General features: G+C 34.3%; 10 protein-coding genes across 12 annotated transcripts; 8 read left to right on the top strand and 2 right to left on the bottom strand.

Moving 5' to 3' along the window:
- The first annotated feature begins 2261 nt into the window (after positions 1 to 2261).
- On the top strand, positions 2262 to 4325 carry LOC114932598 (uncharacterized). The gene is made up of 3 exons (XM_029304885.2): positions 2262 to 2405; positions 2907 to 3404; positions 3686 to 4325. The coding sequence occupies exons 2-3, from the start codon at positions 2924 to 2926 to the stop codon at positions 3970 to 3972; spliced, it is 768 nt and encodes a 255-aa protein (XP_029160718.2). The 5' UTR covers positions 2262 to 2405; positions 2907 to 2923; the 3' UTR covers positions 3973 to 4325.
- Positions 4326 to 9379: 5054 nt separating this feature from the next.
- On the top strand, positions 9380 to 11697 carry Osi9 (DUF1676 domain-containing protein Osi9). The gene is made up of 3 exons (XM_029304850.2): positions 9380 to 9795; positions 10313 to 10485; positions 10743 to 11697. Exons 1-3 carry the CDS (start codon positions 9536 to 9538, stop codon positions 11063 to 11065), a joined length of 756 nt encoding a protein of 251 aa, XP_029160683.1. The 5' UTR covers positions 9380 to 9535; the 3' UTR covers positions 11066 to 11697.
- Positions 11698 to 12716: 1019 nt separating this feature from the next.
- Positions 12717 to 14266, top strand: LOC146724474 (uncharacterized). The gene is made up of 2 exons (XM_085479725.1): positions 12717 to 13256; positions 13842 to 14266. The coding sequence occupies exons 1-2, from the start codon at positions 12773 to 12775 to the stop codon at positions 14264 to 14266; spliced, it is 909 nt and encodes a 302-aa protein (XP_085335851.1). The 5' UTR covers positions 12717 to 12772.
- Positions 14267 to 17144: 2878 nt separating this feature from the next.
- Positions 17145 to 18425, top strand: LOC114932556 (DUF1676 domain-containing protein Osi10b). Its single transcript, XM_029304829.2, has 3 exons — positions 17145 to 17523; positions 17776 to 17832; positions 18196 to 18425. The coding sequence occupies exons 1-3, from the start codon at positions 17157 to 17159 to the stop codon at positions 18423 to 18425; spliced, it is 654 nt and encodes a 217-aa protein (XP_029160662.2). The 5' UTR covers positions 17145 to 17156.
- A 920-nt stretch (positions 18426 to 19345) lies between these two features.
- Positions 19346 to 21802, bottom strand: LOC114932589 (uncharacterized). Its single transcript, XM_085479724.1, has 3 exons — positions 21520 to 21802; positions 20676 to 20849; positions 19346 to 19581 (listed from the first exon to the last, which is right to left on the bottom strand). Exons 1-3 carry the CDS (start codon positions 21800 to 21802, stop codon positions 19427 to 19429), a joined length of 612 nt encoding a protein of 203 aa, XP_085335850.1. The 3' UTR covers positions 19346 to 19426.
- Positions 21803 to 26309: 4507 nt separating this feature from the next.
- Osi12 (DUF1676 domain-containing protein Osi12) lies at positions 26310 to 27095 on the top strand. The gene has a single exon (XM_085479723.1). It carries the CDS (start codon positions 26310 to 26312, stop codon positions 27084 to 27086), a length of 777 nt encoding a protein of 258 aa, XP_085335849.1. The 3' UTR covers positions 27087 to 27095.
- A 1430-nt stretch (positions 27096 to 28525) lies between these two features.
- LOC114932409 (uncharacterized) lies at positions 28526 to 29608 on the bottom strand. Of its 2 annotated transcripts, none has more exons than XM_085479722.1 (2): positions 29332 to 29608; positions 28526 to 28757 (listed from the first exon to the last, which is right to left on the bottom strand). In XM_085479722.1, exons 1-2 carry the CDS (start codon positions 29606 to 29608, stop codon positions 28570 to 28572), a joined length of 465 nt encoding a protein of 154 aa, XP_085335848.1. In that variant the 3' UTR covers positions 28526 to 28569. The 2 variants fall into 2 exon arrangements, with proteins under 2 accessions (XP_085335848.1, XP_029160412.1); XM_029304579.1 differs by having other exon boundaries at positions 28526 to 28751.
- A 4624-nt stretch (positions 29609 to 34232) lies between these two features.
- Positions 34233 to 36083, top strand: Osi13 (Protein). 2 transcript variants are annotated; one of them, XM_085479732.1, is made up of 2 exons: positions 34233 to 34413; positions 35767 to 36083. In XM_085479732.1, the coding sequence occupies exons 1-2, from the start codon at positions 34233 to 34235 to the stop codon at positions 36081 to 36083; spliced, it is 498 nt and encodes a 165-aa protein (XP_085335858.1). The 2 variants fall into 2 exon arrangements, with proteins under 2 accessions (XP_085335858.1, XP_085335857.1); XM_085479731.1 differs by having other exon boundaries at positions 34233 to 34425; positions 35761 to 36083.
- Positions 36084 to 39060: 2977 nt separating this feature from the next.
- On the top strand, positions 39061 to 41488 carry Osi14 (DUF1676 domain-containing protein Osi14). The gene is made up of 3 exons (XM_029304882.2): positions 39061 to 39383; positions 40013 to 40198; positions 40857 to 41488. Exons 1-3 carry the CDS (start codon positions 39170 to 39172, stop codon positions 41234 to 41236), a joined length of 780 nt encoding a protein of 259 aa, XP_029160715.1. The 5' UTR covers positions 39061 to 39169; the 3' UTR covers positions 41237 to 41488.
- A 1524-nt stretch (positions 41489 to 43012) lies between these two features.
- Osi15 (DUF1676 domain-containing protein Osi15) lies at positions 43013 to 45808 on the top strand. The gene is made up of 2 exons (XM_029304889.1): positions 43013 to 43415; positions 45376 to 45808. Exons 1-2 carry the CDS (start codon positions 43043 to 43045, stop codon positions 45705 to 45707), a joined length of 705 nt encoding a protein of 234 aa, XP_029160722.1. The 5' UTR covers positions 43013 to 43042; the 3' UTR covers positions 45708 to 45808.
- The last annotated feature ends 5193 nt before the right edge of the window (positions 45809 to 51001 follow it).

Raw genomic sequence — 51001 nt, 5'->3', positions numbered from 1 at the left:
AGTAAGATTTTTCCGCGAGAAAAAATATATGTCACAATCCATCTAAATACTTGATAATATATATTTAAACCCATTGATTACCTCTCCCTACCGAAAGCGCAGCTACAGGTACAACTGGTAACCTGCTTACCGCGACTTCCGTTGCTATATCGAAGCGGCTTCGAAGGTAGAAAAAGGAGGTACAATAACGACAGTTTCATTGGCCGCGAGTAGCCACGCGTATCGAGCCGTCGAGAAAATCAGCGGTCGTACAAAATGGAATTCAGGCCCGATGGTTCCGCGAACCGGAAACAACAAAGTTCCAAGGCACACCATTTATTAGCCGCGTGACGTATGGCGGCGATCCATCTCGCGAGATCTCCGTCGCTTTCGCCATTCCATGAGGGGGATCATTTTCACGGCATGTATACGTGTACGAGAAATCGGTAACGCGACATTATGCCGCGAGTAAGTTCCGGCAGCATCGCAGTCGTGTGGATCCACTAGGGGCCGTGAAAAAGGGGGACTGGAGAGAAGAGACGTGTGACGAGAAGACCGCGAGAAGAAGACCGACTCTCCTTCCTTTGCATCCGTTAGCCGGTCATGATGTTTTCTCGGACATTCGCGTGCAGCTCAATGAAAAGCGTCATGCACCGGCAATCTCGACGCGGTCTTAACGAAGGTGAAGGGGGTAGTAGAATATGATAAAGCAAACTATGATTTAATGATAACTCTGAATGAGAGGCGACAGGATGTTTCGCTTTTTTTATCCTTCGCGTGAGAGTCTCCGTTTCGTTTCTCTCCTCCTGGAAACACGTTTAATTCGTTAAATGATCTAAGTGTATCTGCACGCAAACGGCGTTTTCACTTGGTATGACCCAGTTAAAGCCACGTCCGCGTATAATCGAATCAAACAGGATGAAAAGTCCAAGGGATATGCTAGGAATGAAGTATCATTGAATTAGAAGCATCGGTGAATTAAATGATTAATTGGATAAAGAAATTGTGCCTAACGCGCGTAACGGTATACGTTAATTTGCCGATTCATCGTTTCTCCTTTTTCGATGACATGACTATGTTGGCGCGTAGAGGAAAACGTTTGTTCGATCTTTCATAGAAAAGTGGAACGTACATTGTCACATTAATTATAATAGCTGAGGCAAACGTTTCAAGAATCACAAATTTCATGCCAGCGGTATAACTGCGTGTGTCCAATGCTTAATAAGAAAGCGAGAAATGCAATTATATATCTCCAATCGTACATATGTGATGATGATAATTTTGTATCAGTATTAACTTTAAACTATCTTGATTGACGTTCGAAAAGATTCTTTTTGTCTGTGACGTGCCGAAATCATATTTAGAAGCCTGGTCTCATGTGCGAAATTTATTCTATGAATTCATCACGTATTCCGTATATAATCACGAAATTTGACGTAAATAATTAAGGCAGCCTAGAAAGTAACAGCTGGAACAACGGATCCTCAGCTCGCAGCAATCTCTCGCCACGTTAACGAATGAACGATTTTACATCGTATCGTAGAAATATAGAATAATCTGAGCATGTGTAAGCTCGTGCTAATAACACACTTTATATTTTATTGCGTTTCCTGTTATCAAATATATATCAATGACCATAAACCATTGGTCAAACCTTTGCGCTTTCTATATACGTTCGACGTGTAGTTTCGAGACTTTTCATCAGGTTCGCGACGCGACGTCGTATTGTTTTCCGCGGCGCGCCTTTCATTTTCAATCCTATTCGAATCGGAAGAATCGGACGACAAATTAGAGCCGCGGAATAACGAATGAACGACGGGAGCATCGAACCGCGTCGGTCGATGCGTAGGTGGCCGGCCTACGCTTCCACGCGCAAAACGGAACCGCGATACGGACGAAATGCGGTTAGACTGGTCGAATTAAATCCGTATGAGGAATGAACTGAAAGACAAGGACAGCTCTATCGCGAAAGGCCCGTGAAAAAGAGTGGCAAAACTCGCTCGGATGCATTTACTCTGGTGGGAGATCAAATCCCCGGGAGAAGAGGAATGTACCGGTGATTATGACGCGTTCCGCGGAGGTGAATTCTGCTCTCTACTTTCGTCCCTCGGGTGGTTGTCTAGGTGCAAAGCGACCGCTCTCAAATCAATGCCGTATGAAAATAGTCGCGATGGTGGTGTACACCGACGCCAACCAGGTGGGGGAAATATCGCCCAGAACGGAGGTATACCTGGCTAGATATATAGAGCTAGGGCAGGGCTTCCGTTACGTACAGTCTACTTAGAGTGCTCACAGCATTACACGCATCTCGCGGTAATACGCAGCGTGTTCAATTAATCAGAAGCCGGCAGTCGCGTGCGGACGCAAGAATCTTCTCGACGAAGAGGACCAGACGGTTGATTTTCCCTTATCAAGTTGCGTGGAAGGTACAGTGTCTTGATTGAGGCTTGCGTTGACTTCGAATCTTCGGTGATCGCCTTAAGTGATGGATTTTTTTACACGTTTTGTGATTCAAATATATATATATATATATATATATGAAACAATTTGTATAAGAATATTTTCAAGTTGCTTCACAAATAGATGATGGAAAAGTGTATCATATTTTTTTATCAATTATTATACTTGGGTAGAAATGATATATTTTTTAAAATTATTAAGTGGCATAAGCAGTTCTAACAATTTAAAAAAACATTTCTTTAAGTTTTCAAAATTTTTAATAATAAATAATTTGTGATAAAACTTCTTCACGTTATTCGCGCTTATTAAAAAAATCAAGTATCGACCTATTTATTAATTGATTAATTAATTAATTCATTAATTTACACTATTATTGCGTACTTTGATTTGCACAATAATGAATTGTAGACTCAAATTGTTAATAACTTATTCAATATATTTTTCATCGAATTAATTATTTTTTGCAGATATTTATTTCACAAAAATGAAACGGTTTGCACACTATATTTGCCTGGCTATATTAGTGACGGCGGTCTCTGCGAGATCGGCCGAAACTAATCCCACATCCAATTCCATTAACGAACAACAAACCGCAAGGTCAAGTGGCATTGGCATACTTGGAGAGCTACGTTACGTCTATCAAGTGTACAAAGAATGTGCCGGCGCGGAATTGAGTCCATGTCTGAAGTTGAAGCTTTTATCGGCCATGGATAGGATCTCTCGGAACGTACAATTGAATGTAGCGGATGGCGTTACTCTAGTTCACGACGAATCAACTGCCAACGAATCTGAGCCAGAAAAATCTCTGCAGGAAATTGAAGCCAGTTTACCGCGATCGTTAGAGGACAAGGACGATGCTCTCAATGGCATGATTTTCGATAGGATTATCAAATTCTTTCAAAGTCACACCCTGAAGCTAAAATTGCCAAATGTGGAAGAACTCCAACGTAGCTTCTCAGAGGAAGGTAAGAAGACAAATGTGAATTAATAATAATTAGATGTTTAATAAATTGTTTGAAATTTAATTACCTTGATTTATATCAAATGTTCTGCTTGCTTTATTCTTGTTTATATATTGAATAGAATTATACTTTCATCTCTTTCATTAAGACAACATTAATCTAAATACTAATGTTTAATATAGATTAATATAAATCTTAATTATTAATATAAATTGTCCACCATAAAATTCTGTATTTTATGAAACAATTTTTCGTTAAAACCTAATTACTTAATCTTTTTATAGGTCGCAAGAAGAAGAATAAATTGGGTGGTCTTCTCGCCATTCCTCTGTTAATTGGCGGCACATTAGTACCTTTAGCTCTAGGCGCTCTCGCACTGTTGGCTGGCAAAGCGCTGATAGTGAGCAAACTTGCGTTAGTACTCGCTGCTATCATCGGATTAAAGAAACTTGTGTCAGGCGGTCACGACCATGGACACGAAGTCGTTCAAGTCGGAGGACACGGATCGAGCGGATGGGGAAGATCTGGACACGATCTGGCCTACTCCGCGTACAAACCAACGTCAACTTAGAAAAGGAACAATTTTACAAACGTCATTGTGGCATCTCTTCAATCTCATTTCTTTCTTCCTCTCTCTTTCTCTCTTTCTCTAACTCCTCACGAAATATTTTCTTCTCTGTTCTTCGCGCGTAACTCTTATTTATTTTTCATCCTGTGAATATAATTCGATCTCTTCTCACTGTATTCTCCTGCTGTGTTCACTTTATGATCATTGCACACACGAGAGAACGCTCCTACACGGATCATCCTCAGTATTTATTGTTGCACGCGTATAGCGATACGCTCACCGCGTCACATGTGTGAACACAATTATGTATGTATATTTATAAATACGCAAATAAATTAAGAATTATAATTAATGAACGATCGTATATTATTTCGATATTATTTCCTCATCTTATTCCGCATTGATAAATCTTGTGTCTTATGAATGAATAAATGATTTGCATGGCGCGTGTGCGTTTGCGTAGTTAATTATTTCGGATAAGCTAATTTCCATGTGTTAATTATGTGTGAGTATAATTCAGCGCTGAAAATTCCATCGTCGCGAGATGCTTAAAATTCGGGTGAAACTAACGGAAGTCATCGATACGCTAAAATCGTAGAGCTACAAAGAGAGAGGCTGCGAGAAAAGACGGCGGGGATAAGGCGTGCGAAAGAATTGGAGCCTGACCGACTGATGGCCCGTCGATTCGGGACTCGATCGAAAGTAAGGCTCAACGAGATGCGAGATGGAAGGTGGAAGGGTGTGCGAAAACCGGAGGTAAAGAGGCGAGACAAGTATGTGAGACAGAGAAATGCTTTTATATAGACATAGAGATCCAGTCGTGTCTATTTGGACTACGATTTAACGTGCCGATGCAGACGACATGAATGGACATACGTCTTCGAGTGTCCTCCGGTTATTTCTCCGAGAAAAATAAAGAGAGAGACCATCATCGATCTCATCAGCGAGCAACAGTATATAGATACATAGGAAGACCAAGAGAGAGAGAGAGAGAGAGAGAGAGGGAGAGAAGAAACGACATCACCTACATACGAGAAACGCACGAATGAAATCTGACGTGTTCGCGCGGGCACCTTACGCACTTGTTTGATCCGTCCGCGACGATCGTGTGCGTATTCGAGCGTGCGCGAGCGCGAGAGAGTTTCTGCGTGTACGTAGGACGGACGCGGAGACCAATCGGTGGACACACACTTCGGGAAGTAAACCAGGCCGAGCAGACCGATCGGGCCAGTCAGCATCCGCGCTGAGCCTTTTCAAGGTGCGCCTAACACTCTCTACCGTGCCGGAGAAAAAGTCAATGCCTGGTCCTCTCCCCTGTCTTTCCCGCGACCCGCTGCTCCATGCCTCTCTTCTTCTTTCATGCATCTCTCTTTCTCTCTCTCTCTCTCTTCTGTACGTTCGATCTCGCCGAGCCTCTTCCTCGCACCCAGAGATCCGAAAATTCGTTGATCTTCGAGAACGCATCTCTTCTGGTTAAGTGGTACCGTTTTCTGATATATCGCCAAGGCCCTTCTACGTTCAAGTTCCGAAAGTCACCTCGATGAATCGAGATATCCTTCGCCTTCTTTTCCTCAGCTTCCTGGAGAGACGATTAAATGGCGGATATCTCTATATTCTGTTGATGCATTTTCGGAGCAACAGTATTTCGCCGTCAATTTTCACTTCATCTCATTACTCGTACCGTGATATTCCGTGATAGAAATTTTAGTCGTAATTGTACGGCAATGTAAAATAGGCTGAAGAACGGACCGTCAGTGTCCTCGTATGTAGGTCGTCACGCGGGAATTAGCACTAACTGAGTTTACATTAAGCACAAATTTATTCACGTGAAAGTACTAATATCGCTACTTTCTTCGGTGGCGCGTAAACAATTTAGAACGGTGCGTAGACGATACCCGTATTTATGGTATCGTTGCTCATTATTATTACGTGGTAGTTATTAACCATTTAAAAACTACTTGCTCCTTTTAATTCTGTTTTTTTGGCGAGTTCTGACGAATGCAACGACTGGTTTCATTCAACCGCGCAGCTTCGTCGCTCTTTTAATGGCCCGTCTCATCTTCCTTAAATGAGCCGTGTGTGCAGAGAGGAGCTAATTGTTAGGTAAAAAGCCACAGGATCACGCGCGAGTCTGTCTGTGGCCGAAAAAAACAAGAGGCCAGAAAGAAAGGTGAGAACTTTCGTTTCGTTCATTCACGCGTAAGACGCGAAACTTCTTTTCTCTCTTTCCCCTCTCAAACTCCTCTTGTACTCCTTGCTTACGACAATACGGAGAAAAACAAAATAGATCAATACCACAGTTTAACTAACCCGCATAACGACCTATATAATAACTACACACATAATATCTGCACAAAATCATATACCTGCATATACTATATGTTTTTTGTACCTAAACGAAGAGGATACGCTCTAATGATGTAGGTAATCGATGAGTATAAAGGCAGAAACGAGTTTAGTCAATCGTAACAAGAACATTTTCCTTTTTCCTTCATTGTTCGATCGCTTCGCTAAGGATAAACGAAGAGATGGAGGAGAAAGAACGAGGCGAGAAGCAGAACGGGCAGGAGATCGAGAATTCTCAGGTACGAAGGCTTCACTTCGTGGGGGCCTTGACCTGACCTCGATCCTCGGACGAGTTCACTCTCGCCGGCGTCGACGAGAGGAAAGTGTTCCATCAGCAAGAGCGCGCATGGCTCAATGTACCTCCCGGATTAGCGTCTCTAGTTTAGCGATGCTGTACGTTTACGCGAACCAATTCGCCGTATATATGTAATATGTAATACATATGCGAACGGGGAACGCGACAAAACTTTCAGATTTCTGTTTCCTTGCCCGTAAGTGAGGCACACCGAGGACGCCGACGCGTCTGCAATATAGAATCTGCTGATTCGCGGATAGAATAAACGCGCGGATAGAATACGCTGAGAAAAAACACATTGCGGAAACAAAGTGAAAGTTTCTCGAGATCCGCCGTATATTTTATATATATCACGTCGCGAGAGGATAGTAAATAATGGAGAAATGGAAAGCAACAGTAGTTTTTAGAGCACTCAAATATATACAGGCAAACGTTTATATTAGTTTTTAAATATTATTAGAACTTCGAATTAAAAAGTTACACATTAAATATTAAAACTTAAGATATTAAGACATACAGAAAAAAACTCAATATTCTAAATATATTCATAGATAGCAAAACTGTCTAAAAATACCTGAAAAATCTGAAAAAAATGTGAACCAGACAATTTTAAGACTTGTCTCTTTTAGAGTTCATTAAATCGGTTTAACGTCACATACCTATCGTTTGAATACTTTGTTGCGTATTAAAATCCCGTTGTGCGATTCAGCAAATTCTTCGATAAGACGCGTGAGAACGCAATCTGGACCGAGGTGCAGAGATTCGTTTGACCATCTTCGGGGGCCCGCACAGGCGGAGAAAGTCAGTCGCACGTCTTTTTCTCGCGTACAGGCAGAGCGTATAATAAAATACTTTTGGGTATGTGTCTTCTCTGTTTCTTATTTTTTTTTTTTCATCTTTTTTCTAGGCGAGAAGTCTTCGGGTCACGATGACGCGGAGGCAAGGCGCGGCTCGTCCTCCTGGAAGAAGTCTGGCTTGGGCCCAACTCACACACATGATCGGACCACGGTGCGATGCGTCCACGCACATTCCATGTGAAAAACCGTTAAACGTTCCGCGCGACAGCCACTGGAATACATTAATTTCAAAGACCATTGACTAGTAGTATCGACCGGCGCCGTAAGAAGATGATCTTAACTCACGTCTCTAGCTCTTAAAATTAATATAATGAATGGAACAGAAAACGATGAGAAAATTGGAGGTGGACAGGCGGAACGAAGAATCGATAGGAAAAAAAGTGTCACGTGATACTTAATCCAAAAGTAACTGTTATTAGCTGAATTCGAGACGTATTATTAGAGAATATATGGCGCTTTAAAATTATACTAAAAAATGCGCGACCCCGATAACGCGAGGACTCCAGGGAAATTTTATGAGCAGCCGAGCAACGACAGAAGTGTCGCGATTTCATGTAATGAAATCAATGAATCGCGCGAGCGTTTAAAGCATCGCAGGCTCGTATAACATTATAAGCACGTTGAGAAAGTTATGTGGAGGCGTATGAACGAAGCATCATCTATACGTGATAGTAGTATCCGGTGTAATATACCTTGTTGAAAGCGAAATCATAAGCCAACTTATCCCGAGTGCTTGGCCAAATAAAACGCGTCGCTTCTGTCTATCAATACAGATATGAGATCCTTGGTTGACGCGATATTTATTTTTTTTAAAGCGTACTTCAAGTTAAAGATTTCCAGGATAAACTACTTATAATTCGCAGTGCATTATAGTGCATAATCATGCCAGAGAAAGAGAAAGAGAGAATGAGGGAAACACGATTGAATAATAAAAATAAATGTCATTGAGGCATTTGGTCTCTCATCTTGTCCTAGAAACTAATTATGACAAGTGACTCAATTGAACAAGTCATTTCAAGAATCGTCCGGAGAGACGCCAAATAATATATGCTACCGCAGATAATTCATCTTTAATGCATAAGCATTGCACATGTGTCCCTCTTTGAAAGTTCTGACAAGTAGGCAATTTCTGTCGCAGCTGCTATATCTTCACCGATATATTCAGCAGATGTAAAAAGAAGAGATAATATATAAATCCTTTTACAAGAGCAGTTTCACGTAGATTTTCACGCGATTATATATTTGCATAGAGCGAAATCGTTAAATGAATAAGAATTGTGAGATCAAATGTGTGTGGTAACACATCGATTGTATCAGATCTGTCTTCCTAGCTTTTAGATCTACGATCCGAATTTTCAAAGCACAAACTCATATTCTATCCTCTACCGGTTCGCTATCGGTACTTTTGGTGTCTTTGACACGTGTCCAAACGTCTCCCTCGATTCGATCGTGTTCCGATCTCGTTCAGAGAGGCCGAAGAGGCCAGTGGTGCGTAGGCACACATCATCTTTCTCTGGTTTTTTTCTTTCTCTCTCTCTCTCTCTCTCCTTTCTTTCTCGTTTTCTCCCTCTCGCGTTCTCGCGCGACCGCATGTATGCATGTGTGTGTTCTACGCATACGCACAGGGCGGGTTTGTCGGGAGCCAACACACCCGTTGTGTACACAAACGACCTAAGTAAGTAAGCACACACAGGCACACAGGAGAAGAGAACCGATGGAGAAGGATCGGTGGTGTGGAGGCGCGTCAACGAGAGACGCACACGACACGAACGGAATGACCGCCTGAAGGAGAACCAATAGCTCGTATGGATTGTAACCCGGCGGGGGCCACCCGGTGGGGGCCATCAAAATTTCAAAAACGTACGCGGGCCCCTTTCGCGACGAGGATAAAAGGCAGCAATCGTGATTCTTTCGGGCAGTGTCGATACGATCGCCGTACTCGTTCGAGCGTTAAGGTGCGAGAGGTACGAAAAAGGGAGACGAGAGGAAGTGAAGGAGAGACCAGTTTCTCGACCAAGTTGGAATAATTCGGTTCTATTTCGGAAATTATCCAAGAATCAACGTCAAGATGTACAAGTTCGCAATAATCGGCGCACTCTTCGTGGTATCCACCCTCGCTGCACCGGCCTCGCAGGACGCGGCGGCCTCACCGCCACCGTCGATCCTCGAGGAGGCCCTCGACGTGTATGCCTCTTGCTCCGCTGAATCGAGCGTCGCGGTGTGTCTCAAACTGAAGGCCCTCCGCTACGTCGACCGAGTCGTCCGCTCGGCCGACATCGAAGTCGTCGATGGATTCAAGATCGTGCAGACCGAGGAGGCTAAAAACAGGTAAGGGATACGAGGATTTGCTCGGGATAGTGATCGGATCGACTCCAATATCACCGTCATCGAGCATTTTAAACGACGCCGAGTGAAATTCAGACGTGAGAAACGCAGGCGGGTGATTCGTGTGGTGAACGCGTGAAATTGTATTTCAAGTAGCGCATTAAACTCTTTATACCATGCCAAAGTGTATCAGATCATTTGTACATAGTATATTAACTTAGATAAAGAGATTATTGTACGATTGGATTAATTAACTCTTTCATAAAATTCCAATTTTGAGATTTTCATTTACTTCAAGTATAATTACAATGAGAGAAAATTATTTAGGGGGCAAAATTAACTCTCTTTATTTTCACTTTATTACTTTAATCAATGAACGATGTAACCCTATTTTACTCTGAAAGAAATTTAAATGTCCAATTAAAAAATTAGCATAGAAAGTTGGAGATAGTAGGAATGATTAACGAATGTCGGATGTTTCGAAACGCTTATGCAAATGTGCACACTTCTTTCTTTTCAGCCGGGCTGACAATGCAAGGTCTCTGAATGACATTGAAAGTACCTTACCAGCTGAGACCGAAGCCAAGGAAGCTGCAATTGATCAGGCCCTCGTCGACAGAGCTTCCAAGTTCTTATCTACCCATACTGTCGAATTGAGTCTCCCGGAAGATGTTGCCCGTTCCTTCGATGAAGGTAAAATTAAATTAAACTAAAAAAAAAATGTTTTTTAAATTATATATTATATATAACTAATATTATATTATATATAACTATATAAATTTTTAAACTTTAAATTATAAAAATTCCGTCATATGTATTTTTGATAAACTGAGATATATTTACTGGATACATTTCAATATCCGGAGATGGAAGAAATTTGAACGTGCACATGCAGTATTATTAAAAAAATCGGAGGACTTATATGTTTCGGAATTTTATTCATGTTTCAGCTCGTGGAAAGAAGAAGAAGATCGTTAAATCTCTGTTGCCCATCCTTCTCCTTTTGAAACTGAAGGCTGCCGCCCTTATCCCGATCGCCCTTGGTGCTTTGGCTCTGATTGCTGTTAAGGCTTTGATCATCGGCAAGATCGCCCTTGTCATCAGCTTGATCATCGCCCTGCAGAAATTACTCGCTTACAAGAGCCAAAGTTACGAGGTAGTCGCTCATCCCGTCCATGACTATGGACACGACGTACACCACGATCATCACGGCTGGGCAAGATCGGCGCCCGGCTCTGATCTCGCGTACAACGCGTACAAACCCGCTGAATAGCTCAATGTCAAGTACAACTTCTCTTCCTTCTAACTTTCTACCTTCATTTCGCCAAAGTGATCGTCTTTAACCCGGCGATCACCTGAGGGTGGCGTGGCTCAACCTCTCAGGGATCCGCTCGACAGGCTCTCAGCTCGACAACGCGGACACTTGTTGATGCAACAACGACCAGATCGAACGCAATTCTACACGGACTTACAGGCAAACTACGACTGTTAAACGAGGACGATTTACCGGATTTTTAACCGTACGTGACTCGACGACTCGACAGTGTCGAAGCCGATAAAGATATGCTATCGACCGCCATAGATGAAAGTTCGACGTACATTACGACGGGAATTTATTTGATTAATCATGACGAATGACGGTATCCAGAGATTATGAGAATCTTAGAATTCTTCAGATAGTGGAACCTGACAGAAATCACGCCCCCTCGATCATACACTCGTGCGGTATCCTTTCAGGGTCATCCGCGTCTATCGCACGCGGAACGAACTCGTAGTCAGTACTCGCGCGGGACCACCAGATTTAATCCAATGATTATTTATATATCGATCATCATGTGTAACTTATCATATTATTTATAAATAAATTGTAATTTTTGTATAATATTAAAAAAATTATGTTTCCAATTTTATTTTTTCCCTTACCTTCCAGTCCAAACAGATATCCTCGATTACAGAAAATGTCTATTTTATCTAGTATATAAGACAATTATTCAAAAAGTATAAAAATATTAAAATAAGAAAACATAAATGAAATATAAGTTTTTATATAATATAAAAATGCAAAACAAAATATCAGAGAAAAAGGAGAGAGAGAGAGAGAGAGAGAGAGAGAGAGAGAGAGAGAGAGAGAGAGAGAGAGAGAGTAAAAGAGTAAGAGAAGAGAGAGCGAAAAAGATGCACAGACATGATTTTACAATAGAATAAAAAAAAAGAATTAAAGCAATAATACGGCGTTTAAGATCTCCAGTCTGTATCTTAGAGATAATATATATGTATTATTGCGTCAAAATACATAAGCTCAATTTGGCATCTTGTCCAAATGTTGAATGATATCTTTAGATTTCATTTGTGCCCTAGATTTACTACACAAATTCGATAATTATATTCGCGCTACATACGCTCTCTCAATTTTTCTTGTCCAGCCATCAAGCTTGTCTCATCAATCTAACGATATAACGATCTTCCCGACGCTCCATTCTTCGACTGACGGAAATTATTCTCCTCGGTGCATCCGGTGTATCGACCAAGCGCACGAAATACGAACCAAGAGTATACTTTCGCTGCTTATAAAATCTTCAGAGTGAAACCAATTGTTCTGTCTTGTGTGAACGCCCCCTTGTCGTCTATATAGGAGAGGTCACAGGTACAGAATGAACAGTATTTTACGAGAACCTCATTGCTTTACGTCTTCTCAGTGCGACAGAAACAGGGTTCTCTACTGATCCTAAAACTGTAAAAAAAGTAAAAAATTATACTATTTAAAAAATGTGAGAAATATTCTAAGTGCTTTCAAATTTTACAGTGTCAACGATATTTTGTGTCTGTCATTTCGAAATGGAATAACTGCAGCTTCTATATCTACTTGCATAATTTTTTTAATTATTTCAAGTTTTTTTATTAATTTTCTCCCCCCGATGTTTTGTTTAATCTGAATAATATTTCTATATATGAGGGATCGGTTAAATCCGGTAGGTCGAGGATGAAAAGTAAATTTCGTTATCTGTGTCTGCTTATTCTCGTGTCAACGAGTTTTACAGTGATTATGGAGCCCAAAGAGCATATTACTTTGGAGAACGAACAATCGTATAGCTTTAATGAAGCTTTCGGCACATGTCTGTCGAAGAAGGAACATGGCACATTCGAATGCGTAAACCGTGGTGTTTTAAGTGCTTTACAATCCTGGCACGATAAAGACACTCTAGAATTTGGAAAAGTGCGATTGGATCGAGCGGAAGGCTACGGCAGAGATTTCTTGGATTTAGATTACGATCCAAAAGATTTTGGAAATATCGTGAAAGCAGCCGCCAGATTAATGGAACGCCGAAACATTAAGTGGAATTTGGATAATTTATATCCAGGATTGCAGATGCGCGTCGGACCAATGTTAAACGGAGATGGAATGCTGGAATTTGTTCTCAACGAAAGAGCTGCTTCGTATGACGACAGGCAGTCCAGCGGTCCAGGTAAACTGTAATATTAAATAAATTAATAAATTAAGATTGAATTTAAATCATTTTAACATCTCAGTTTTTCAAACAATTTTTTTCACATTGCTTCGAAATTCTGTATTACAAGATTCAAGTTTAAACTTGAACAGAATACAATCGTTTACTTTATATTAACATTTGTTGTAAGATACATAGAGACAAATATAGCTTGAATATCTAAAAATATATATAAATATTTTTTTAAAATTTATTCTTCCATTTTTGTCATCTACATTTTGCACGTATCTACATAAATCTTATATACTAATAAAGTTATTACGTGAATAATGTCATTAAAGAGTTACGTATTAGTATTACAGATTCTTTTGTAATGAAAGAATGATTACGTAAAATAGAATGCTTGCTTTAAAAAATCGTAGCTCGTTACATGCAGAATTACCTCTCTTGTTACCTTAGCACAGAATCAAACCATACGTTCAGGTTCTTGTCCTGGATAAGCCATAACGTCTGCCAACTGGTTTCAAGAACATCCTCCAGTAGGCAGCACGGCCAAGGCTACATGACTGGTTGTAGATTCAAGGGCAATTTCTATCATTTCAGGAAGACAATTGACCAGACACATATTACTGCCATTTCTCTTGGGTTTCAAGTTCAATTTGGCATCTCTAATTCCTCTATTGTTTGGTTTCCTGCTGATTGTGACCAAGAAGGCCCTGTTACTGACGAAGGTGGCGCTGTTTCTAAGTGGTCTTTTAGGATGGAATACACTCGTTTCCGGAACACCTCCTGCGTCTTATCCGGCAAACGCGTTCAATGACTTTCATGCTTATGGACACGGAATACCGTCAGGTGTTTATTCTCATTATGAACATCATTTTCCGCAACGACCTTACAAAACGCTACAAGACTATACACCTTACGATCATCATGTAATTAGAGAAGTTGTCAATGTTTACGAAGGAAATAATGACTCGGGGCAAAATAGACAAAATGCAAAGAATTTCGTTTGGACAGAAAAGAATTAATTAATTATGTATTTTAAAAATATACTTTAAATTATCAATGTTTGAAAAAATCATGATTAGATAGCTGTTCTAGATCTAGATCTAGTACTGTCGTAATATTCCATTCAATTATTTTAAAGTATAAGAATTTTAAAGTATAAGAAATTAATGTTCTATCAACTTTCTGATATATTTATAGAAATAGATTGAGAATTTAAATTTCTTGATATAATATATGTATAATTTGTTTCATGATAATATATACGATTAATTTAAGCATCTTTCTATTTACAATAATATAATATTTACATATTATAAGCTCGTAGATAAAAATTAAATAATTTTATTAAATAAGAAGTTAAACGTCTTAAAACTAATATTCTTTTAAATAATTGAATAATATTAATTAATTAATTAATAAAAAAACGAAAAATTAATTTTTATTTAAAAAAAATAGAATAATTTTTAAAAACATTTTTATAATAAGTATTATTATATTATTACATTTACTACATTTTCATTATATGCCTTAATTATATAATTAAAAATATAAAGTCTAATAAAAGCTGATTCAAGCATATCAAGAAGCACTCTATTTCTCTTAAATTTAAATTTACATGGTGAAGCATAATATATTTTTCGATATTATTTTCTTATAAATATTGATTAATTGTATTTACATCATTAAATTAAATCACACAACTACATTGTAAAAAGTATTTTATTAAAATAACAATAAACTTTTATATTCTTGCTAAAAATCATACTTGTATTATATAAACACATTTTTACATCAAAATAGCTGTTATTAGTATAATGCATATACTTTCTTGAAACAAATTGCAAGATAGATGTACTTGCGTTATTTAAATAGAACGCTTATGCAATCATTTTTTATCTACATTGATCTTTATTACGAGTTCACTGTCGATTTCAAGTATCAGTCTACCAGCAAGGATTGTCACCGAGATCCTGGCGTTTTCACTTATAGCGATGCCATTAGTCTCGATCCATTATTATATCGTCCTTTCTTTCGGTCGTCTAACTGTATCGGCAATTCTCTTTTTCTCCGTCGTTCTTATACCTTACACATCATCCGTAGGAACGGTAATGGTTACATCCGGGCAACGCATTTGCTCGTAAAGGAAAATACTACCGTGTCTTTACGGTCATGCGAGTACATGTACGACCACGTGTTCATTTAACATCCGCTGTCAAATATAACAACTAAGGCGCGAGAATTCATGATACGTTGTAACAATAGTGATAAAAGTTTTTCTGTTTGTTTAATTATATTATTTGTATATATGATCTAAATCGAGATGTATAATTTAAAAAATAAATAATACTAATGAAGGAAACTTTTATGAAAAGTGCACGTTTGTAGGTAAATACAAACTTCTCTTTGACAAGTGGGAAAAGTGGATTATACGGAAGTATAATACTTTACAGAGGAATGTTATTGTTAAGACAGTACTATTGGGTAAAGAGACCGTGACAAAAGCTTACGTATGTACGTACGCTTTCTTCTTAATAATTACTCCTACTGTGTCATTAGAATGGTGGAGAGTGAAGTGGATAATGAATACTTAGCCTCGTCTAATAATCGATCCTGATGCCGGAATACACTGTAGAAACAACAGGCTGCTACGATAAATAGCTCACATTCGAAGAGATTGCGAGAATTAAATACATTGAATAGTGGGCAGTGCTAATCAAGTCCATTACTGTTGTAATTGCTCAAGTTTCTTTTCGAATGTAGTTCGTCACGGAGCGTAATCTGTGTCGAATTAACAGTATCTTAGGTGCTACGCTAAGTTCCTTGGCCTTGATCAATTATCGTGTTGTATAATATATATGTAACACTTACACTGATATAATAATTTTAATTTGTTTATTTCAATAGTTATTTAATACTTCAATTTTATATATATTTTTATATATAAAATATATATTTTTATAATGAATAATGTATATATTTTTCTATGCCAAAATGTATGCCAGAACAATATATTAACCAACAAAATAAAATAATTCTTGAAAATATTTATGGATTGGGCATTACGCGCGCGGATGATTGTTGTTCGTATTGTTTTCTTATTTGTACGACATTCGACAATCTCTTTAAGCTAATGTTGTAATACATTTTTCAACGCTTTATTATACGATTCATTACTAAAATCTAACTCATTGTCAGTCTAGAATGAAAATTTCAGCAGTCAAATTTTGTTGCTTTTATTACAATATTACAATATAGATTAATCATTAAACTATTTTATTTACAGAAAATATTAAACTTTATATGAAATATTGAAATAGGCTAATATCAAAACAAATAATTGACTCCGGAAATAAAAGAAAATGATTCTACATAATTTCGTAGCAAGTAAAGTTACTCGTGCATGCAAATTAGTGGATAATCTCCAAGCATTTCTTGGGTTTTACTCGGGCACTTACGCCCGGATAAATAATATCGCTTGTTTTACCTGCATTCCAATGTGATCCTGATACATTGGTATTAATGACGTTAGCACGGCGGAGTTTTAAGGATCGTTTGACAAGCAGGTCAAAGCGATACTTACTTACGGGGCTGTACGACATTGTTTTGGTTGAGAGGGTCTCTTCTTCCGTTGTTGTGGCGTTAAACAGCGCGTGGATCAAGTATGGGTGTGTAGAGTAAGAATTTTAATGCGCCTGGTAGGAGAGAGACTTAAATGGGTGCACATATATAAGTAACAATGCAACCAGATTCTTCAAGTAGTCGGGATTTACCGAGCTGACCAGCTGACTATTACAGAGAATAAGATAAGACCTAACAGAAGGAAAACCGATGGTCATTCTGTTGGAGACGCCTAGCTGAAAGACACCTAGAAGAGAAAAGTCGACGACGTGAATAATACAATCGACTAGGATGGAAAAGCGACGTTCGACAATATGGATTTTACGTTTCCTTCATCTCGCGATTTTCGTCAATTTAGTGACCGCCAAAAGTGAATATGTAAAACTGTTCGAACGGTGCACGAACGAGAAGAACACCTTCGATTGCTTCAAACGGCGTGCCTTAGAGATTCTTGACACGGCGATCAAAGATAATTCTGTATATAAGATTAATGACTACGTTTCAATCACCAAAGATGCAGCAACCGCGAGAAATTACAACCCGATGGGATCTGAAAATGATACACAGTTAACTCTTGATCAACAATTGGATGACAAGTTTTACGAATTTGTATCATCGAGAAGCGTAAAGCTGACAATACCGGGCAATGCTTTTGAAGGTAACAATACTTGCATATTTTAAAATTATTATTAATCAAGTGTGATATTAAATGATTTTGAATGTTTCGAATTAAATTATTGTGAGATATACATATATATATATATAAATTATAATTTAAGATATTATATCTTATTAATATTGCTTCGCGCGGATGCAATAAGCTGCAATGGATATTATAAGTAATAGAGAAAATTTTGTTAAAGAAAAAAATATTGACAGGATATTTAAATAAACATTTATCATATTTTAGGCAGAAAAAAGAAGGGTAGACATGGATATCTATTAATAGCAGGTGCCGTGTTAGCAGGTAAGTTTTTCATGTAAAATATTCAAAATACGTAGAGAAAAATGAATAACTCTGTTATCAAAGTTGATAAAAACGTAAAATAATAAAGAGAGAAAAGTTCAATTTGTTTTATAAAACGATATTGCTAATCTGTTTCTAATCAAAATGATGCAAATATATGAATAAAATGTCTTCTTTTAACAATTTCAAACTTGATTTTTATCTAATCTACTTCTTCTTGATTTTTTTGACATTTGAAACAAATAAAAACTCTAATGATAAAAAATGTTTATTTCTTATTACTCTTACAATATAATTTTAACATTATTAAAACAAAATCAACTTTTTCAGTCTGATTTATAAAAACATTAATTATTTGTTTAGGCATGATGGCGCAATTAGCTTATGGAAAAATAGCTTTCCTCGCCGGTACAGCTTTGCTGACAGCGAAAATGGCTTTAGTTTTAAGCGCAATAGTTGGCTTGAAAAAGCTCGTATCGAGCGGAGGTGGTCATGAAGTAATCTATGCGACAGCATCCGAACATCACGGAGGCGGTGGCGGTGGTGGATACGGTGGCTGGCAACGAGCAATGGAAGTTGTTCCACCAACCTGAATTGTTTTCGACTTATCACAAACTCAAAACTTTATGATATAGACACCGCATGCAATACGTCTTCCTCGATGTATCTATAAACAATTATTGTATAAAAACATACATTATTATTAATTATTTATATACTTCATACTTATTATTTATTGTTTATATATTATTTATTTAATAGTATACACACATATGTACAATATATTATATTCTACTTTGACTCGGCACAAACGTATTTCACGAAGAATAAACAATACGTAATGTCGTTGATTAAAAAACACATGTTTTCGTTTATTTATCTAATAATTTGTCACCGTTCTATTAATATTAATCTGCTTGAATTCAAGTAAAATGTAAAATTTAGAATAATATTTTTATTTATATATATTTTTAAATTGTTATATATTATAAATTTATAGTTTATTGCCATTCTAATTTAATTTTTATAACCTTAATTATTTTAAAATAATTTTAAAATATTTAAATAAAATATTATATAAAATTAGTTTAAAATAAAATATTGTTTAATATGATAAAATAATACGTTTACAGTTATTAAATTTTATGAAAATTTAATGTATAAAAATATTTTCAATACATAAAAGAGAATAATAAAACAATATTTTTTATTTAAATAGTGTTTGTGACAAATTATATCATATTTCTTTTTATTATAATACATCTATATTTTTACTCTTAAAGACTTACAAATTATTGATATTGTACAATTTTGATATACAAAACATTTTTCTATTGCAAGATAATTACGTTCTAAATTCATCAAATATACATATATTTAAATACAATATTTAATTTGGTAACTTTTGTTTTTTTTATGTCAAATATTTTTCTAGTATATAATATGTTAAAATATATAAATAGTTATAAATAGTTATATATATAAATAATTTGCTTTATATAAATAGCCTCGCGTATATAATTTAATAAATAATTTATTTTATTTGATAATAATATTTTTGTCAGTTATGAAATATATATGAAATCTATTTTCATCAAAGAATTCGTCGTCGCTTTCGATGGTCATAGACATAATCATTACGTTCTTCTCCGTAATCACTACGGTGATCGTAATCAACGCTTGAGCTATGGGTTTGTATAGAGCTAATATGTGGATGTTTTACTACTTCATAAGACACACTTTCATGATCTGAAAAGAAGTTCAATGAAATATAACATTTGTCTAAATTAATGGCCTATTTTTGTTATGTATAAAATTATAAAATCTGTATTTTATAGAAATGCATTTTAAAGGTTTCCAAAAGTTCTTGTAATCAGCAAGTTCGTAAAATATATACTAATTTGGAGAATAATTATTCAATATAATTATTATAGAAGAAAATAGAATTTAATTTAAACGAATCGATTTAATTAAGGAATTCACAAACAAAAATTTGTACATCTTTTGTGTAATATTTATTTTTAATATTCTTTTATATTTCTCATATACACTACCGTCAAAAAGTCTAAGACCAAAAAATTTATAAATTTATAAAAGATGTAAAAATCTCTGAAGTCACCAGATGATAATTAAAAAATGGTAGTAATTTAATCAACCAACTCTGGCTATTTAATGATCTTTATTTAATATTCACGACGTTTCGGCCATGGGTTTCGGCCCTTATCAAGTGCTAAAACACAACTTTCTATATAGAAACTTAATTTCTGATCTTAAAATGTGACATGATATAATGTGAAACAATTAACTATATCAAATACTATATGGATATAGTTAATTGTTTCACATTATATCATGTCACATTTTAAGATCAGAAATTAAGTTTCTATATAGAAAGTTGTGTTTTAGCACTTGATAAGGGCCGAAACCCATGGCCGAAACGTCGTGAATATTAAATAAAGATCATTAAATAGCCAGAGTTGGTTGATTAAATTACTACCATATTTTATAAATTTATCATTTCTACCCAAAAAATAATGCAAACTATTTTTATAGTGTTATAATATAATTTTATACTTAGCTATTAATAAAAAAAAGAAACTAGCGGAATGTCATATTTTAACATGTAATTTATTACTTTGATCTGAAACTTTTTGACTGTAGTGTACTTCTTCAAAACTTTGAATAATTTTAATTATCATTAGTTGTTAGAAAATCGCTATAGAAATGAATTGTATATTTGCATGCACTTTTTTATTGCAAAACCTTGCATTTGTCATAAATGTAAAAATAAACTTAAAAAAGTATTATAAATTTTAATTCAATTTACCTACCATACTACGTACCATTCTTTTTCAGAATTGCAGCAATAGCAATTGCTAAAGCTATTTTGGCAACCAATACTGCTTTTCCTGCGAGAGCTGCAACTCCGTGTAACAACCCATAAATCAATGCTGCTTTCATAGCTGCAAAGAAATATAATAATATTCTGCCGCCTCTTTTCTTCTTCCGAGCAGAAACTGAAATGAAAAATCAGCAGCAATTAATCGCACTATCTACTTCAAGATCGTATACTTAATTAAATGCTATAAAATTATTTTAGAAATATTGTGATAAAAATAAGATTAAAAACATAATAAACCAACATTTCACATATATATACATAAGTACAGATTGATAAATAAGTATTTATGATAAGTAGTATTATTTTTATTTTTTGAAAAATAATAAAAATATATTTGTCAAACGTATAATTTTTATTATTTATGGTTTCTTGTTAATTAATGTTATCGCAATTTAATGATTATATTTAATGTTATTAATTTGACTTAAAATTATCAGTGCTTGATAAAAATTATCATTTATCCTTTTCATTTTTTTGTTTTAATAATTTTTTATTTAGAAGCTAAATGTGTCAAGTGCAAGATTTTTGAAATAGTGCATTGCATAGTGAATAAATAAAAATAAATACACACACATATCTATATATTTTTTTCTATAATAATTTTGTACAAAGAAAAAAGATGTTATTTAAAAATTTTTTTCCCCTTTTTACTTAATATATTAGTACAATGTGTATTTGTAATATTTGTCTTTATTGTATAAAATGTATTATCAATTTAATTGCCAATTGTGCTATACATGAATATATAAGTTTATTTAAAAGATAAGAGCAAATTGCTCTCTTACCTTCAGCTACATCATTGTCATCTAAGAAAAATTGACTAAACGTAAGTTCTCTGCTAGTCCGTGTTTGATTTTTACGATCGGACGAGGAAGCTTCGACCGCCTCATTGGTTCCGCACGTATTATTTTCATCATTGATGCACTCGATTGTCCCCGAAGCTTTCTGTAGAAGCTTTCTGTTTACGGGTTCGCAAGAACAAATGGCGATGAAACCGCCTAATATCAAAAAGCCGAAGAGCTGCCAAAGCATGTTCGACAAGAACTGACGGTTTGTGGAGATCGTCATCATTTATAGGCTCTTGCAATTAGTAGTAATGGCGGAGCAAAGTGTTGTTACGACATACAGAGCGTGAATGCATCTATGGCAAAATGCATCATGCGAGTAAAATTATTCCGACCGGTGCTACAGAACCGGTATTCCGCATGTTTCTGCACGCATGTGATGACCGCGTACATAGCCAATACATAATACCGCAATTATTACAATGCTAAACGGAGTGCATGAAGCGTGATAGAGGAATAAATTATAGCATTATCATCGTGCCTATATCTGAAGTATGAAATAATGTATGTGTGTATTCGTGATATATGTAGAGTTTGGTTCGCGCATTCTGAACATTTGGTCGAATTTATTACGCTTAAGGAGATAAATAGAGAAAGAGAATGCTGAATAGATGAAAAATTTTAAATTTATTTTAAAATCGAATAACAAGCATCAACGAATATGTTGGCCAGAATACCCATTTTCATACAAGTTACAGTATATTATATTTATGCTTACATAAAATATTATATAGTTTAATCTATATGTGTGAGAAAGGTAAATTAATTCCCAAATCAAATAGACCGTCAATAGAAACGTTATTAAAGAAAGTAGAAAGTAATATGAATTCTATAATTATAAATCATTACTAGTGTTTTTCATCTTATACACGAATTTTCTCCATTGTTTTGGAATTAATTGGTTGATTCAAGATATCTACTGTTAGTTGTTAAAAAAATATCAGTCAGAGAGTCAATTCTGTCGAGTCGATACTGATGTTACTTTCCAGCAATTTTTCAATAAAATAAGTAATTTTCATTTTCGTCTCTCTTATGTATTATTCACAATTATATGTTGTCAAACAGGAAATGACAGAATAAATTATTACGTTGTAATAAAAAAGTTGTTCTGATTTTATTACCCACTATGATATTAAACGCACGCGTGAGCTGAATTAAACAGATAAGTAGATTGTCACCAAATGAATGAAGAAGCTTTCTTTTCACTTGTTGCAGCTCCCACGATTCTTGCGCGCCAGAAAGTGGAGAATAAGGTCTAAAAAGCATGATCTTTTTCTTCAACGAGTGTTTTGTATGCCACTGGGCCAATCGAGCATCCTCGATTCACTACTCAGAATATGCAGGGTTACAGCCTCCAAAGGTTACTGGCTATACGCATCCCAACATGACATGAAGAATGCAACTTCCGCACTTTAGTATTTAGCGTCTGAAATTCTTCGTGTATTCTCAGTGTTAATGCGAGATATAATATTCAAACCGTCATTTTCTCGAAAATAAATTTTCGATATTCTCGACAATGTTATTTTATAGATCCACTTATACGTTTGTAAATCTTTCTTACATAAATTTTATTTTTTAGTATTGCTTTTTTTTGTTCTGTGATATCTGTCAAGTAATTATGTCTGAGATCGTTAGAACCATTTTTTACAGTTACATATATACGTGTCGCTTTAATTAGATCCAATTCCAAGGCTATATGAATTGTATGGGGTATAAATTCCCTCACTTTATTCTTAATTCGTACTTAGATTTTCGCAAACAAGCATGATCTGGTAATGAGCTAGGTCAGAATCCTCCGCGTGTGAATCGCCAGAACCACCTGTTGCTGATCGTTGACCTGAATCTAATAACAGGCAGAAACGTCCTGTTCTTGTCTAAAATATCTCTCGAGAAAATCGTTCATGACGGTATAACCTATTGCCTCACTTTTATTATTCCAAGTTATGTTCTGTCATACCGCTTCTGCTTCTGCACAGATAAAATCTTTATTACGTGGTCGATTTTTTTATACTCTTAACTGGATTATATATATATTTATTATATTCTAGTTTGGTAGGATTAAATTCAATGAGACATGGAACTTATTTTAATCTCCAATTATTTTCAAAAAAAAAAAAAAAAAAAAAATATAATATATTATCTTAACACAATAGTGATTAAGAAAGTATTTTTTCGACAGACTTTCGCGAATCGAACAACGAGAAACGAATCATCCTTGACACGCCGTCATTAAGCTAAAAGTCATTAAAATAAATTTCAGTCAAAATGTCCTACTTGTCTACTTTTGCGAACAATCGAAAGTTCAGCGCGTTTTGCGACTTAAAATTTGAGCGGTGTATCAGATAATCAGAAGTAATAATGGGACCCAACCGTGCGTAGGTTAATTGCGGCGGAATTCATTTCTCGCACCGTTTGTGAGAATATAACTGCGCGCTCACAGAGAATGTAGCACGGGCCTTAATACAGTTAAACACCGTCTGTGTGCGGGTCCGTAGCACTGACTATGGGATAATCGCGAAGTAGGTAACAGCATGGAAGATGCATCGCTGGCTGTTGTCGCATTAGAGATGCGCTAACCTCGATCGAGTGTGTCGGTGGTGCGTCGCGCGCTCAGCTTCACGCTCCTAACGAAGCGTGGTACAACAGGAAAATAGAATACGCCGGGTGCGACGATCTTATGCCGCGAGTTTACACACGTTATTAATCTTTTCGAACAGTAGATTTTTATATCCGACGGATGCACAGCCATTTTTGATCTTGCATGTAATTTACATCTATTCATTTTCTATGCGATCGACCTGTGGGAAGAAAATGTAAACCGCTTTTGTCTATTATGATTTTTTTAATCGAAGAAATTCGTTTTTTTTAAACTTCTAAATTTTAATTTTTTTCATTGCTCTTAAAAGTGATATTTATTTTCTAATAATCTTAAATCAGTATGAAAGTATCCACAATGTAATAAATGTAATTATAACCGATGAAGAAAATATAAAGCCTTTGTGTCTCATGATTAATAATAAAAGATTTTGAGAGAGAGAGAGAGAGGTAATTGTTTTATAACAATAATGTATAATTGTTGTAAAATTTTTAAATCTTACTTTCTTAGTTGATTAAAAATTATGTTTATCTTCTAATAATCGTAAATCCGTATGAAAGCATCCTAATGTAATAAACGTCTTAATGTAATCGTAACTAATACTCGAGTACATATCTACATTAAGACTGGCAGCAGTTGAGAAAATTAGTTAATTACATAGCCGTAAGACGTGCTTCCATATACTCGTAATATAGATCACAGCAATTTCTATTTACATTAATAATTTCCATTTATAGCGCCGAAAATGAAGGTGAGCTGATTTATGTTAGATGTGCTGACGATTATACATGCAAAGTGTATGTAATCAAAATGCAATTCGAGCAAAAGTGAGACACGTAGTGCAATCGTAAATTTACGGTTACGTAATGTAATTAATAGTATCATAATTGTATAATTATAGAGCGTGTTATATTATTACGTTCTTCTCATTTTATCGTTAATAAGTCTGGAACAAAATAAATTTCTTTTTTTAAAGACACGCCGAGCGCTAAGAGAGCAATAATCCACGAAAATAATATATAAATTTCTCTGAATCCGGAGTGTGATAATTGAGAGTTAACCGATGGAAATGCAATCGATAACGATTCATTAGCAACATTTAGCATATGAATGCAAATATGTAATCGGTTGATTATTATTGTTTATACAACACAAATATCGCAAATAATGTGAAATGCTGTACAGATTCAGGGAAAGTAGATCATCCTTCTCGATAATTCCTCACCCATTTCGCGCCGCAGGGAAACCTACGATAGGAAGGTCACGAGTTGTCCGCAACCTGGAACTAGTTTCTAGCATCTTACACGTTATGCGGGGGTCAGGGAGATCACGGTGCCAGGTACGTTGCCAATGAGATCCATGATGCTCCCCTCTGGTCTCATCCCGACATGCTGCCTCTTCTCCCGCGTGAGATACGAATCTCGATGTGGTTGCATACAAACGACGCGCGGGAGAGAAACACACGTATATATATATATGTACACGGTTTAATCTTCCGTGTACATACATGTAGCAGCCGCACAGCGAAATTTAACGAACGAATCGCATGGCGGTCGTTCAACAACGATGTCTCGATCTCGAGGCGCGAGTGGGTCTCTGTGTCAGGAAGGGTCACATGCTCTTGGCTCACTACCATCATGGGAATTTTTATCCCGTCCCTGTTCCGCGCGCCGCGCCGCGGAATAGCAGCTGTCTAGCGCGCTGAAAGAGTAAGAGGAAGATGAAAGGACGAGAGCTCGCGAGAAGAGGAGAGGATAGAAGAGGATCATCCACTCATACACGTAAGGTCGTGTCGTCACATGCACTACTGGTACATCCGTTTGTGTACGAGAGAGAGATACCTACACCCCCTTCGTGAAGGATGGCATCTAGGTGGATGGCTCCTCGCTGGTATATATCGGTCCGACGACTTCGTCCTGGCGCCAGTTCTCTCTAGTCGAGGATCATCCAGCACGTGGGTGCGCGCAAGCCTCTCGTAGTATCTCTCCGGCTAGTCACTGCGAAATTTCGAGTCCCCGTGTGAGTCTCTCGTGTGATCCCGACGACGACCAAGAAGGTGCCTCTGTGATTTCGTCTCTTTTTTTTTTGTAAATCTACCCAGTCGAGAGCGCCCGCGAGTTTCGGGACATCCAGGATGTCGGCGATTAAGAATTTATCCAAGTGCGTGCTGCTCTTGTTGGTATGCAGTGCAACTATTCGAGCGGACGAGGACGGCGGATTCCTCGACCGAGGATACCGTGCGCTTTATCGCGTCTACGAGGAGTGCGAGCATCGCAACATGGCCGTGTCGCCGTGTTTGAAGAAGAAGGCGATCGCCTTCTTCGAGAGGCTCGGTCGCATACAGACCTTACCGATCGGCGACAATCTCGAGCTGGTCAGAGTCGCGTCCATTGAGGACGATAGCTCCAAGAGCTCCGATCTGGAGAAGACCTTGGCCAGAACCGGAGGTGCCACGGACGAGATCCTCAACGATATTTTGTTCGAGCGCGTGGCCGCGCTGTTGAACAGTTTCAACGTGCAGATCAGCTTACCAAAGACGAATTCCGGCGAGTTAAAGCGGAGCGTCGAGGAGGGCCGCGGGAAGATGAAGAAGATGATGGGCATGATGATGATGGGAATGGCGATGAAGCTCGCCGCGCTAGTTCCCATCGCCATAGGCGTACTTTTCCTCCTGGCTGGCAAGGCGCTCATCATCAGCAAGATCGCCTTGGTGCTGTCGTTGATTATCGGATTGAAGAAGTTGCTGAGCCAAAAGCAGAGCCACGATCATGGTGGCTGGCAGCAAGGAGGCGGTGGCTGGGATAGGAGTCTAAAGGGAATCATAAACAACACACCTGTTCCATTAATGACAGAGGCAGACCGCAAGTACGCTCAGAATTTGGCGTACGCAGGCGCGCGGCAGCAGCATTGAACCAATTAACAGCTCAATTAAAGGAGGAGATCCTCAGGTATCTGGGAGAGATACGGAGAGAGAGAGAGAGAGAGAGCAACGCCTGTATCCAAAGGAGCAGATAATACGCGAAATTCGAGACAGTTTAAGACATTGAAATTGAATTATTTTCGCCAAGATATATTTTATATACATGATACATCGTTTGTCCGTTCGATTTTACATTTATTCAGGCGTAAATTGTGAGGAAAGAAAGAGTGTAAAAATGTGACATATTATGTCGAAGTAACAAATTTTTGTGAAGAAAAATACGCTGAAACTAAACGTAGGAAAGAAAATTAGCACGAACTGTCTCGTTCGTGTAACCTATTTTTAGAAGCCTGATCGCTTTTCGGACGATTGTTGACATGATAATAATTATATCGTAATTTTTCGCTCTTCAAATTAACGGTTCTGTCACGATGTAATTTGATTTGCGATGGAATAATATATCAAAAATCTTCTGTAAACCACAGGTGGAATATAAATAGCTGCGTCGAGCAAACATAAAGCAAAAAGAGTTGAACAGCAGGTGTTTGTATTTCCACTACCGACTGGCTCGGCAAATAATCCAGCGAAATGATAGTGAGAGAGTAATTTTCACGCACGCGAACTTTTAACGGCGTCGGTTAAGAGATTTTTTTTTGTATTTCTTGACAATCGAAAGGCGATCAGTCTTAAAGTCGAGTAAAAAAGATGATGGACCTCATCGTTATTTTATTAGCCGAATTTGCAGTCGTTTCTCAGCACTTACTAAGATATTTATATTTATTATTTAGTATCACCATGTGTAGGCGGCAAAGTATTTATTTTAGACTTATAAAATAATAACCTTAGAGAGAGTTCTTATTTGGAATGTGTAGTTTGCGACAAGTACTTACACGAATATCTTTATATCGACGTTACTAAACCGTGTGTTCAGTAGAATAAGTGTGACGACTAAAACACTTGAATATTAAAACGTAGCGAATAAAATGTACTAATTTAATCTTCTGTCAATATTTATTACATAATAATAACGTAATTATATATATATTTATATATGTAACATTTTAGGAGACGTAACATATTTATTTCGTAACGATCGTAATAGATGCGGTAGATCGTAGTGTTGCTTCACTCTTACGGTCTCTAGAACGTCGAAAAATAATGTTTGGCTTATAATATACTATGTTTATTTAAGTACACACTTGGCGATGCGACGCATTCTACGAGATGTATACAAGATGTATACGTTTGATCCCCGAGAAGCGATTATAAATTCGGTCTTGAGTGTTACTTTGTGAACACAGGCGCTCAATATATATGCTTTCTCAAAAGAAAATATCGATTACAACACAGTTTTACCTGACTGTAAATTATTACGAAATAAAGTCGTATGTCATTCTCACTTCTTTATATATGCATTTCTTGATGTGCGCGACCCTTCCCAGAACAAATTCTCCAAAAATATCGGACCTCGTTTTCAGTGTACTTTCAATCCCAGAACGGCGGCGAACAGAGCGAAGAAAAATCCCGCAAGAAGCGTCGTCCCTTTCAAAAGGAACAGGCCACCGATTATCGCTGGTATCAAAGCAACAAATTTCAGTTTGTATGCCATTAGCAACGCCAACATTGTACGGTCCATTCTTCGTCTGAAAGGTCTTCCTAAAACTTATCACAAAACAATATTGTTAGAAAATATTAATCTAAATTTATTACAAATATGTATATTGAATACTATTATTATTTAATATTAAATTCTGTATTAAATAATAATTTTGCGTATATTATACACATTTACATAGTTAGTATGCAAATATAATATTGATTATTAACAGGATTATTGAATAAAGTTCTTTACATAATATCAGTTATAACAGTTGAGCTAATATAATATTGTAATTAAAATACAAGAATTTAGCTTAATAAATGGCGTTTTATATCACTTATTAGCGTAAGGAATCAAGGAAGAATATATTCTGAAAGTACCGAAATACGAACATTTTGCTACATCACGTTTAATAAAAAAGACATATTATATCGTTATAATAGAAGGCATCATGATATCAAAAAAAAACCCGTTATACAACGGTATTGTTCACCACGCTTCATCAAAAGACGACACAATTCAAACGTAATGCTTGCCGGCACATTTTTTCTTACGTTTATAGCGTTTTATAGCGACTTGATAGAAGCGCGTTTCTGCCGTTAAACGCTTTAACGACGCTGATTGTGATTTAGTTACCTCGTGCCTTGACTCCGCTTCTGGGCTGCGCACTATGAATGTCCTGGAGGTGCATCTCGGCCGTCGTGTCTCTGGCGACGTGATCGCCAGTTGGAGAAACAAGACTTTCAGACGTGACATTGCTGTACGTATAACTAAGGACCTTCCTGTCGTAAGTGACAGCTCTCTCCTCTTCCTCCTGTCGCTTCTCCTGCAGCGATCTCGAGTTCTTTATCGCGCAGCTGACACAGTTCAAGGTCAGCAAAATCGCAACCATCAGATTAACTCTCGATGGCATTTTTCCTCGCGTTCATGAAGAACAGGCTCGACGACTGGAAGTTTACCGATAGAATCTGCTCGCAATTTCGTCCACGATCCCGCTTCTTGGAGATCTTATTTCAGCGTCATGACATCATTACGCATTGACTGTTTGTTCAGGCCACGCAGTATCCGAGGATTGCTTTCTCGGATCATCCGAACACTTTTCTTTGGTTCAATGATGCGAGAGATGAGCGTTATGGTTCGTCACAGCATGTCTCTTTCCGTTACTAGGGTTGCTCTCTTCTCGTTTTATATGTTTTTTCTCCTTCTATACATATGCATGCGTGAGACTTTCGAATGAATTTTGGGCAGAGGTAGACACGCAGGTAGTGGCACACCAAGTACGGACGGGGTAGAATGATAGAATGAACGATGCAACGAACAACTGCGAACTAACCGATCCGTCGTTGATTCCTCGACGACAAACCAACCGGACGTCGCGGATGCCGCGTTGGGCACGCTTCAGTTGCCGGGAAAATCGGCAGTCCGTGAAAAATGAGCTCCGACCAGCGATATATACGCGTGTGGTAAACACTATGATCCAAATTGTCAGAGCCGATATATATGTCAGGCTATACTGCAGAACGGTACACGATGGAGGTGGCTGTCATAGATAAGGAGGTTTCTGCGGGTGCTTCTGCCACGCAGGAGAAAGGGAGTTGAGGCATATCTGCAACCCGGTGCGTTACAGGGGCGAAAATTGCCTCGGAGAACATGATAACAACACGTCGTTTGCGGTAAATGCGGCTTTCTTCAATTACACAGATGTCCGGGCTGACAGGAGCTTGATGAATGCTTCTCGTTAGATTAGATACTGTCGCGATTCGATTTCTTAGTATTTCTATTTCGAGAAAAATCGGTTCATCAATTTGACTACAAAAATTCTCCAGTTTGATAAAACACGGTCAAAATCTTACGTTTCTACATTGTTGCGCTAAATAATATTTAAACTAGAGTTTCTATAAATTAGAACATTCCTAAATTTTATTAACTAATTATTGAACAATTTAAAATATTCTAATCAATAATTAACACATCTTATATAAATACATTAAAACAATTTCGAAATTGGCTAAAAGATTACATTTATATTTTGTTAAAATGTTATAATTTTTCACAAGTAAATAATTATGTTTTCAATTTAAAATAACCAGTGCTTCATTTAAATTGATTTCAAGTAATTGTGATCGAAACCATATCCGATAGGTCTTGTAAAAACTGTATCAATTGTTTCACTTCACTCCACCCGCTCTTTAATTCCATTACGCCACAGAAACCTTTTCTAAATCTTTCTCATCGATTGCTTGTTTTGTCAGAGCGTCTTGCACTTATCACAGAGCATCGTGGACTGCACTACAACCTACATTCTGCTACATATTTATCTGAACCATCTGAAATACTGAGGCACGTAGTTCACGTTTGAGCGCATACTAGGATGTTACATATTGAAGTAAAAGCGAGCATTTTGTTCATCTGCAGGATATGAAATTAGAAAACTCCACGTGTTTAACATGCGGAGATTACAAATGATCGATCGTTTAGAATTCTGACGAGGTCTATTTTTTAAATCACGTCCAACAAACACGCGGCTTGTTAATAAGCCACAACAGCTTTAAATGATCCTTGCAATCTTGGCATATTCTCTTCTTGTTGTGTTTAATGTACCAGTTTACGTATCTAGGTATATGGGTTCGAAAATATTTATGTATATACTTTATGCATTCAGTCACTTTCTATTTGCAAGGTCTCAAAATACAAAAATTGCAATATATCGAATTATTAAGGAAATTGATTAAGTAGTTGATTAATTAGTTTAATTGATTTTCCATTTCTTTGTGAACAACATAATTCAGAACGTCTAATAATGCTAGTGCTCTGCAATATTATATAATATTGAGATTTAAATAAAAGAAGAATTATAAATCTGTTACCAAGTGATAAAGCAATATTATTATTTGAAATTGCTTATAATTGCATATTGTAATTTCCGTGTAAATTCAGTTCAAATTACACAGCACTTAAATGATAGATGGACTTTCATGAATATCAAATTTGTAAGAAAATGGTAACAATGTAACAGCTCTGCATAATTAAGATGGAGCGTTCGAATTATGTTCGCGCATAAGATGAAACAGTAGTGTTGCGCAGCGTGAAATATTCCTATTTTATCATGTGATTAATAACTTGGCGGCGTAGAATTTTCCAGCAATTATCACCTTCTTATCTGCTCTGAAAATCACGAGTCACACGCTCCACGTCGACTCAAACTGATGTTTAACAGTCATTATCACGTATATACTCTCTCCGCGACTTTCTTCATTCTTGGATATCGCGTTCAGTCAATTTCACCAGTAATAAGCCTATATATTTACAATATATAGTAGGGAATCTGCACGCACTGATTACTGCTTACTGGTATCAAAATTGTTTTTTCACAATTTTTTTTTTTTTGAGATGCAGCATTTCTAACTTGCATCACTAATAAAGAATACCGCCTATTAATTGTCGGACATATACATACAGTGCTACTTTTACATCAGTTTAACCATATTTGTGTTAATTACAATGCACAATTTATCGTTCTTGAAACTGGCATACTAGTTATTTGTAGACAAATCATATACTAGTGCATTAGAATTTCTCGTGTATGAAATCAGGAAACCCACATATCGGTACAATAATTTTATTCACGTGTCACCTAGATGTATTAAATTCTTGGAAAAAACAAGGCATAATTTGATTGTTTCATGAATTTGAGTCCAAATGACATTAGTCGCGACAAATAAAAGGAACACCGGAAGATCAAATAAAGAAGACGAATACGTTGTTGATTACGCCTATTAAATTGCCATTGTCATATTACCGTTATTTTTTTCAGAATACGATAGATTTATATAATAATTATTATTATACATTTTGTGATTAATAAAATATATATAATTATGCTTATATATATATATATATATATATATATATATATATTGTTATTATAACTATAATTCTGAAATTATTATAAATTTTTAAAGAATATATCAATTATTTATTAATTTATTTCAGTTACTAATTGTTATTATCTTAAACATAAAAAAATTAATTGATTTTATAGCGAATAAAAAATTATGTTGTGCTGGTAAATTGTAAAATTATTATAAATTTTCTTATGAACATAATTGATATTTTTGCTAAACTTGAATCTGTTATTATTACTGCTAGCATGGTCCTAATTTTGGTGAATAGTTCATGCTTACAAAAAAACGAGTTCATAATTATCAACGTCAGCAGTTTTCGTAATTTTTTTGTATGTATAACAGTATAAAGTAATAAAAGGTACTTAACTATAAATTAAAGCACAATGCATGAGAGTCTTAAAAATTATCTTCTGGATAAAGAAATGTTTATATAAATTGCAGATAAATTTATCAGTTTGTCATCAATTAATTTCTTAATATTCTCTTTATGTTGCGACAAAATTATTTTGAAAAATACTGACTGTTTTTGGTAATTTATGAATAAATTTCTCATTAAATTAAATTTCTTTTCTTGATAATAATAATAGATTTAAATAATATAATATAATTTAATTACAATATTTTTTATGTACAGTTAAAAATTTTACTAATTTCTATATATGTATATTTACTGCTTCGACATTCAAACATATATCATTTTTCTTATATAATAAATTAATTAATGAGTACAAAAAGAGATCTTTTCGCACTTGTTGCGATTTACTAATTGTTTTCTAAAAAAATAAACTGTTCTTTTGTAATTAATAATTGATTCTCAAGTCTGCATATATTGCAATAAAATATAATATTATTCAATAATAATTGTTTGCTAAAATCTTTAAATTATTTGACAATATTTTAACTTCCTGTGGTCATGTAGCTAAAACCACTATAGATGATTGTAATTTGCAGCAAAACTTGAGACAAAATTTATTTATAATTTTATATATATATATATATATATATATCTTTAGCAAATTACTTATATATGTATATTGATTACTACAACAATCGATATTATTTAACTACTTGCCTTCTTACAGGCAGGGGGAGCTTTAGAAATGGAATGGAGTAAGTTGCATTACTTTTGATTTACTTTTTAGCAGAGCGTAGGTCGCGAGGATTACAAGCATGTCTCTTGGGCTGTAACTATTCAAGTAAAACGAATTCAATTAATAGTAGATACCATATATACTCTCACAATAGAGAATAATGACGATGAAGATGTTATATGGGAAGAATGATCCATTTACTTCGGTTGAAATATTCCAGGGAAGATCCTTCAAGAATGATTGACGTAAACAACGAGCCAATGATCGAGGTAGAGTATAACTCAGGTGGTACGGGAGTGGACGTTGGATCCTTCGTTACGCATCAGTACCAGGTTAGATGAGCGTCTCCTCCTCTGAGCTTTTCACGGTCCTGGTACATATATAAACTAATGGCCCGGTCTGGCATGAATGTCAGTTAAAATATTATTGGCCAACAAGTCGGTTGGGATCGTGAGATACGCGCAGTTCTTTGATAATACGTGATCGTAGGGTGTGTTGCAAAAAAAAAGAAAAAAAGAAAATAACTCCAGATGCTAGAAAGATGCTACTGCTGTACGTGCTGCTTCTACTACCTATTTTCGTCGTGGGGCAGGAATTACAATCAATGAACACTCCGGACCGAGAGATCCTACGAAGCAATGGTCCTAAAGACACTTTAGATTGGATTGGTGAAGGATTTCTAAATGCTCTTGACGCATTTTTTCCTGATGCAAAATTATATGGTAGTATCGAAGGTATATTAATAATAATGAATCGTGATCGGGGGATAATATTTTTTTCCAATGTATCTTTGATGCCTGATACTCAGATTTTGTTTTATTCTAAATAATATAGCAGCATATATAAGACAATAAAATAATAAAGTAATTTTTTGTAAAACAACTATTAATATACTATTATTATTGTTAAGTTCGAGCAGCATTTAATATTATTTTTAGTCAAAATTACATCTTTTACCTAGTCTAAAAAATTGACATTTTAATTTATATTATAATAAAGAAATAAGTTGATATACAATAAAAATATATTATTTTAAACATTATTTTGAAGGAAGAGATAGTAATATATTATAGCTATTAACATATTATTATGTCGTTATAAATCCTTTATTTGTAATAGCGGAATTAATATTAGACAAAAAAAGAAGATTAAAACAATACAGAATTTATAATTTAAAAAAATATGAAAAACTTAAAATAATTATTTCATGTGCATTTTAATATTGAAGTATTGAGTTCGCCAAACTATTAATTGCATTTCGGTATATGTTAGATACAACTCTTTTTGCGTTAACACAATGAGCTTTCTCTGTAACTATAAGAAATATTTTAAAAAGATAAGATGGCTAATACAATGCAATATTTTAAATTTAATCGTCAAAGAACTAAAGAATTTGGTGTAAAAAAAAATTATGAGACATCGCGTATTAATCAAATGCCGTTAAAGAAGCGTGTAATTGCACATGTTGTTCATTATATATGATGCTTTTTGATTTACGACGCGAAGCCTCCTGGTACAAAAACATAAGTGCTCTCTTTCTACTCTACTTCATTTTATTAACGTCCATGATGGTCGTTCTTAATAAGGAAGAAGTACACTTCAATAAAGCTCGTCATACGCAGGATTCTTTTATGATATTTAATGTAATATTATATATATATATATGTTATATATATATATATATATATATATAACTTATATTGCGTTGATTTAAAATATTACATTAAATATCATATATATATATATATATATATATATATATATATAAATAGAATTTATTAGTTACACACAAGAAGTATAATACGTCGAAGGGGAAGATATGATACATATATATATATATATATATATATGTATATATATGTTTTTCCTTAATTTGTTATATATTTATATTTTATGAACTTTTTTATATGTATATAGTATAATTAGATATTATATGTAGTATAATATGTTATATATATTAGTTAAATATATTATATACAGTATAAAAGATGTAAAAATAGATTATAATATACAGTTTACATACAGTTCTTTGTTATATCTATTTTTATTGAATATTGTTGTTTTATTAATTGCAGAAGGTAGAAGAGGAACGAGGAGGCTGCTTAGGTATCTTATACCTTTGATCATTGGAATTATATTAATAAAGGCGCTTCTACTGCCTCTAACATTGAAGACATTGGCTGTTCTAAGTGGAAAAGCCGTCGTACTAAGTTTGATGAGTTTGATACTGGCAGCCATAGTCGTATTGAAAAAAGCCGTTCACGAAGCCCATGTCCACGAATCTTACAGCGATGTACATAAATATAGGCGAAAGGGTACATATGATTTTGATAATTATCAAGAGTTTGAGCCTTATAGAGTTATTTACAAAGATCGACGTAAAAAGAAATAAGAAAAAATAATAATAGTATAAAATTATTTCTGTTATAATTTCTTATTCTTATTTATATATTAATATTTGTCATACTAGAAAATATTAATTACACTTTGATATTTTGATTATAGCAATTGGAAAACGTCAATTTTATATAGAAAATTAAAGATTATAAACATTTATTTATTCTTCTTCGTAATCTTAATACAATATTTTTTAATAGACTTATATATAATCATTATTTTATTAATTTATTTTAGTATCCTAGTATAACAAAATTAAAAAGTAGACATTGTAAATATAATTGTACATGAAAAAGCGTAATATACGTTATCGAATATATCCAGTTGTAAAAGTCTCTCTTATTAGAATTAATATCACTGAAAGAGAATTTCACGAAGAAAATGTGTTACTTGTTTGTGCTAATTGTGTTAACTGCAACATGCGATAATCGAAGGCATACATTTGTGAAAGTTGCGAAAAACAAAGAAAACTGATTAATAGAAGCATATAATTAAATACGTACAATGCATTTATTTATTTACTACATGTACTGATTTGATAGTAGTATAGAAAAATTTTAAGATGAGTTATCCGAATGTATTTCGAGACTCATTTCACTAGCATGATGTAAGAAAGAGAGAAAGTTCCTTGATTCTCCGCAAGAAACTAGTTTGTAAGTAGCGTGTCCATTTCTTAGTGTATCCATCAAAGTTAAATTATTCAGCTATAAAAATAATAAACATGTTTTCCACATAAATTTGAGCGCTACAATTAAACGTATATGAATTAATGTAATTAAAGTACAAATTATAAAAATTAAATAACTATTACACAAGAAAAGTATTTATTTATTATCGCATAAAAATAGCTATAATTGTTCTCTTTGTGTGACTTACGTTTTCTTTAAATAAGTATAATCTTAATGAAATATTAAAATTAAACAATACATTGTACAATTGTACGACAAAGGATTGAGAGAAAGCGAGAAAAGGAACCATCAGCCCCATTCACGTGAAGAATAAGACGGGAAAAAATAAAGATAAGGTTGGAACTCTCTTCTGACCCGGATATAGGTTGTCGACCTTCAATTCTCTAAGCCCTGCGCAGTTCCGAAGGCCCTTAAAAGATTTTTATCTATTGTGTAATCAAACTTTTCCGTATCAGATTTACAATATAAATAAAATATAAATATGTGAAAAATATAAAAAAACAATTGTATATATTATACATATCGACAACAGTTTATATTAATTAAATAAGATTACCAGAAATAAATGCATCAATTATTATTCAATTCTCAACTTTCTTAATATTATGCGGCGGATAAGCAAAATTATTAAAATATTTTTATTTAACAAAATATATTTTCAAAATAATCTACACGAATTTGCTATAATTGGAGATCGCCGTACAAATTGCTCTAAAGTGCCATATTTATTGTAGTAGAGGAAGTAAACGGCGGCGCCGACAGTGCTTGTAACCCAGAAAATTAATCGCAAAATTGTCTCCGTTCCTTCCAAGTCAGATACCGTTATACGAAGATGACGAAATCCCTCATACCTGTTAAATATTTAAAGAGATTCACGTGGAGCACAATGGAATACCTCCTGCGAATAAGTTATCTGTTACCTTTCTAAGTATGGTTGCCACTTGAAAAGCAACGCCGATGATGGTTTTACCGTGAATTATTGTCATGTGACACCAATTTCTGTTAATTCGGCATATATTTATTTTTAGCATAAATTTTAATGAAATCAAAAGATGACAAATTCGACAAGGAAGTATGTGATTATCATATTATTTTTTTATTTCACAGTGAAAGTATGTCACAAGCGTCACTTACTTACGTAACAATTTAAGTTAAATTCGGATATTATTTACTTTCTCCGTCCGAATTTTAATGATATAATAAAATAATAACGAGTAGATGAAAAAGTCAATGAGTAAAAAATTTTATTAACTCGGGTTATATCAGAAAACCCGTTGAAGACGTAATCTGTAGTTCACATATTACTGATGACCGTATGTCTGGGTCAAGGTAAACAGCTTGATGCACGTGGTTCCACGAGAATGCATCGAGCCATTCTACAAAGAAGTGAACTATGGTACCTAAAAAATTATATATATATCTATATAAATTGCGCTTAGAAAATTTTTTAGAATTAAATTGATTTATTATATTACAATCAAACAAATTATTTGATATAGTTTTAAATATTTTAATGAAAATTTGAAGTTAAATATCCTATGTATTTATTTTATTTATAATTCCAAGATAAATTATTACCAGGAACTGTCAACATTAAGTGTCGCCTAAATGCACGCGCACACGCTAGTTGTAAGAAAACCTATCCGCAATCATGAAACATGTGCAATCGTGAATGACGTTGAGAAAATTATGCAAACCTCTCGCCTCTATTGTTGTCAATTCTCTAAACAATCTGTTGAATGTATTAGAAAAATTAGAAAGTATCGTTTGTTAAAATGTTATTATTGCTATAATTTCAAAAGAAGAGAGGGGTAGAAAGTTTTACATCCTTTGAAATAAAAAAGAAAAATAAAAATCACAAAATTAAGTTTTAAATTACACTTCTTCCAATCAATCAAGATATTATTGGAGTTTTTACTTAGATTCCCCACTTAAATATCCCTTTCTTATACAGAAACAAATAAATCTCTGAAAATCCCTTAATGGATATTATCTCCCCTGACCTAAATACTGAGTGGTTACCGTGGTAAACATAGCGATGTCTCCCAGAGATGTTAAAGGAACGACTTCTAGGTCCGCCCAAACGGTGACGCGTCTCTCGGCGTGCGTTTGTTTAAAAAATTATCGAAGAAAGTTTTCTGGGGAGGTGGCCACCGCCGACATCTATAATGATGAGTCGTTCGTCTCGTCGTCATACACGTTGTCGTCGCTCAGAGTGGGGGATATCGAGGAGGGTTTTGTACGTGGTGCACACCTATAAAGATTGAAGCGACGCAGGGCCAAGTCACACTTTGTTCCGAAAATTTTCCGGGGAATAGTTTGCTTCGTGTCTCTCCGTTGCCGCTGCCTCTTGGTGCTCCGTTCCGCGACGACGTGTGACTAAACAAAGAAGATGAACAAATTACTGGCACTGCTACTTCTCGCTGCGTGTGTCGCAGCTGGACCTGCGATTTCCGAGCAGCCGGCTCAGAATCTGGATTGTTTGGAGCACGACAATGAGCTCTTCAACTGCATTTTCGTCAAGACGGTCAGCGCTCTCGATAGGGCGGCTCGATCGAGCGACATCGAGATCGTCGACGGTGTGACTTTCGTACGAGACATACCGAGTAAGTTTTTATTTGTTGTAGTTTTAGGTTTATTTTATGTTCAAACCAGATACGTGATATTTTCAAGGATGCAGGGGTAATTTGGTTGCAGGGGATGATTGGGGTAAAAATATCAAGATTGTTGCTATTGTATACATTTTCAGTAACATTTTAATCATTTTTTAAAATTTAATATTATAATGTTATATGTATAGTGTTAATGTTGTATAACATTAATTTTGAACAACATTTTTTTTAATTTATCACTGCAAAATTATTAGTATAAAATTATTAGTACAGTATAACAAATGCAATATCACACACATACACACATACATGTATGAAATTATTATAAATTTATATAAAAAATATTTTATAAATTAATATAGTTAAGTAATATAGTAGATTATATCAATATAGTAGATTAAAAAGTATAAGTATGGAATATAAAAGATATAAAAAATATATTATACACTACAAAAAATTATTCAGTTGCTCTTAAGTACACTTAATAAAATTAAACGAAACTGTACCTGTACAGTATATAATATAAATATTCGTTGAATTTTATTTGTGGAACTATAACTGCACACAAGATGGCAATTTTTATAGATAATTTATCCTAATAAAAAAAATATTGATTGTTATAGTGGAGCGCACTGGCAAGAGTTTAGAAAAGTCTGAATTGGAAATCATGAATGAACTACCACGCGATAGCTCTGATAAGACAATAAAACTTCTCAGCATGCTGTATGATTCAACTGTCTCCTTTCTGAAGAGTCATAGTTTGAAACTTAGCATGCCCGAGGGATCCATTTCTCGCGCTCTGGTTGAAGGTAAGTCCTTCGTCTTCATTAAGTGTATCTCGATTACGCAACCGTCCATATTTCCGTGATTATGTCTAGACGATGAACGTCATGGATTCGCGATGTCATGAGTATAAACGAATAAACATACCTTTCACCTTCGTAATATCTATATGTACGGCGTCAAACCTGTTTCGTATAAACTCGTTCTCTTCGAGGAAACACGAGATTCACTTTCTTTCTTAAATGTATTTGAAAAGGTTTGAAAAAATTATTATGCTGCATTGCTTTAAATTAAAATATCATCACATACATTTATTGTATTTTCTTTAAATGTATATAATTTTTTAATTTTAATCTTTTCCGGAACATTAATAACTACTTGTCTCATTAATTTAAGTCTCTTTTTTATACATTGAAAAATTGTAACAGTAAATATGCTAGTAAATCTAATGTTAAACTCGTATCGGTATCTCTTTCTTTATTTAACAAGTAGTACTTAATAAGTTATAATGAGTTATTAAGTAAATAATAAATTATCCACGTTGCATATTTAAGTAATATTCAAGTAATAATAACAATCAATGAAATCGAAATAATAATTGATTCTATATTTATTAATTGCATATAATTCTTGGACTAATATAAAAATCTCATAATTTAATAATAATGAATTTTTTGTAATTAGGACGTGGCAAGATCAAGAAAATGGTGTTGCCGTTGGTTGCTGCTGCGGGTCTCAAGATCTTCGCGTTGCTGCCGATCTTGTTCGGTGGTTTAGGTTTGCTGGCTTTGAAAGCTTTGTTCTTCGGTAAAATTGCCTTGTTGGTCGCCGGCATCATAGCATTCCAGAAGCTCTTCGGTGGTAGCAACGTGGCAGGCGGTTTCTTTGGCAAGAACCCAGCACCTCTCTATTATGACACAGGCGCCCCAGGAAACTGGCCCGCTGGTAGTTCCGCAGGATTGCAGCACCAAGGATACAGGAGTTTCGACGTTGCTAACGCGAAGGTCGACGCCCACAATTTGGCATATTCTGCTCACGCACCTGTTACCAACGACACAGATTAAACGAGACTTTTGACTCAAGAGAGTTCCATGTTACCTGGCATGGAGAGACTTGAAAATATTTGGAAATTATCGAAAGCCATATCCCGCGGGGCCGAAACATCTCCTCGAAGCCATTCGACCCACCTACGACTGCTAGATTAGTATTTATATGTATGTCGTAATATAATTTATCAATTATATAAATTATTGAACAATCATATATATTAAAATAATTAAATTGTTTGTACTTAATAAATTATTCATAAAAAAATATTTGTATATATTTATAAGATTGTGCTGCTACATTTTTATCTGTAGGTATACAAATTTATCGTATAACACAAGAAGTTCGCTCCCTCTTAGAATGCATATAAAAATGAAAATTTAAATTTAGAGAAATTATATCGTCGCAAGTATTCGACGCAGCATGATGTATATCATGCATATAGAAAATGCCGTACGTGATTAGTTTCTTCTAGTGTGAAATGTTGACAATTCCCCGTGCAATCAAAGCCGTCCCAAGCTCATATGCGATTCCAATCGGATATGGGCATACCTACAGGTCATTTACACTCCCACTCCTATCTTGTTCGATCTTTCTTTCTCTTCGACTGTCACCTCTGTCGCTCGTTCCATTTCTCTTGTTCGAGTGACTTCCGACTGCATGATTCGGGACACAACACGGTATGGTTTTACATACCATACCGTGTCACCAAGAGACACGGAAATCTAATTTTCACCAGAAAGTGCGTGAATGCAGCGATGATGACGTATGTAATTATAAACATTGAGGATAATAATCATTGCTTAAAACCAATTATAAGCCTAGACTATTGTATGCATATGTAGAACAAATAAATTCTAGATTTATGTAAATGTGAAATTTCTAAACGAAACATTGCTTAATCAAACCGATTTTTTTCAATAAATTTATGCAAAGACGCAGAATATATGCTGAAAAGAATAATTGAGCGATAATGTGATTATATTTATAAAATCTAATATTTTTATTATAAAATTTTGATTTATATTAAATTATATTATATTTATATAAAATAAGATTAATTTGTCTTAAATTATGTGAAAATTTAGATTCTATATATTTAATTTTTGCCATAAAGAAGAAACTTTTTCAACTTAAAATACATGTTTTCACATATCTATATAAGTGTTATGCATTTTCTTAATTATAAAGCTAATTTTACACATATAATTAATCAAAATTATAGCAAATAGTAGTAAAGAGACAAAAAATAAAATTTAATATATATTTATACACGGAGAGAATTTTCTCTTAGAATTTACCCTAAAAATCATGGTAATCATGGACAATACGGTATTGGAAGAATTTTATAAGAATTTCTCTGATTAATATTTATTAATATTAATCTTTATTAATATTAATCAGAGAAATTCTTATAAAATTCTTCCAATACCATCATGATTTTCAGGATAAATTCTAAGAGAAAATTCTCTCTGTGTAATAAAAATAGATAATCCACTTTTAATCGGAAAATTCGTTTGAGTCTGAAAAAAAAGACGAAGAATCTTATAGATCCGATAGTTTGAAAGTGATCACAAGTAAAAGGAAAATTTACTTGTACTCTACGTCATTCGCGATTCTTGTGCGATGCATGCTCATGTTTGTTCTTCAGAGAGTTAGCAGAATTAAAATTCTTGACACTGCTGCCCTTGTACGTTGCTTGCCAAATGGTTCAGTATGGCCCCACCACCTATCGATCGCGAGTCATATAAAAGAAAAATTGCCCCGGGGGCAAACAGTCAAAAACGTTTCTTTGAAGTTGCGCTATATAGCACTTCGCGACAATGAAGACCAAAGTAATCATTCTCTTGACGCTGCAACTCGTGACCTTGGTGGTAACTAATCCAAATCAGGAAAATGGAAACAGTTTGGAGAATTTAGAAGAAAAGCTCACGAGGGCGATGGACGAATTCAATAGAAAAGACACCATCGACATTTATGGTGACATGGTTACCCTGAGGAAGGTCCCAGAAGACGGAAATTTGTCGCAACAGAGTCCAGATCCGCTCGTGAGCAGAATCGAGAAATTCCTACAAACTCGAAAAATACATATTAATCTTCCTGATGATGCTTCAACCATCGGTTTGTTCGGACGCGCTCTCGGCCAGAAGAACATTGACATAGAACTTAGAAGTCTAACAAACGGAGCTTCCGAAGGTAAACTATGCATTGGAGAAAAGTTACTATAATGCTTAAATAAATAATAAAAAAACCAATCTGAATATTAGTATCATTTTATGTTTAATGGGCAAAGTAAAATTTATCAAATTTGTAAATTAGAAGCAATTAGAGTATTTATCTCTTAATTTATAAATTTATATAATTTAATTATAATTAGAATAATCAGGGAAAATGTGCTAATTGTCGCGAATATTATCTTTTGAAATTATTGATAGAGATATAAATTTCAGAAATATGATCTTGTTGGGCGTAACCCAAAATACATAAATTCAAGAACTTTAATATCAATAAAATCTATTAATATCTATATTATAAATCGCATTTTTTCATTCGTATTATGTTGGTAAATTTGAAAAATTTTTTGCTGAGGCATATATATTTCTGTCTTATAGTATATACATGTACATATGTATATAATGCGTATATATATGTATAGAAATAGTTAAAAGTTTGAATATAAAATAAATAAGAAAATAATAATATAGAAAATAAAAAAAAAAGAATAATACGATTTTCATTCTAAACTATCATAATAAGTAATATTTGTTTCTAAAAATAGTAGATGTAGATATACTTTTAGGTATCACAAAATATTTTTAAGTATTTAAAATTATTAACTCTACTTATATACAATTTTACGGTAATAATTAATAAATGTATTAATTTCAATCTACAAATCTAATTTTGTTTAATAACATATTGTATTATTCTACATTATATTTTTGTAATTGTGTTAAATAGTATTTTTTATTACTCTATTCTATTTATCGTATAACTAATTGTATGATTTATTTCTTTCATACTTGATTAACTTATCTGATATAATACTCCAGTTCTCTGATGTAAAATGTGATTTTCCCGCAAAATATAATAATACATTTATATATATTTCTAAATACAACTAAAATGATTAGTAATAGCATTAAATCAAAGATTTTATGTTAGACGGTGGATCTAACACAAAAGCTTCTTGTTCTTGCCTAACGTCTCGATCAGGTATGAATACATCATTCGACATCATGGGCGCAAACTTATAGCGCCTCACCTTTCTAAAGTCTTACCAATGGGGTTTAAGTAGTCCACGAATCTCGGTATTCATTGGCTGGAAAGTATAACTTGCAGCATCTTCCTTTTCAATTCAGTCGCGGCCGAAATACCATTCACTCGTTTTCCTTATCTCTCTAGCAAGTCCTTTTTATCATACTTATACATTTTCTATAAATTCTATCAATTCTTTCACTCACATAAAAATTCACAATACGTAAAATATATACGTCGTTAATTCTAAAAATATTCAAAAATTTAGATATGTATCATTAAGGTTCATTGATATCCGTGATGAGAAAGAGAGATGAGAGGGACCGAAACGAGAAAATACATACATAGAAAGCTGTAACGATGTGTTCCACTTCTATCATATCCGCGAAAACAGATACCGGAGGTGGGAGTGGACCAAAGTGGGTTACTGTTTAGTAGGTTTGGTGGGATTCCGGGTTTCTGGGACGGCTACTGCGAGATGTCTAAGAAAGACCTTGAACGAGAGTGTCGCGTGTCGAAGAAAGTAGATTGGATGATGAATGTTAATTATAATACTTTAGAAATGCGCCTCGATCACACTCGAACATCCTACGATTATTAATATTTGAATATTAATTGTGCGTGCTCTACATTTCTATTATATTTACATATTATATTTAACACAAATCTTACATATGTTTCGATACTACGAACCCCTTTTTAAGCATAATTTGATTTTTACACGTCATCCTTTCTCTCTTTTATATGTTCCCCTTTTATAATTATTACTTCAAAATTGAATGACTGACACTATGATTACACTATGTAATTAACTAAAAATATATTAATAATTATATAATTAATAATATAATTTTATTCACAGAAAAATTACATACATGGATATGTCTTACTCTTACAGCTCGTACAAGATTGAAGAAGCTGGTTGTACCACTCTTGCTTCTGTTGGGTTTAAAGGCAATCATTATTTTGCCCATCATAATCTCCGTAATTACTTTGATAAGCATTAAGGGCATAGGCGCAGGTATTATGTCGATGATTCTTTCCGGCGCAATAGGCTTGAAAGCCCTTATTACACCACCGCCTGTACCAAGAGTCAGTTATGGCATTGTAAGGCCGCATGAAATTCATCACGATCACTGGCACAGGTCGGAACAAGAAATTAATGAACCCTACAGAGGCTGGACACCGGAATACAATGGCGAGCAATATCCATATCATGATACTCCGTAAAATATCCTTGCCACTTGTTCGTTTATTTATTTATTTATTACGTGTCTCTGACACATACTTGCTTTATGTATAAAACCAAATAAATCGTCTTTTTTCTACAACTTTGCCTTGATCATTATCGGTTGAATTATAATTATCAAAGGCGTCGCATCATTGTGACATCGGCGAATTTAGTAAAAAATATGTCACATCATCGCAATATTTTAGCAAATTACTAAGTTCAGATATGTCACATCTTACTAATAATTGATCTAAATGTTCACGAAATCGATAATTAGAGAATTATTTTGATAATGAGAAGATTTTAAATAAATAATTATACATATATAAATATGAAATGAAAGATATATATGTATAAATATATAATATGTATAGACATAAGCAGGTTATTCAGTCGGTCAGACGAGAAGGCTAATGACCTAGATGGAGGTTTACGGACGGAGAGAAGATAGAATGTTGTTACGGTGGGAGAGATAGTGGAGAAAGATCGGATCAAGGTGGGGAACTAGGAAGAGGAAGGAAATGAGGTCACTGTGTCAAGCAAGGTAGGAAAGCGGATCGTAGCTACGATTGGTCCACCGAGTTCCCCCTCGATGCCGCGTTCTTATCAAGGTCAGTGGGTCATTGCCTCCACGTGTTCTCCACTTCCACTGGCAAGGTATGACCATGGCCTTCTTGGTGGGGAATAACGGCATCAGTTGTGATTAGTTGAGTTGTTCAAGAGGAGTGGAACGGCGAATGCAGGTATATATAAGCTGTTTGAGAGGACAGCACCGTCGAGAAGCAGCGGACACGATGAAGAACGCAGGTTCCGACTCTTTCATGTTGAAAAGCATTTTTTTCAATGTACATTACTACGCAAGTTTATCTTTTCACGTCATAAAAAGTCGTGAAAATTCTTTAGATGTATATTATATACATTTAACAATTTTTTATTTTTATTGAATGCAAACAATATTAATAAAGTTATTGGTTGAAATTTTGATAACTAATTTATTGTTCGTCTGATTATAATGGAAATATGCAACAAAATACTTATAATTAGACATATTATTCCCCCTATAAACTTGTTCTTCTTTTATATAATATTAAGTTACAAACATTTCGTTGTATAAGTCTGAAAATGTCAAATTAGAAATATAGTTCTTATAAATGTGTACTTTGTATAAGTAACTTCAAATTTTCTTTAAACGTATTCTTCTTTTATAATATTACCAATTCATTAATTTTCTAAAAATATAATTCTATAAATATAAAAAAATAAAAATTATATATAAATGTATATGTATATATATTTAATAAATTTTTTAAACAATGAACATGTACTTTCAAAAACTAAAAATTTTTTACGTATTTTATATATACTAATAAAACACACATTAATGTAATAATATATTTCATAATCATATCATTTAAAACTTTAGCGTTTTTTACATTAAATAAATTAAAGTATTGTAGATAAATGAAATTAATATTACACATACATATATATTACGAAAATACAAAAAGTCGAAAGAACTACTTCACAAATATATAGTGAGAAATATAATCATGTATAATATAATATACTAGTATTATTTTATAAAAATTAAAAATTTTGTCACAAATATTGCAACATTTATATGTTTATTATTTTTCAATTTAATTTTCGTAATGTAGAAATATAGCTGAACAGGGAAAACAATTATTTTTTAGTAGAAAGTAGAATTAGATATCTATATGAATTTAATGCAGTTTCCAAACATTATACAAATTAATATTAAAGTCTATAATTGCAGCAATTAATTATTTCTCACTTTGACGACTGAATTATTTGAAATGTAACTCATTGAGAAAACTGTAGCGTAATCGTGATGAGTAGATCACTCTACTCTTACAAATCGCTGTATAAAAGAAATTTGTAGCTTTTAACATTCACTTCGCCGCGAGAAAAATGCAAAAGTATAAACGCACGCGATGCATTTTTAGTACATAACGGATGTGCGTTCTCGAATTAACGAGGTCTATGCAATCACTCGGGTAGCTCCAAGTGTATCAGAAGCAGTAATTTCACCTTTCTTCTTTTCTTCTTGTTTGACACCTTAACGCATAAATCATATATGCGCTACATGCATATGCTCATATTATGCATTTCTCTAAAAGAATTTCGTGCATTCTCTAAAATTAGATTTGAAAATTAAGACATTTAGACAATAAATAAATGTACATTAATTAGAAATATGTGTAACTTTTTTTACATATTTTACAACTGATTAATTGTAGACATACAATATTTTTAAATTTATTTCTGTATACTTCTTACTATGTAAATTCATTATTTAATTATATGTATCAGTGAAAGCAAAAAATCAAAGATATTACTATAAGATTTATAAGAATTTTAGAGGAAAATAAATACAACAGCCCTATTTTTTGTACAAATGTAGAAATATTTAGACTCAAAGAACAAAATCAGATTTTCCCGTTAAAGTACTGGAATCATATTTTTCTTGGCAGAGAATAGTGGCACTATCACATCACTTGTGAAATAAAGCAATTTATATGCTTGTACATATATCCACTACACATATCATCAAAGTAAAGACCGATAAAGATTGCTTTCCTAGTAAGGAAATCGTCTGTAAAAATATTACAAGTACCGTTTCCTAATAATGTAATAAACAACGTTCCAGACGTTCGGTAATCTTTTTTTTTCTATCTCGGTAATATTTTTTATCTTCTAATACAATCAATTTCTCCAAGCTATGTATATTTTTTTCTAAATTTCTAACACATTATCTATTATTATTTCAATAATATAAAAATATGATTTGCTGCGATAACTGTCAAGGAGATATTATTGACATGATGATATTGTTTTTTTTTAATTCTGCGTAAATATTTTTTGAATTGTGGTAAATTGTTAGGTAAATGCGAGCGACTTTCTTGAAACAACGCCTATCTCAATTTCGACTGAAAATAGGGTAACTGCGGCATTCCGAAGCGCACAATCATGGTATTCATACGAATTCACCCGCTGTAACGTTATATTCGCACTTGTAAATGCATACTGCTGTAGCCTATAATTTTTGAAATACTCTATAATTGAAAAAATTTTATTCTTTGTCATAAATTTTACACATTATTATCATGATAATAAAAATTCAATTCGAAAGAATTTTTTAAATTTTTATTTTAACAAATTTGAATAAGGATTTTTTTGAGAGCTTATTATTTATTCCATATAATGTATTTTATTCGTCATTAAAGTATAAAAATATTTTGTTTGTTAAATAAATTGAAATACATATAAATATATTAACTTTTCTTCTTTTTATATTTCTTCATCTATCACAAGAGAGACTATTTATTTGATGCTAAATCGTGTGATTAAGTGGCATTATTTTTTATCGGATGTCCCAAATAAGCACGATATTGTGGTTTCAGTTAATGCCTTCTAAAAACCGGGTACCTTCTAAAACCCAGGAAGTATAGATTATGCGGATAGTTCTGGTTAAAGCTTGACAAAATAAAAAAGACAATAAAATGATAATGTCAGAATGAGTGCGTAAACAAATCTCAGTGAATTGAATCTACGTAAAATATATAATTGTAATATCTCCTTCTACAAAATATTTGATTTAATCAACGATAAAAATAAATACAAAAAGTAATTCAACTTTGCTACACAATTTTCATTAAATTAACGATGGAGATAAATACAAAAAATTTCTTTTCCATCTATCCCTTTCGTCGATGTTTACGACCGTAAAACGCCCACCACCGCCTCGATCTGTCGCGCATAGCTGGGCGGGAACAGGAACAGCGTGACGCGTTCGAGATCGCGCGATTATTAACGAAAGGAAGGCACCGCATTAAAAAAGAAGCAATAAATGGAAAAATAGATGCTTGAAGAAAAAGGCTAGTCCGTTCTAAGTCGGCCCACCTGCCGTATGGCATGCAAGCGCGTCATATCAAGAAGCGCACTGCGCATACAGATACATATGTACGTGCATACCACGATAAGATCCTGTCGAGTTGTTCGTGAAAATCGACTTCGTACTTTCACATCAGCAGATCCGTCTGAAGCGCCGTTGCTCGAGCGTGGCGCGCGAAAATCGGATCTCCTACGAGCTAGCTAAACTGGACTGATTTAAAGTAGGACTCCCGTCTCGTTTCGCCGCAATAATCATTTTCACGATATACTTATCGACGAATTTTTCAATTTGCAATTCTTGCCTACGTCCGGCTCGCGAACTTTGTAAAATTTGTCTCTGCTGCATGGGTTCTTGGTTTCATTCGTGAAATCGAAAGTGACCTTGCGCTCCGGGCGATCGAGCGCCGGTGATACCGGTGATCGACGCTTAAGTAATTTACATATGTTTCGGATAATTAATCAAGCTGATTAGATTTCTGTATTTTATTATTACCTCTGATTAAAATTTTGATTTTTTCTATTCTTTTGTTCTATTTTCTATAAAATGATATTTTTATAATAACAAAAGAACAATTTCTAGGTCATTTAGATCAAAAATATATATAGACATTTTATATTATATGTTTTATAATAAAAAGCCTTATTATTTTATAAATTAATATTAAATACAGTAGGAAAAAATCTACAAATGTGTCTCTTGGTTTTATAAATTTTTGTAAATTAAATTATATAATATATATTATATATTATATTATATATTATATTTTATTTATTATTATATATTATATTTATGTATATACATATATATGTGTATAATTATATGTATATAATTACGGAGGGAATATATCATGCAAGAGAATATATCATATTATTTAATTATGGAAAAATGTGATTTTTAGTTTTTAGATTTGTAAGTCATTTTAGTAGTAATTATAGTAGTATTTATAAATTAAAAAAATGGTAAAATTCTCGGATTAGAGCATTGATTAATAGATAATAAAGATGGCAAAAAAATTAATCGCACACACATGTCAACGTATTGTCAATAATAATTAAATCGATATCGAGATGATGAGCATTCGCTCTCATTCATCATTAATCGTACTCATTTATTGGTAATGTTTTTTTCTTACGTAAATTTGACTCAGATTCGAATTCTCCGCTCTATTTGACGCTCCCTCTCGCCGTAGCTACTGGGCGGCTGCGAGAATCCCCTGCCTCCTCTTCGGCATCCACAAAGAAGAGAGTTCCGTCGCCGTACTCTCGACTACGGAGAATGTATGAAACGACCGAAAGGCAAAAAGGAAAAAGGACTACCTGTTGATTCGCTCTATATATACTGCAAGTATCCGAGGGTATGCCCAGTGCACGATACGCG

This window comes from Nylanderia fulva, unplaced genomic scaffold, assembly GCF_048542155.1.
Source record: "Nylanderia fulva isolate GAGA-0341 unplaced genomic scaffold, ASM4854215v1 Scaffold13, whole genome shotgun sequence".
NCBI lineage: Eukaryota > Metazoa > Arthropoda > Insecta > Hymenoptera > Formicidae > Nylanderia > Nylanderia fulva.
The sequence above is the reverse complement of the archived record's forward strand: the minus strand, read 5'-3'. Positions and strand labels throughout refer to the sequence as shown.

Coding starts and splice junctions, on each gene's coding strand:
- LOC146724474 (XM_085479725.1), top strand. CDS start 12,773: ATGAAAAGTAAATTTCGTTATCTGTGTCTGCTTATTCTCGTGTCAACG. Junction 13,257..13,841: donor CAGGCAGTCCAGCGGTCCAG/GTAAACTGTAAT, acceptor CTATCATTTCAG/GAAGACAATTGACCAGACAC.
- Osi14 (XM_029304882.2), top strand. CDS start 39,170: ATGAACAAATTACTGGCACTGCTACTTCTCGCTGCGTGTGTCGCAGCT. Junction 39,384..40,012: donor TTTCGTACGAGACATACCGA/GTAAGTTTTTAT, acceptor TGATTGTTATAG/TGGAGCGCACTGGCAAGAGT. Junction 40,199..40,856: donor TTCTCGCGCTCTGGTTGAAG/GTAAGTCCTTCG, acceptor TTTTGTAATTAG/GACGTGGCAAGATCAAGAAA.
- LOC114932409 (XM_085479722.1), bottom strand. CDS start 29,608: ATGCCATCGAGAGTTAATCTGATGGTTGCGATTTTGCTGACCTTGAAC. Junction 28,758..29,331: donor AAGCGGAGTCAAGGCACGAG/GTAACTAAATCA, acceptor TTTTGTGATAAG/TTTTAGGAAGACCTTTCAGA.
- Osi9 (XM_029304850.2), top strand. CDS start 9,536: ATGTACAAGTTCGCAATAATCGGCGCACTCTTCGTGGTATCCACCCTC. Junction 9,796..10,312: donor ACCGAGGAGGCTAAAAACAG/GTAAGGGATACG, acceptor CTTTCTTTTCAG/CCGGGCTGACAATGCAAGGT. Junction 10,486..10,742: donor TGCCCGTTCCTTCGATGAAG/GTAAAATTAAAT, acceptor TTCATGTTTCAG/CTCGTGGAAAGAAGAAGAAG.
- Osi13 (XM_085479731.1), top strand. CDS start 34,233: ATGCTACTGCTGTACGTGCTGCTTCTACTACCTATTTTCGTCGTGGGG. Junction 34,426..35,760: donor ATTATATGGTAGTATCGAAG/GTATATTAATAA, acceptor TTGTTTTATTAA/TTGCAGAAGGTAGAAGAGGA.
- LOC114932589 (XM_085479724.1), bottom strand. CDS start 21,802: ATGACGATCTCCACAAACCGTCAGTTCTTGTCGAACATGCTTTGGCAG. Junction 20,850..21,519: donor TGACAATGATGTAGCTGAAG/GTAAGAGAGCAA, acceptor TTTTCATTTCAG/TTTCTGCTCGGAAGAAGAAA. Junction 19,582..20,675: donor TGCAATTCTGAAAAAGAATG/GTACGTAGTATG, acceptor ACTTCTTTTCAG/ATCATGAAAGTGTGTCTTAT.
- LOC114932598 (XM_029304885.2), top strand. CDS start 2,924: ATGAAACGGTTTGCACACTATATTTGCCTGGCTATATTAGTGACGGCG. Junction 3,405..3,685: donor ACGTAGCTTCTCAGAGGAAG/GTAAGAAGACAA, acceptor ATCTTTTTATAG/GTCGCAAGAAGAAGAATAAA.
- Osi12 (XM_085479723.1), top strand. CDS start 26,310: ATGTCGGCGATTAAGAATTTATCCAAGTGCGTGCTGCTCTTGTTGGTA.
- Osi15 (XM_029304889.1), top strand. CDS start 43,043: ATGAAGACCAAAGTAATCATTCTCTTGACGCTGCAACTCGTGACCTTG. Junction 43,416..45,375: donor AACAAACGGAGCTTCCGAAG/GTAAACTATGCA, acceptor TTACTCTTACAG/CTCGTACAAGATTGAAGAAG.
- LOC114932556 (XM_029304829.2), top strand. CDS start 17,157: ATGGAAAAGCGACGTTCGACAATATGGATTTTACGTTTCCTTCATCTC. Junction 17,524..17,775: donor ACCGGGCAATGCTTTTGAAG/GTAACAATACTT, acceptor ATCATATTTTAG/GCAGAAAAAAGAAGGGTAGA. Junction 17,833..18,195: donor AGCAGGTGCCGTGTTAGCAG/GTAAGTTTTTCA, acceptor TTATTTGTTTAG/GCATGATGGCGCAATTAGCT.